The sequence below is a fragment of the Jaculus jaculus genome, chromosome 4, assembly GCF_020740685.1.
Source record: "Jaculus jaculus isolate mJacJac1 chromosome 4, mJacJac1.mat.Y.cur, whole genome shotgun sequence".
In the NCBI taxonomy this organism is placed as follows: domain Eukaryota; kingdom Metazoa; phylum Chordata; class Mammalia; order Rodentia; family Dipodidae; genus Jaculus; species Jaculus jaculus.
Genome location: NC_059105.1, coordinates 49,571,568 through 49,643,656, shown reverse-complemented (window position 1 = coordinate 49,643,656; position 72,089 = coordinate 49,571,568). Strand labels below are relative to the sequence as shown.

Sequence of the window (72,089 nt, the reverse complement as noted above, 5' to 3'; positions counted from 1 at the left end):
TCCTCATGCTTGCCAGACAAATACTTTGTCAAGTTATATTCCCAGCTCTGAGATTTGTCTATAACTTCCTCCCTCTCTCTCTCTCTCTCTCTCTCTCTCTCTCTCATTTGAGATAGGATCTTGTTTCATTGCCCAGGTTAGTCTTGAACTCTGGATCCTATTGCCTCAGCCTACTGAGTGCTTGGATTATAGGCATCTGTCATGATGCTCAGATTAGTAGACTTTTTAAAGACACTGCATTGGTTGCATTGTTTATTGAATTCTGCTCTTACCTATATTATTTACTTTGAATTTTTCTCTTTTTTTTCTTTTTTTTTTAAATTTAATTTATTAGTGTTCTTTTCAGTAAATACAGGCAGTTTGGTACCATTATTTAGGCTCATCTGTGATCTACCCCCTCCCATTAGACACTCCTTGTTAATAAAAATGGGTCGTGCATTGTGGAGTTAGCCCCCAGTTATTGGTATGATAAATGTCTCTGCAAATCATGACCCAACATGTGACTCTGACATTCTTTCCGCCCCCTCTTCCGCAAAATTTCCCTGAGCCATGTTGGGTTCACCGGATACCAGCACAAAGGGGAAGGAGATCAACGCAGAGAAAAATCAACTCCTACCAAATCAGAGAGCCAGAGCCTCAGAGGCCCCCAACACCTCAGCACTGAAGCAGGGTTTTTCTCTTTTTAGTTTAAAGCAAAGAATAGATAAATCTTTTCAGTTATAAGCATATATAATCTCTTTGTAGCTTTAAAGATGTATTTCAAAACTGATAAAGCATAGCTTTGTTGTTTGCGTGTGTGAATGCATGCACGCTTAAGGCCTTGCCAGGGTCTCTTGCAAAGAGTATCCAGCTTTACATGAATACAGGGGTATCAGACTCAGGCCAGGCTTTGCCAACAAGCACTTTTAACTGCTGAGCCATCTCTTCGGCTCTAACTTGTGGCTTTTATTTAACAGCAAATGTATTTTACTATTCACTGTGATTTCTTCATCCTATGGAAAGATATGTTTAATGGTGTCTGAATGGTAGGAGGGTGTCATTTAGAATTTTAGGGAGATTGGCATTATTTCTCAAGTGTTATCTAGAGAATCATTTGAGTCCGAAGGCATTAGGAACTACTAAAAATCATGACATTTACTTTTTAAATTCTTAGGATTTTTCTGAGTATTACTATCATTTATTTTTTATTTAATTCTAGAACACCGAGGATATTCAAAACCTGTTGAGACCAACAGGTACTCAATCTATTGTGGTGAATGTTCCATAAGCACTTGAAAGAACTGTATATAATTATTGTTTAATATAGTGTTCTGTAATTAAGTTAACTCATGGGATCATGTGATTAAAAATATGTATTCTTGATTTTGCCTTTGATTACTTCATCAGATATGATGAAGCAATGTGAATCTCCAACTAGGATTGTGGAATATTTCTTTTAGTTCTGTCAGTTTTTAGTTCAAGTACTTTTGAAGCCATTAGTCACATACCCATTTATGTCTAAAGCACATCATTTATAGAGAGAATACAACTGCTACATTAAGACTTTTAAAGATCAGTTTTAAGTTCACAGAAATTTGAACAGAATTTTAGAGTCCTCAGGTACCCCAGGGTGGATGCATTCACTCAGCTTCCCACACTGCAGCACTCCACATGAGTAGAATATTTGTTATAAATGATGCAACTTCACTGATGTATGATGGACTGACTCCCTGAAGCCCATACTTTATATTAGAGTTCATTCTATGCATATTGGGGTGTATTTATAATAACAGTATCGTGTAGAGTTGTTTCACTGTCCATCAAATCATCTATGCTGAACCTCTGTATTCACCCTCCTCCATAATACTTGCAAATACTAGTCTTTTTTACTGTTTCCATAGTTTTGCCTGTTCCAAGATGTTATGTGATTAGAATCATGCAGTATGTCATTCTTTCACATTAGCTATTATCACTAATATATCTTAAGGTACCTCCTGTTATGATTTGGTAATTCATTTCTTTTTAATGCTGAAATATTTTCCCTAGGTGCAAGTGTGGTGGTTTGATTCAGGTATCCCCCATAAACTTAGGTGTTCTGAATGCCAGGTTCCCAGCTGATGGAGATTTGGGAATTGACGCCTCCTGAAGGCAGTGTATTGTTGGTGGTGTTAGAGCCAGTTGCTACTGTCTACCTTATGTGGACCAGGGGGTGATAGCTACCCTCTGCTCATGCCATCATTTTCCCTGCCATTGTGGAGTGTCCCCTCGAGTCTACAAGCCAAAATAAATCCTTTTTGCTCAAAAGCTGCTCTTGGTTGGATGACTTCTGCCAGCAATGTGAACCTGAGTGCAACAGTAATGTTGGTACTGAGGATGGTGTCATTTGCTGGTAGACACCTGACTGTGTGGCTTTTACCTTTTGGAGTTGATTTTCAAGAGGAATGTGAAAGGATTTGAAACTTTGGCCTAAGAGATGCCTTGCAGTGCTGTAAATACAGCTCGATAGACTATTCTGGTCAGAGTTGAAAGACCTGAATGCAGTAAGAACTATGGACTGTGAGGTTTGGCTTATGAGGGTGAGAAAGAGCTTTGCTTGGACTAGGCTAGAAGCACTTTGTGTGAGACTTGCTGTCATGCCCATGTCCTGAGAAGTTGTGCAGGGTTGCTTTGTGTAGAAAGGAACTGGTGTGAGCAGAGGGATACGGCACAGAAATGAAATCTTTGGGCCAGAACTGCTGCCTGTTCAGCTCAATTATATGAGAGATTACAACCTTTGAGACCGGGCCAGCTGACCTGCAACAGGAAGAATGTAGACTCTTTTGAAGGGGCCTCAATGCTCAAGGAGTGTCCTGTTCTTCAAAGTTTGCCTTATTCCCCCAGGATTAACAAACTGGCACCCTACCTGGTATTGTGGAGTATAAGAAATGTAGGAAAGAGAGGGTCATTGAGTTTGCTGTGTGGTCTTGTGTTTTGGAAATGGCCATGGGCAGTGTGAAGCAGGTTTGCTGGATGCCTGAGTAGATACCACATGGGGCCATGAAGATGAACTGTGGGTTGCAGTGGAGACCCAGTGGAGATGCCGGGACCACCAGAAGGCTGCCAAGGAGAGCTGCTCGTCCTGGATGAAGTTTTCCAGGACTATGAATAACCTACCTAGAAGGGCAGAATTGGAACTCCAGAGACTTGTTGCTGGTTAGAATTATTGAAGACTCGTCACTGTCTAGAGTTGTTGGATTTGCAGCTACAGAATTTGATGTTTGCCCTGTTTAAATCATGTATTGGTTGAATATTCCTCTGCTATGCCCAATGCCATCTTTTGCAGTGTCTTTATTCTGTGCCATTATGGGTTTGGAGGATTTTTTTTTTTTTTTTGGTATTATGACTCAGTTCAAAGCCCTTGGATTATGGGGATGTTTGAACAACATAAGAATTGATTTAAAATGTGGGGACTTTGAGATGGAGAAGGGATATGATGGAGAATGGAATTTCAAAGGGGAAAGTGTGTGTGGGGGAATGGAGGGCATTACCATGGGATATTTTTTATAATCATGGAAAATGTTAATAAAAATTGAGAAAAATATGTGGGGACTTTTAAAGTTAGACTGAATGCATTGTATTTTACATCATGGATGGTGATCACTTTATGGGGGCCAAGGGTGGAATGTGCTGGTTTGATTCAGGTGTCCCCCATGAATTTGGGTGCTCTGAATGCTAGGTTGCCAGCTGATGGAAGTTTGGGAATGAATGCCTCCTGGAGGCAGTGTATTGTTGGGGGTGGGCTTATGGGTGTTAGAGCCAGTGTTCCCTTGCCAGTGTTTGGCACATTCTCCTGCTATTGTCCACCTTATGTTGGCTAGGGGATGATGTCCGCCATCTGTTCATGCTATCATTTTCCCTGACATTGTGGAGCATCCCAAGTCTGTAAGCCAAAATAAAACCTTTTTTCCCACAAGCTGCTCTCGGTCAGGTGATTTCTGCCAACTATGCAAACCTGACTACAACAACCAGCATATCCATTCATCAACTGAAGGACACTTCTAAGTTTAGTAAGTTATGAAGGACAGGCACCTGTGTGTGTAGCCTTTTGTATGGACTCAAGTTTTCAACTCATTTGGGTAATACCAAGCATGACAGTTGCTGGAGCATGTAGCAAGAGCATGTTCAGTGATGTGACCCATGGCTAAATTGTCTTCCAAAGTTACTGAACCATTTTGCATTCTCATCAGCAATACAAGACTTCTGTTGTTCCAAGTCTTCACTGGCAGGTGGAGTTCTCTTTTCGATATCCATTATTCCAACTGGTTGTAACAGTGGCGCAAGTTTAAACTTGGAATTTCCTAATGACATTGAACTTGCCAGCACATACAATTCCTTATGAAATATGCTTTTACAGTGTTTTCACCTAGCCTGTGGATTGTTTTAATTTTATCAACAATTGTCTTACAAAGAGCAGGGCTTACAATTTTAGGGATGATGTCAAACTTATCATTAATGGCTCATGCCTTTGTCTGGTACCTTAGAAGGTCATTACTAAAACTACGGTCTTTGTAGATTTCTGTTATATTCAGGGAGCACTATACTTTGAGTCTATGAACTATCTTGAGTAATTTTGTTATGATTTTTTTTCGCATGTTCATGTTTAGTTCTTATGCCATTTGACTACTTTCTCTCCATTGTATTGCTTTGTGTGCTCAAAATCAGTTGGCTGTATTTTTGTGGTAAGCATATTTTTTAATCTTTCCATCTTTGCTACTAATTTAAAACCTTTAGTCTATTTTGTTTTAATTTGGAAGTTGATTATTTTCATCTTACCTTGTTTTCTAATTTTTAAAACATATTTTACTCTTTGCAAGGAAAGGGGGGGGGGGAGGGAGAGAATGGGTGCACCTGGGCCTCCAGCCACTGCAAATGAACTCCAGATGTATCCATCACTTTGTGCATTTGGCTTTACATGGGCACTAGGGAAATAAATCTGGGTTGTTAGGCTTTGCAGGCAAGTTTTTTAACTGCTGAGCCATCTCTCAAGATGCCATTTCCTAATTTTCTTTAAAAATATTTATATTTGAGAGAGAAAGAGGATGGATGTACCAGGGCCGCTTGGTGCTGCAAATGAACTCTGGATGCATGGACTACTTTGTGATCTGGCTTGGGTAATTGAACTCAGGCCATTAGGATTTGCAAGCAAGTGCCTTAACCAACGAGCAATCTCTCCTACCCTACTAATTTCTATTTATTTATAGTGCTAGGGTCAGACCTTGCGCATGCTAGGCAAATGTTCTATTACTGACCTGTACCTCCAGCCTTTTAAAAACAACTTCTTTGGACAGGGCTTTGCTAAGTTTCTCAGGCTGGCCCTGATCTCACTCTATAATCAGGCAGGTTTTCAGCTCACAATCCTCTTGCTTCTGCCTTCACAGTATTTGAGATTATACTCCTGTATCTTTAGGCCTGGGTCTTTGCCTTTCCTTTTATGTTGCAATGATTTTCTTTCTTCTTCATTTAATGCAATTCCTCTCTATTTTTGAAATATATTTTATTTATTTATTTATTTCTTAGAGAGAGAGAATGAAGCAGATAGAGAATAGGCATTGCCAGGGCCTTCAGCTGTTGCAAATGAACTCCAGATGCATGCACCACCTTATGCACCTGGCTTACGTGAGTCCTAAGGAATTGAACCTGGGCTCTTTGATTTTGTAGACAAGTGCCTTAACTGCTGAACCATCTCTCCAGCTTGCCTCACTGTTTTTAAGCTTCACTCATATGGCATTTTTGTAGTTTTTCTGCTCATTTTTTAATTCCCTGTCCCATTTTTCCATTGAATAATCCATAGACTTACATTCAAGCTGATCCCACCTTTCCAGTATCTAGTAGCCCAATGAAGTATTCATTTCAAATATACTTTAGCCACGCGTGGTGGTATACACTTTGAACTCCAGCATTTGGAGGCTGAGGTAGGGGCATCAGTGTGAGTTTGAGGCCAGCCTGGGCTACAGAGTGAGTTCCTTGGTCATCCAGGGCTACAGTGAGACCCTACTTCAACATGAAAAAACAAATGTACTTTTTAGTTCCTGAATTTCTATTTTCTTTTCCTTGTACAATTTTCATTTCTTTGCAGAGGCTATTAACTTTTCCTTTACATCCTTGAAGATATGTAATTACCTTTGAATGTTGTATTAAGCTGTTACAGTTCTGAGTTATTTGGGAGGTCCAGAAGCTATCATTTTTCTTGAAGGCCATTTTCTTGTTTCTGTGCATGACTTGTACACTCTTCCTAGCGGATGGTGTATACTTTGTATGGAGTCTGGCTTACATCGTCTTTGTGTACATGGTAGTTTCATTCTTAGAGTGGGACTATTTTTGTCTGAACATCCTCCATATGTCCCATGGCTGGCTGCTTGCTTTTAGCATTTTAGTCTTGCTGGTTTACGTACTGCCTGTGGCGGCTGGCTGTCAGAGCAGTGATGAGAAGTTGCAACAGCCTACATCGGTGTCAGTCTGTCCGGGCTGCTACAACCAAACACTAAAGACAGCATGGTTAGAAGTAACAGAAACATTCTCAGTTGTGTAGGCTGGGAATTCATTTAGTCAAGGCACTTGCAGGTTCAACCTGTTGAGGCTCATCGACAGCATCTTCTTGCTGTGCCCTCACATGGCAGTGAGGTGAAGGGGGCTCTCTGTTTATTTGAGAAAGAGGGAGAGAGAGTGGGTGTGCCAGCCTGTCTAGCCACTGCAAACGAACTCCAGGTGCATGTGCCCCCTTGTGCTTCTGGCTTACATGGGTCCTGGGAAATTGAACCAGGGTCCTTTGGCTTTGCAGGCAAACGCCTTAACCACTAAGCCATCCCTCCAGCCGTGAAGTCTCTTTCTAAGGGCAATAGGTAATATCACCATACGATTTTAAATACTATCACATGGGGTGTTAGGTTTCAACATGAAATCTGTAAGGGGACATAAGCACGCAATCTACAGCAACTGGCACACAAGCCTGTCATACCTGCTCCTTAGGACCTGTGCAAAGCCTTGTTCCCGAGTATACTCCTCATGTCCACAGTCTCATTTCCTGAGTGACATCTAATGCCTGAAATGTTCAGTGAAGTCTTTTGATTTTCACTGCTCTGCAAGTCCAAGGATTCCCGGACTAGGTAACTTCTAGTGTCAGTGTTCAACTCTGAATCTCAAAGCAGGTCATCTTTCAAATACCTGCTAACATGTATTTTGCTGGATTTAAAATTTTTTAAACTTTTTTTTTTGTTACTTTTATTTGAGAGCAACAAAGAGAGAAAGAGGCAGACAGAGAGAATGGGCACACCAGGGTCTCCAGCCACTGCAAATGAACTCCAGATGTGTGCGGCCCCTTGTGCCTCTGGCTAACGTGGGTCCTGGGGAATTGAGCCTCGAACCGGGATCCTCAGGCTTCATAGGCAAGCACTTAACTGCTAAGCTGTCTCTCCAGCCTGATTTAAAATTGTTTTTGAGAAGGTGAACTTGGAGCTAGTCACTGCTGGTACAAAGCCAAGGATACTAGAAAACACAGGTAACTATATGATGTTTATGACATTCAGAGTACTCACATTTTTTTCATATTAACTATGTCCAGTTCTTATAACCATTTCTTGGACATTAAGTTATTACTCAATCGAGATGCATAAGCAGGATAGGCCCCTCCTTTCAGCAGTTCAGTCTAGTTGACAGGAGACACCGTACACAATCTGTTCTCCCTTTTGAAGGCCTATCTCTGAAGTCTGTAGCATAAAGCAAGGTACTCAGAAAAAAAGGGAGCTGAAAACACAAGGCAGGGTTTCCTTTTTATTGTCCCCAGTATTATTCTTACTTAGGGGTAGAGAGTAGATTAGTATTATGAGAAAAACTGGGTATTAATAGAAAAACAAAAAAGTGGAATAGTAGATCTGGAAAAGGTTAACTTTTAAAAAAATCTCTCATTACAAGTTATTAAAAATGAATTGGGCATATGCAAGCTTTCATATTCTAGGGATTACTGGTTACAGGAACAATGATGACTTTTTAGCCCAATATCTGAGGTCTAAGCTGAAGATACAATTGGGGCCATTAACCTCATGCATAGAGAATTTGCCCGTGGTCTTCAGCAGCCCGTTCTCCTTAAAGTGAAGCTGTTTGCGTGTGTAGTCATCCTGAAGTCCGAGCTTAAGAGAAGTGCATCAAGTGAGAACATCTACTTAGGGTGCACAGAAAGGACACCACAGCATGTTGCCTACTTCTTTTCCAAACATCAAATAAGGGTAAGAATGTAGATAGTTAGGAGGAGAAACCTCTAAATTTTCAATTAATTTTTCATATAACTTTATGGGTAATATTTCATTCAGATGAATTTTTAAAAATGTTAAGTGGCTTTGCTTTGTCTAATCCACGCTTCTGGGAGCTGGAATTCATAGAAAGATCATTTTCTGCTCCCCCTGCACTGTAAACATCTGATTAAATAAAAAACAACAAAATCTGATTGGAATAGTGACCCAAAATGTATAGGCTCATGGGCTTGGTGGCAGGAACACATTTTGGTTTATTTCCCTTGACAGCTAAAGATAAGGGTTTGAAGCCGGGTGTGGTGGCGCACGCCTTTAATCCCAGCGCTTGGGAGGCAGAGGTAGGAGGATCGCCGTGAGTTCGAGGCCACCCTGAGACTCCTTAGTGAATTTCAGGTCAGCCTGGACTACAGTGAGACCCTACCTCAAAAAACCAAAAAAAAAAAAAAAAAAAAAAAGATAAGGGTTTGAGAAATATTTTCTTTTAAAGGGCCAAGGAGCAAGTATTTTAGGTTTGTGGGCTATAATCCATCCTAACTATTCAGTCTTTTAATTGCTAATATAAAAGCAGCCTATATACACAATACATAAACAAATGAACACAGTTGTGTTCTGAACTAACACTAGCTGATATAGATAAATCTAGATAAATTTTAAGTCAGTTTATAAAACTTTCAAGAGCTAGAAAAAGTTTTTTTTTTTCTTTTTCTTTTTTTTGGAGCTGTCATTGGGCCTTTTTCCTCTTTGGTTGATAGTTGTTTGTTTGTTACGTCAGTTTCCCTCCCTGTAACCAAAGTCGTAGAAAGAACCTGTTAGGGTGTTTCTACACACCACCCAATGACAGAACTTAGTGAGTGCTCTCTTCTCTTGACAGATAAACAGGAGGCTGTGAAGAGCTGTGAAAGGCCACTGACTGCCCACGAGGTAGCCTGACAGAGCAGGAGTCCTGGTCGACACGGTGTGGAGATGCGGCTGAAGTAGTCTTCCCTGGCACGGCTGTCTTCCCCGCACCTGAAACTGCACAACATGGGCTGCATGAAATCAAAGCAAACTTTCCCATTTCCTTCCACGTTTGAAACTGAGAAGCGACATGAGAATGAACACACCTTTATGGCAGAAGACAGATTTCTATCCAGGATGCTTTATCCAGGTACAGAACAAGTCCAACAGGAAGTCCCAGGGTCCAATCCTGTGATCCAGAAGTATGCACAGAACCTGGCCGAGGAAATCTTGCACGATGCCCTGCAGCAGTGGGCAAGCAATCACATCAAGTACTGCCACATCCCATACATTGAGAACGAGAGCCCCGACGCGGTGGGGGATGGCCCCTGTGGAGCTGTGGGTGGAGCTGGTGCTAGCTTAAAGACATGAAGCAAACAAAACTGGTGTGGATACGCTTAACCACAACTGGATGCATAAACGTCTATGATAATATGAGTAGTGTAGGATACTTATGACGAAATGTGATTTTTTTTTAAGCAGTTCTATGTTAACAGCAATTTATCTGCTTGGTCTTGATTTTTGGTCATGGAAGGTTTGGTCCTGTGGTACCCAGTAATTGGCTGTATGTCCTACCACTTTGTTCTTGAGGGAGTAGTAGATCACCAAAGAAAATGTTGATGAATACTATGTTCCCCAAGTTCCAAATCATTATTTTAAAGGACTTATTTTAAAATGATTATTTTTGTTTACACACACACACACACACACACACACACACACACACACACCCCTCAGAAAAGGATTTTTCTTAAAATGTCTTGGCAAGGGACAGATTCCAGCCACACTGACTTACAGCAGGTCTTATTTGTTGAAACCATTTGTTCGGGGTCCCTACTTTTTTTAAAAAAATTTTTGTTTGTGTGAGAAAGAGGTAAATACAAAGGGTGCACCAGGGTGTCTAGTTACTGCAAACAAACTCCAGAGGCATGCACCACTTTGTATATCTGGCTTATGTAGGTCCTGGGGAATCGAACTATGGTCCTTAGGCTTCACAGACTAGCACCTTAACCGCTAAGCCATCTTTCCAGCCTGTCCCTACTTCTTGACATCTGTAACCTATTACTGGAGAACAGCCTGAACAGAAGAGGTCCACCTTGAATCTTGTTCTTAATGAGAAATTTATTTTTGTAGATGGAAAATATAACTACCCCTTTGAACCTCAGGGTCCTTTCTAGGTCGTTACTGGATGAGTTACTTTGCAGACAAAGCCATCTTAAAAGACACAATTCATAGAAGTTATTACATTAATGTTCACTGCACTGAGCTAAGCCCTTAAGTACCTTTTATGAATAGCAATTGAATAAATCTTAAAACCAATGGAAGCCAGGGAGTCATGGGGGCGTCAAGCAGGGCTTGGTGTCAGGGCTAAGTACATGTGAAGCTTTCCTGTCCTGGAGTGTTGAGACATGGTATTGTTCCCAGTTTTGTCACTGACTCATGTGGGCCTGGATAACACATGGAGATGTGTAATTCTATTATAAAACAGTAGAACACTCCTCCAAAGGGAATACTCGTGGTTTTAGTGCTAGCACATGCCCATAGCACATATGCTATTTTCCTAAATTAGTCCCACCCCCTTTTTACTGTCAAACCACCACTTTAAAAAGAAAAGGTAAGTGTTGCTTCAAGATTTCTAGTAACAGGAGTTAGAGAGGGAAGAAAATACTGGACAACGTTTATAGAAAAACAGGACCAAACTAAGTATTACTATTATTCAGTTTTTCTAGGTAGGGCCTTGCCTTAGCCCAGTCTGACCTGGAATTCACTATGTAGACTCAAGCTGGCCTCGAACTCAGTGATCCTCCTACCTCTACAATGCGAAAGCTCGGCTTAAAGGCACACACCACTACATCTGGTGAGAATTTTTTTTTTTTCATCAAAACGTGCTAAAGAGTTTAATTGGAAATGAAACTATGGCCATTTATTCTATATCCTTATAAAACGTTTTACTAGTGCCCCTGAAAAGGCTTATGATGTCCTTCATGAACTAAATTGTTTAACCTTGTCAGCCAGGAGGAACACTACCTCCCATTTTCATAGTAATACTTCAAAACTCACAATTGTGAGATTCCTCCACATTCCAGGAGCAAAGAGGCAGATGACTGAAATGAGTGAAGGGCCACCTCACAGTTTTGCTTTTGGACTCCTGCCATTGCATTTTCACTTCGCTGCGCCCCAGGATTCACACTGCTCTATCATGCTCGCTGTCCACCTAGGATCTATGCAACTGAGAACAAGCATGCCCGTTCCTATGAGGATCTCAGGTAGGCCAAGTGCAGAGTTCTCCTAAGAAGGAAGCATATTTCACCTCACAAAGAGAGGCACAGGCATTTGAATGCTTGAGCAACTGTTTCCAAGAAAGCCCATGTTGCACAGTTTTCCACCCATTTTGCTTCTCATACGAGCACAATTGTTACAAAGTTGTCCACTATTTAAAGCCTAAGGAAGATACTACATAGTTTGGTGAGACCACAGTGTCATAAAAGACAGCATGTCACATTAACTACTTTCCTATACAAAGAGATATAAACTAGTGGTTTGGGTTATATCTAAATATTTTAACTTCAAGTTTCTTCTTTGCCCCATGCTGATTCCCCAGTGATAGAATGGGGAGGTCTTCCAGATCCACATGTAGCTGAGTCCTAATCCCTGCTGCCACCCTCTCTCGGCGACCATGGTGGCCCAGTTTTATCACTAAGCAAGCACTGTGTCCTTGTCCTGAGTCCTATTTTAGTAACGATGGAAATAATATATCCTAAGAAACTTATCTTTGAAATATCTGCTGAATTCTATGTCAACTCATGAAGAAGGCAGCCAAGGCTTACACATGAGTTAGTAGGTAAACTAGGCAGGAGAAGAGAAATTTATACTGCGCTGGAAAGTAACAAGATATAGTTCGGCCCTGATGCCAATGATCACATATTTTCTAAGCCTCCCTTCATAGTCAAGCACTTGACTTTGGAGGTCTTTCCTGAAAAAGAGAGAGACTGAGAGAGAAGCAGCTCTATGGAGCAAGGAGAGTCCATAGCTGGTGGCAAGGGGACACTTGGGACATTAGTGTCGGGACTGGCAGAGGAACCAGTGACAAGTGGGAAAGCAGAGCAGCAGAGTAAAGAAACGTGCCAACTCCTTACTGGAGACTTAAACACCCCACATATGTGCTTCGCTTCTCCTGCCCCGTGTCTTCTGTACTGCTGTTATCTTTGAATTATAGGCCTTTAATCCTAGAATTCCCCTTACTTGCCTTATCAGTTCTGGGCAAAGTGCCAATGGCTATCAGCGCTTAAAGCACAATTTTGAAGGGGACAAAAAATGACTATGTTAATTCCAAAGGAATAATTTGTGTCAAATTGCCTTATAAGTAAACACAGAAATAGCATGAAATATTCTACTTGTAATGGCATTTTAGGACACAGGACAGAAGCATACTTTTGCACTATACGACTTTAGAAATCAGAACTTAAAGACATTATATATGTTATAGAGAAATAGTCTCTTAGAAACAAAGTTCTAAGCAATCTAGTGTCTAAATGAAATCCCGTTCATCTGGTCTTAAAAGATCCAATAAGCCATGTGTTCTTTGGAGCCATGAGCACTAGCTCTGAATAATTAGCTGCCTTTTGGTTTATAAAACAAGTTTTGTTAGCAAATTCTTCCCTGTAAGAGTTGCTCATTGAAGTAAATTTTTTCCCAAATATTTTTGTGAAAATATATTTTGTAACTGTACAATAAAAATCCAGTGGCAATTATTTGTCAGTTCTCATTTAACTGAAGCAACTTCAACACATTACACTGATATTTAAAATAAACATATTTATTTATGGGGGGGAGAATGGGCATGACAGGGCCCTTAGCCTCTCCAAACAAACTCCAGATGCATGTGCCACCCTGTGCATCTGGCTTATGTGGGTCTTGGGGAATTGAACCTGGGTCCTTTGGCTTCAGAGGCAAACATCTCAACAGCTACGCAATCTCTTCAGCCCTACAATGTCATTTTTTAACATAATAAAAATTAAATTCTGTACTACCAATAAATGTAAAGTGAATAGAAGTCCATTTATACAGGTAATTTTCTGAATCACTGAGATCTAGTTTAGGAGTTTCAAGAACATAAATGTAAAAATGTGCAGTACCATGGCATCTTTATTTGACTCCTTCCTTAAGTTTTTGTTTAGTCAGTTCTTCCTGCCAAATAGAAACTGAGAAAATTTAAAGCGATGTTTTCCTGGCTACAGTCTCTACCCCAACCAGATATAATCTCTAATGCTTTTATTCCTATCGTTTTGTTTTGTTTTTTATAATGCTTTTGCACACCTCACATTCTTTTAGTGTCTGGGAGGTGTGGAATGAAGAAGAATCCACATAACAAGTCACACAATAAGTAACCAGCTGACCTTTAATATAAAATCACTCTGACTGGATTCCTTGCAGTTTGTTGAAAAGCCTTGAATACATCCTGTCAACAGTCCCAGTTTCTGGAGATTTTATATTTAAAACTTTTTTCCTGATCACACAAAGGTTTAATGTAATGTACAAAAAGCAGCGTGTGTATAGCTCAGTGACTGGAGCCTCGTACTTCATCCTGCTATATTAACAGCACTGCAAGTGACAAGAACAGTGTTTTCCTTCTCACCAAGGGAAAAGCATTTTGGTTACTTTAAGAAGGCTGAGTGAACAATCCTTACTCTAAATCTTTCCAGTTATTCAGCTATTCTAAAACATAATCATTATGTAGTAATATAGTAACCCTTCCTTCTAAATTTCGGTATTTTTTTCATACTTTTGATCATGTATACATAAGTTTGTCTATTCTATATAGGAAATTATTACTGAAAGCCCAAAACCCCATTAGATAGATATGGTAACTACTCATTAATCTCTAGAGACTTCTGAGTTTTCTCATCTCATGAAACAGAGAATGGCCGACTTTTTCAGATAGACATCACAGTTAATATTTGTTGCATTATAGGCCCAGCAGTCTGGGCCATACCTACTTGAAGCAGCCATAGGTGAGAAATAAACATGAGCTCAGTTACACTTCAAACATGCTTGACATTTGAACTTCGTGAAGTCCTGGTTTTGATTTCTCTTCCCAACCATTTAAAAGTGGAGAAAGCATTCCTGGCCTGTCGGCTGCATCGAAACAGGCACCAAGCCAGATCTGGCCTTCGTGCTGATGCACGCCTTACCCCTGCTCGAAAATAAACCTCAGAATTTCAAATCATTGCTTCCCAGAGACTTAAAGTAGCGGTTCAAATCTTCATCAGTTACTTCCGCGAGGTTAGCTGGTTTCCACTTTGGATTCTGGTCTTTATCAATTAAAACTGTTAAAAGAAGATAAAGGTGTTAACACGTGTTTTTCTGATGTTATATTTCAATTACTGAACTGATAGAAACTTTCACTAAGCATATTTTCCTGTAGCACATTTTTCTGCATAGCTTAAGTTTTTGGATAAATTTTATTTTTCTTCTAAACTAAAACTCTCCAATCTGGCAGGGCAGCAACCTACTTTTGATGAATAGCATGGAGGTTTTCTCACCTTCTGAGCTTCATGTCCCTAGTTTTAGTAAAGTGTACTAAATTCATCCAAGGGCTTTTTGTCCCCAACAGACAAAACTGTAAATGAAATCTGTATGTCAGAGATAACTAAATCCAATGCTGGTGTGGTTGAAAGGGAAGGCAAGGCTGTGCAGTGGGCTCATATCTGCCTTTTAAGCTTCTTCATGTTTGGTTCTGGGAGAAAAATTATCACTTCAGACAGAGGGAGAAAAGCTTGATGTATGGTTAAAAGTGAATGCTGCTGCCCCACTAAATCCTCTATTGCAGACAGCTCTGCAGTTAAAAATCAGACCAGTCAGGTAACTGTGAGATCCTGCTTCTATTTCAGTGTCGTCATTGCTAGGAAGCACAAAATATCCCCACAGGACTGAGGTGTGAGATAGTCTGTAACCTCTTAACACACGAAGAACAATGCTTATTTCACACTTTCAATAGCACACCACAGTTATATAAAATAGGAAACTGGGTCCAGGCTATGTAGGCTCTTTGTATTATTTCCTAGAAGTACATGAGTTTACAATTATGCCAATAAATTAAAACATTAAAGCATGACCATGGTAGCAAATTTAAACCATGCTTAAAATATGTATAATTTTCCAGGTGTGGTGGGCACATTTTTAATCCCACCTAGCACTCAGGAAGCAGAGGTAGGAGGATTGCTGTGAGTTCAAGACTACCCTGAGACTGTATGGTGAATTATGAGGCAAAAAGATCACAAATTTGAAGCCAGCCTGGGTGACATAGTAAGAATTCATCTCATAGTAAAATTTCAGTTGAAAATCAAAAGATCTGAACCTTGGATTATTTCTGATACTATCCCATGCTAGAAATTAAAAGGATTCTACAGCAGCAATTGGTATTTATCACATCTCAGAGCACAGAAAACACAGCCACTTACTCAGGTAACAAAGCATTTCTGAGGTTATGGGGCAGGTACAGTTCAATAGAAGAGGGCTTGCCTAGCAGGCACAAGACCCTGGGTTCTATCCTCAGTTCCATACACACAAACACACATTCAAAGGTAGTGCTTTATTAAAGTGATTAATAATACACAAAAAATTAGCCAGGCATGGATCACACCTATAATCCTAGCTCTTGGGAGGCAAAGGCAGTAGATTCAAGATCAGCCTGGGCTACAAAGAGACCGTCTGAAAAAGCCACGGGTTAGGGGTATAGCTCAGCTGTAGAGCACTTAGCCCAGCAAACACCCAAGACCCTGGGTTCAATCTTCAGGATGCCTGGCCACCAGCCACACGACCACGAAAAATACAAATAACAGTTCCTTATACAAATAAGGTAATAAGGTATACATTAAAAAGGAGTTGTTTTAAGTTTGCTAGAGAAAATAAAATCCCATGATTTTCCTAGTCTAATTTTCTAATTCTGCCTTTGGAGATGAGAAGCAAAACTGGAAAGTGTAATGTCATGCTGTCTTTGACCAGTGATGGTTAACTGCTTAGGTATAGACAAGATGATGGATGGTAGGGTCTGACCATGGCCCAAGTGTACCAGGCCAGTACAAAGGAAGGAAGGGAAGAAGAGTTGAGGGCACCTGGGTTAGGAATGCATGCACCTTTCAAAGACCTCAGCAGCAGAGTGGTTTACGAGTGTAGGAGGCAGTCCTCGTGGCAGCAGGTCAGATTTCCCTCTGACCCATGCAGCAGAGCGCAGTGACGAGTTATGTGAATTTCAAGAATATTTGTTTTAAAGGCTTATCTTCTGGTAGATTCCAGATGGTTATGTCTAAAACACACAGACAGCTTGGCAATCTCTATAAAAGTTAAGTTTTCACGAAACAATCACCATTTTAATATTGAAAGCTCATAAGCCCTCATCCCTGTTGGTCAAGAAGGAGGCAGAACTACTTGTCACTTACCGGCTCTAACGCCTTCATGGAAGTCATGCCCTTCCTGAAAGAAAATCAAGACCATATGAGGTGATTTCTGGGCAACCTTACTCTGGGTGATCTCTGCCTTCTATCCACTTCAGCCTTCACTCCCAAGAGCACAATCTGACAATGACACTTCAGCCTGGACCGTCTCAAATAATCCACTTCCTAATCACCACCTCCCAACCTTATTGGCTCAATATGTCCAATGAGGCCCATCTGCTTTTCCCAAAACTGATCCTACAACTCTCTGTCTGTGTTGATCTCCCCTGGCCCCTGGCTCTTCCAGCCCTACCTCCTCAGGCCACTCACATGACCACTTGCCCCAGAAAATGTCCTCATCTCCCTCAAACCTTTTTTTTTTTTTTCTTTTCGAGGTAGGGTCTCACTCTAGCCCAGGCTGATCTAGAATTCACTATGAAGTCTCAGGGTGGCCTTGAATTCATGGCAATCCTCCCAAGTGCTAGGATTAAAGATGTGTGCCATCATGCCCGGCTCCCTCAATCCTTTTATACTGCCATGGCAAGTTTAATCTTGAGGGAGAAATTCACAGAAATGATTTGAGCTAGTGGGAAAACCATGGGTCCAGTGACTAGCCAAGCATGTGTTCATAACAAACTCTTAATAGAATTCAGCTGTCAACGATATCCCCAAAGGAGCAACTTCAAGACAGAGCTAAAGAGCTTTGTTTCTAATCAGGTAACCTACCCTTAATTTTATTTATCTCAATAACTACTAAGACAATGAAGTCCAGGGAATGTCTCCTTCCTGCTTATTAAACCAAATATTCCCCCCCCACCGACCTTATACTTATTTATCAAAATGACAGCAATGCCTGTTATGGATCCTCTGAATTTTGTGGATGATTCTGTTTTAAAAAGTTTGTCATATGGAAGAAGAAATGCCTATGAACCTGAAATACTTCATGCATTTGACAATGCCTGTAATTACTGCCTACCTATATTTACAATGGTGCCATCAATTAAAGTATGCACCAGACTAATAACTTCCATTTGTGTATTTCTTTCATGTGCATATACCTGATGATAGTAATAGTCCTCAGGTTACCACTGAAGGAACTTAGAGTGCTTATGCTTCTTATCCACAATCAGAAATCATGCCTAGAAAATGGTTCATTTCTATCTTGAATTCCACAGAATTCAATAATCTATAGAGCAACACTTCCACACACTGAAAGCTAACTGACCTGTTGGTTTTCATAAAATAGACTTACGGGTAATTTCAATTTTGCTTGTCCTCTTCTGTATGCTATACGTTCTACAATGAACACATATAACTTCCCTAACTCTAAAACAGCGGTACTCTTTAAAACGTTTCTTACCATACATGCTTGACTTAGTCGATATTCCATTGTCAGTACTTCCTGCAAAGTCTTTGAAGAGCCCTCCTTCAGTTGCCTTAGTGTAATCTTTAGGGATGTTGGAGACATTTTATTAATTACCTTTTGGGGAAAAAAATTAGTTGTTATCCAATCATTTCTTTGTTGTCTTAGATGAATATTTATGTAAGGCATATATCAACAATTCATTAAAAAAATTATACTTTAGCCTGATCCTGCCAGTGCATCAAATCAAAGTTTTCTCATCTGTAACAAAAATAAAACAGATGGGATTGGGAAGATGGCCCAGCAGTTAATATGCTTGCCTGCAAATCCTAAAGACCTGGGTTCAATTCCCCAGTACCCATGTAAACACAGAAGCACAAAAGGGTATATGCATCTGGAGTGTGCAACAGCTAGATGCCTAGGTGCACCCATTCTCTCTCTCTCTCTCTCTTGCTGTCTCCTTGCAAATAAATAATAAAACAATTTCATGAGTGGCATAAATTCTATACATATAACTTAATAAAATAAACTTACATTTAGTTTGCCTGGCTAAAATTATGATCTCAAATAGCTAAGCAAGCAGTGGTTATTACAAATAAATTAAGACACATGTTATGAACCACTAAGATTCACAGAGGACCCTTGATCCTGAGATGGACAGGAAAGAAAGAAGGACAAAAGCAGAAGCTACCCCTTGCCACTTTGTTACTTGGGACAGGTGTCTCAACTAAAGTGGACTCTTCCCCCTAGGTGACTCAACTAACCTTGAAAAAATATATATATATATGGTTATTCATTATGAGGGAATCTTGTATAATATTTAAATGTTGTTTTAAAAAGTTAAGCATTACATATCTGAGATTAGCCACAATGCTATGCACGTGATGTGTTTTGTATTTAAAGATACTATTTCTAGTGTTCCAACTCACATATGTGACTGTGATTACCAGAGAAGAGAGAGGCTTGTTGCAAGCCCACACTCTCCTTTGCAACCACAACATGCACTGTGGAGGCTGACTCCTTACGGTCTCAAAGGTTATACCTTATGAGTTCCAAGAATTCCTGCTTCAACATTCTATGTCCTTTGTGGCATCCTCAAGTCTGGCCATACACACTGAAGGAATGGACAGAGTAGGCAGCATCTTACCTAGCTCTGGCTTAAACAGATGCTTACTAAACAGGAAGAGTCTAGGAAAGCTCAGTAGCCTATGTACAGCCACAGCACTGCTAAAGAAGAGACAGTGACTTACAACCTTTATGAAACTGCTTTTTGAGGGAAGTCATTCCCATGAATGAAGCTACAGACACTGTCCGTGGACTGGCCCTGACAGCAATGCTGCTCCAGGTTCTCGTCACTCTGGTTGCAAGCCGTGAGAGTGAGGACATACTCCTCAGGTGGCAAGCACACAGTGGGCCCATTTCGCTGACAAACTCACTAATTTTCTTTAGTGGAAGAAACAGCTGTTTTGCTGGGCATGGAGTTACGTGCCTTTAATTCCAGCACTCAGGAGGCCAAGGCAAGAGAATCGCTGTGAGTTCAAGAGCAGCCTGAGACTACATAGTGAATTCCAGGTCAGCCTGTGCTAAAGGGAGCCCTCACCTTGAAAAACCAAAATTAAAAAACAAAACAAGTTGTATTATCTCAGGTATGAATACCTGGATGAACTCTGCAATGCTAACAGGTGTATTTAAAGGGTAATACAGCCTCCAAAGTCAAGAAAGTCACAAATGCCTTACAATACCATTGTGGTGTATAAGCCAGCGTGTACTCTCCTCATCACTGCCATTATAATCTAGTGCTTAGCAGTTTCCAGACCTTTGATCCATTTGGACTTTATAAGCAGAACAAAAATCTGTCTTTTGTTATACTTTCTCAGTTGGCCACCAATTGATTTAATAAGAAAAGCTATTTAAAGCCCCATTTACTCATGCTTGTCACACATGTGAAACAAATGGGAAGGGACTGTCATTCAAAATGCTCTACCCAGTTAGACATTAATGAAATATGAACAGTTGAGAGATGTTTTCATACAACAAACATACTCAGAAGAACATGGTAGCTGACCAATAAATCCTTACAGCTTTTGACATCTCTCAGTGCACTGGAAACTTACCACAGGCCTAGGACCAGAGAGCTCTAGGCTGCAGGCAACTCTCCTTGTTTGTAAAGTGGGGTGATACCACCACTCTCCTCAAGAATGGTTAGGCAGGGACTGGAGAGATGGTTTAGTAGTTAAGGCGTTTGCCTGTAAAGCCAAAGGACACAGGTTCGATTCCCCAGGACCCACGTAAGCCAGATGCACAAGGTGGCACATGTGTCTGGAGTTCATTTGCAGTGGCTGGAGGCCCTGGCACGCCCATTCTCTCTCTCTCTGCCTCTTTCTTTCTGCCTCTTTCAAATAAATAAATAATTTTTTTTAAAAAGAAAAAGAATTATGAGGCAGTAAAAGGCAGAGCAATGTGTCAAAACCAACAAAACTGGGACAGGAAGGAACATTTACTGAGCACAAGTCCCTCAAGGCTCAGAAAAGTACCTCAACACATTAATCACAATTCCAGAAAGAGGGGCTGACATGTCCATTTCACAGATGAGGTAATCAAGTCCTAATAGGAACTGGTCCAGGGTCACAGAGGACAAGAAGGAGCTGGAATCCAGCCCAAGCCTGCTAACTCTAAAGCTTCTATTCTTATACTGTCTGAAGCTAAAGGTCAGAAATGTCAAAAAGAAGCCCAAAAGAAAAATGAAAGCACGACATGTCAGCTAATCATCAGAAGTGACTAAATCATGTCTGTATGGCTTTTTTGTTTGTTTGTTTTGGTTTTTCAAGGTAGGCTCTCACTCTAGACCAGGTTGACCTGAAATTCACTTATTCTCAAGGTAGCCTTGAACTCACAGCAATCCTCCTACCTCTGCCTCCCGAGTGCTGGGATTAAAGGTGTGCGCCACCATGCTGGGCCTCATGTCTGTGTTTTTTATGGCAAGGTAGAAGACAATGCTAGAATGGCAGCTTAAGGAAAAAGGTCAAGGGAGAACTTTTTGTTTTCTTTAGGGGAGAAGAAAGCTTTGAAATAATAGCGCAAAATGTGTCATTAACTCAAGATGTTAAAATTGAAGACAGTGAAGAAAAAACAAGAAGTCAGTAAATAAAAGGGGTCAGTGGCCTTCCTAAGAAATGAAGTGCTGGGACTACACATAGAAAAACATTATCGAATACAGAAAAGCCAACCGCCTTTCCAGGTATAAGGAAACCCACTTCTTCCCTCTGTCCACAGTTCTGAAATCCTCTGGGTTTCACAACCCTATGATTGCATCAAGAATGACAAGACCCGGTGTGCGCTTCTACAAAAGGGCTTTTTTTTGGCTATTATGGTGCAGAAAGTCAAAAGCATCCTTGACTCTGGCAACATTATTTATGACTCAGCTATGGCAATTGGTAATGGGTTGCTAGTTTGAAACAGTTTTTCATTAAACCCCTTGCTTAAAAAAAGATCATACTGCATATTAAGCAGAATTTATAGGCTAAACACCACTGTAATGTATCATTAGGTGACTATTTTTCAGTGAGTCAAACCTTCTAATGACAATGTTCCTAAAAGCCACACCACAAGACAAGAGAACTACTTGGAAACACAAAGTAGCCGCCACTGTCTTTCTGCACACTCAAAGGAAAGGAAATCAGCTTCACTTGGCCAGCAGGTAGACAATGAACTTGGATTTAGATCAAGGTTGAATGTGTGGCTTCCTGAGGCTTATTATGTGACATTCACGAAGGAATGACAACCCTCAGAGACATGCTTGTCCCGAGATGGCCACGTACTCAGCGAGGACAGAAAGGATCCACACATTTACCTTCAACTGCTCCAGGGCAAATGGTGAACCATCTTGCCTTAAGTTTTCAATAATCTGTTCTACGGTGTTGGCTGAAAAGCACCTGTGAAAAGAAACATCACCTCACCACTGTGTAAGTGAGCTCCCATCCCCAAGATACCAATGACTGACACTGGCTTCCCCCAAGCTCTATTTCTACAATGAGGACTTCTCAACCTACTTCACAAGTGAGACACGAATATTCCTTTCCTGGGTAAGAGTGTTTGTAGTTTATTATCACTAGTGCAAAATGAAATCAAACTCTCTTTGCTTTGTTTTCCTGCACTGATGACATCTGTATTAAAGTAAGCATCTCTACTATAAAAATACCATGCTTTGAAACTGAAGACATGGATGCATAATTTTTACTTGTTTTCTTCCTGTTCTTTCTTGGGCCATTCTGCCAGCTTCTCAAACCACCGAACAAGCCCTTTTGCTGACTGGCTTAATATGACCTTCAGAAAAGATGACTTCATAAAGATAAAAGAAAAGTTAATTCAATTTTTGTTTTCTAGCCTCTCTTCCCCACTTTAAATGGAGACATGGTGCATTCAGCTGAATTCACATGGGAGATCACTGAAATATACTGGCCACTCACCCTTGAGAGAATAGGTGAGAAGTTCCTTGCAAAGGTATATGAAGATAAAAGTCTTATGCTGCTGGATTCAGAGTGTGTTGCAGTATCAAATGCAATTATAATGCTAGCAAACTAAATTCAGTATCAACACCCCCCCCCCAACCCCAGGAATGTGATTAACTGAACTCTCTTTGAAATACCTGTTTAGGGGGAGGGAGGGAATTACCTTGGGATTTTTTTTATAATCATGGAAAATGCTAATAAAAATTAAAAAAAAAAAGAAATACCTGTTTATTTTGTCCATGTGTTCTTCAAGTATAAAAGGCTTGTCTATATCGATCTTGGACTGTTTGAAAAGAAATCATTTGAAGTAACTCAAATATCTATAAAAATCTTTACCATTTTCATCATGTTTAATGATATGCCTTGAGACTGATTATCACTTTCAATCAAATTATATCTAATAGTCTCATAAACTTACAACTGCCTCCAGATACTCAAAATTCAGACAATATATAGTAGTCTACATTAATTCTTTAAAAATGTCAAAGGCAAAGATATCCTTATGTTTTTGAGTATGGCATTAAACTGGACACACTATCACAAAAACGTTTCTATGGTTTTAGGATAAGGGACCTAGAACCTGAGAAGCTACCCTGCCAAATTTCCCTCTGAAACCCCCAAGTGGACTTCCCTCAAGCTCTACCTCCAGGGAGAGAGAACTACCACAGGAAGGAGCTCACAAGTCGTGACAAGTACAGTAATAAGGCTCTTCCGGCTGTTTGAGCTCTTAACAAAAAGCCAGCCCTCTGATGTTTACACTTTCAGTTAATCTCTTTGCACCTGGCACAATGTTGTGTTCCCTCACAATCCAGGTCCTTCCTAGGAGCAAGTCTCAGTTTACCAAGGTCATTCTTATTGTGCAGAGTATAGACCTTATCTGTAAGGTGAAGCAGGTCTCAGCAAAGGACAATAGGGTTATGTAAGCCCTGTCTGTTTTGGATACAGTAGTTTTACTGTTAGTACTGTAAGCTGAGTATCCAGGCAGCTTCATTATATAGCTTATTTACACTGAACTCCCATCAAAACTTTCTTTTCTTTTTTTTTTTAAAAAAGGCTGCAGGCTGTCGGTTATATCTCTTTCTTCCCACCTTATGATTTAGTTCCCTGTATGGTTCCCATTAATCGCTTACCTTTCACAAATTATGTGTGGTATCAATCACAGTTATCAATCATTTGATTCATTATATGACCAGGCATGTACCTGGATGAGCCACTAAAGGGCTCCATGACTGCCAGTATTTACAGGACTTTCCTGCATGGTTTTGCTCAGGAGGATGCTAGTATACACTGGTTCTGCAAGCTGCTACTCAAATGGGCTACAGGCCTTCCCACCTAAGTCTATTCTTCTCTTTTCTGCACAGCATCTCACTTAGCTCTTGCCTTGGTTAGACCTGCTGGATGTCAGGAAGTCTAACTGCTTCTAAAAATCTTCAGGAAATAGGTTTTATAGCAGGAATCAGCTTGATTCCCACACTGAAAGATGACTGCAACATTCTCATATCTAAGCTAGCACCTTCTGCTTCGAAGTTTCCACCCTGCTGATAGAAATTACGAATAAGATAATTGTCTTTGGTAAGAAGTTACCTAGGGACACAGGCCAAAAGAACATATGGTATTAACCTACTCCAGCAAGACTAAAAGGAAATTCTAGTCTGAACCTAAACCAAACTTATTAAGATGGTGATCAAGAGTTGGCCTCTCTTACTTTCTTCCTTCTTAGAAACTGTTGGGGGTCATTTTCCTGCAGGCAGGAATCCACATTCCTTTGTCTAAGTCATCACTCTTTCAGCCCCACCCCCATACATACACTCAAAGTAACCAACCTAATCTACTCCAATCTGATGTCTAATATACAAACTCAAGGTTATAAGGAACCTGATTGAAGCCACCATGGGTTACCTACCCAAGACCCTCCCAACTTGAAAGCTCTCTGCTTTACTTTTTCTCTAAAATAAGACTTGCTTAACCTGCTATCTTGCCATGCCTCTACTTATAGTTTTCCATGGGCCATAAGACAAGAACTCAAGGAAAACTAGTAACAATATTAACATCTCAACTCTGCTTTTGTCTCCTCTTCCATTCTATTTGAGTTGGCGAATTCATTTTTCTACTATAATTTCAGTGGGATTTTAGTTAAAAGCATGCATTCAACTATACAATGTGATTCGAATTTGTGCAATCTTTTTATAGATTCTGTGGCTTTTATAAGAAAACTTAAGTGGGATGACATAAGGAACTGGAAACTGTAATATATTTTATTATTAAAGATACATCCTAGAGTTTTACTTTAGCAGCTCCACAAATAGTACGGGCATTGAATGTCTGTTATAGAAACACATGTACATTATAAAGGCCCTTGCAAGGGCTCCTCACAAGGCCAATCTTCAAGCACTGCTCCTCCTACCCAGCTTTAAAGTAAACTGTCCCCAGTACATTGCTCTGCATCCATGAGCCGCGGAGTTTACCATCTCCTAACTGCTGAATCACTTTGCTTCACCCTTGAATTAAAACCCAAGGTTAGGACACTGACAAGGTTACCTCTGCATGGTAGGTTTCTAGGATGCCTGCAATATTTTCTTCTGAAGGAGATTTCAAAGCTATCAGATCTTCTTCTAACATGCTTAACTGAAGGGAAAAGAAAATCACATTTGAAACTCACAGGAGTACAGAAGGTATTCTTTGAGAACCTCTGTCACTGTTGTGATGCTTGCCGCGGCTGCACCACTGGACTATAGGTGAACACACACATTCCCAACACATCAAGTGCCGCCTCCCCCAGAACATGAAGGATACACACAGGCAGAAGTGTCCGACAAGCCCATGAACGTGCTGCAAGCTGAGCTTCCCTCATCCTGTTATGAAAACTGCCACCCAGAGGCTTCTGTAGCGTACCACACCCTCCTCCAGCGCACAGTGCTCAGCACACCCTCCTCCAGTATGCTTGGCTAATCCACACGTACCTATTCTGTAGCCACAGAGAACTTTCTACTCCATTCAAAATAAAGCTAATGTTTTGCAGTTCTTATGGATCATTTAAGATGCTTATTCTACTTGGAAGGCCCTTTCCTGACAAAAATCACCTATAGGCCAATCTAACTGAACCTGGGAGGAAAGTGTCTACACCTTTATTACAGGTAGCACCCACTCCTTGAGAGATCAGCTCCTCAAGCTTCTAATGGAACCATCTCCTTAGCCCCTGTACAAGAGGCTCTTGAGGAAAAATCTGGTCACCTCTCCACACACACACACACACACACACACACACACACACACACACACACACACACTCTCCCTCTCTCCTTCTCTCCCTCTCTTTCTCTCTCTCTCCCCCTCCCTCTCTCTCTAAAATAAAATAGATTGTGTTAAAAAACATTCATCAATTGAGCTGGAAAGATGGCTTCGTGCATAAAGGTGCTTTGTTTGTAAAGCTTGCCTGCTGGGGTTCAGCTTTCCAGCACCCACATAAAGAAGGACAGGCACTGCTTGCAGCAGCAAAAGATCCTAACATGTCCATGCACACAAGCATGCACACAAATAAAATTTTAAAACATTAACATTTAGTTGGGAGTGGTGACACATACCTGTAATCCTAGCCAGCACTTGCGAGTGAGGCAGGAGGACCACAAGTTTAAGATCAGCTGATACTATAAAATGAAACTATCTCAAATAAATTAATAGGTAGAAATTGAAGACTTATGACATGTCAGTTATTGGGCTAAGTATGTAACATACATTCTCTAATTTTATTTTTATGACATTCCTTTGCCTATCCTAACATACCCTTTCCAAGATCAGATATTCATGTAAAGAGCACATACTTCCTGGGAAGTACACTTCACTGCATGGCTCCAGAGAGGGAGAGAGCATTACGTAGGGCAGGTGGGCCAGTCAGTGTGTGAGACTCACTCAGGTGGATCCCGGGGGAGGTGAGCCAGTTCAGTCAGAGGGAGCCAAGCCAGTGGAAGAATACATCCTGGGTCTTTGGCCTTGTTACTATGGCTACATGTAATACAAGGACGTTCAATTATTTGTGCTATTATTATATTAACATCCTCCATTTTTGAAATGTGGGAAAGCAGGAAGACAAAAAGGCTAAATTCAACCTTGGATTTAAATTCACGATGTCTAAATGCTAACTTGTTGCCAACATGCTGTCTTGTGTAAGAAACCTGGGCAGACTGTTAAAAACAAAAAGACAATGACAAAGGAGCATGCATTCTCAGCAGACATGATTTAGAAAAAGTTCCAGGACATAAATTAGAGCAAATCATGACCAAGGGAATCCTTTAAAAAAAGGTCTTTATCAAAGTCCATCTTGCCAGGTTGGTGGCACATAGTTGTAATCTCAGCACTTGGGAGGTAGAGGAACAGGAGTTAAAGGTCATCCTTAGCCACATAGCAAGTTCTAGGCCAGCCTACATTACTGGAAACCCTATTTCAAGGGAAAAAATTGGGCTTTCTTTTATATATAAATTTACATTTTGTACTATGAGGCTTTCTTTTTTTAAAATTTTTATTTCATTTTAGAGACAGTGAGAGACAGAGAGAGAGAGAGAGAGACAGACAGACAACTGACGTGTTAGGCCCTCAGCCATTGCAATCGAACTCCAGATGCTTGCACCACCTAGTAGGCATGTGCGAGCTTGCACTTGCCTCACCTTTGTGCATCTGGCTTATGTGGGATCTGGAGAGTTGAAAATGGGTCCTTAGGCTTTGCAGGCAAGCCCCTTAACCACTAAGCCATCTTTCCAGCTGGATGCTTTCTTAATATAGGTATTTGAAAAAAATTTTTTTTTTAAAGATTTCATTATTTATTTATTTATTAGAGACATAGAGGGAGAGAGTGAGAATAGGTATGCCAGGGCTTCTAGCTACTGTAAACAAACTCCAGACACATGTGCCACCATGTGCCTCTGGCTCATGTGGGACCTGGAGAATTGAACATGGGTCATTAGGCTTTGCAGGCATGCACCTTAACTACTAAGCCATCTCTCCAGCCTGATATAGGTATTTTTTAACACTATTCACTATAAAGTATTCAATGAGGGTACTAGGCAATAGAGCCCCGCATCTCAAGATCATCATCTCCATCTGCGTGAGGAAACTCAAGTGAGAAAACTCAAGCACTTTACTGGGCACAGTGATGCACTGGGCTGGGAAGGTGAAAACAAGATTGTCATGAGTTCAAGGCTAGCCTAGCCAACCTAGTTAAGACCTTGCCTCAAAAGAACACAAAAAGAAAAGAAAGGAGGGGTAGAGGAGGAAAGCCTCAGCATGATCCCCAAGGTCACACAGCTGTAAACAAAGGGACACCCACACCCATATTTACCAAAGGGGCACTCACACCCACATCTACCAAAGGAGCACCTTCACCCACATCTACCAAAGGAGCACCCACACCCATATCTACCACAGGAGCACCTACACCCATATCTACCAAAGGGGCATCCACACCCATATCTACCAAAGGGGCATCCACACCCACATCTACCAAAGGAGCACCCAAACCCACATCTACCAAAGGAGCATCCACACCCACATCTACCAAAGGAGCACCTTCACCCACATCTACCAAAGGGGCACCCACACCCACATCTACCAAAGGAGCATCCACACCCACATCTACCAAAGGAGCACCTTCACCCACATCTACCAAAGGGGCACCCACACCCACATCTACCAAAGGAGCACCTTCACCCACATCTACCAAAGGAGCACCTTCACCCACATCTACCAAAGGGGCACCCACACCCATATCTACCACAGGAGCACCTACACCCATATCTACCAAAGGGGCGCTCATACCCACATCTACCAAAGGAGCACCTTCACCCACATCTACCAAAGGGGCACTCACACCCACATCTACCACAGGAGCACCCACACCCATATCTACCAAAGGGGCGCTCATACCCACATCTACCACAGGAGTGCCCATACCCACATCTACCAAAGGGGCACTCACACCCACATCTACCACAGGAGCACCCACACCCATATCTACCAAAGGAGCATCCACACCCATATCTACCAAAGGGGCATCCACACCCATATCTACCAAAGGGGCATCCACACACACCCATATCTACCAAAGGGGCATCCACACCCACATCTACCAAAGGAGCACCCAAACCCACATCTACCAAAGGAGCATCCACACCCACATCTACCAAACAACCTAAACTATTCACAGTACTTCCTTATACAAAGCAAACATCCAATTACCTTAGTGGAATCCACAAAGTGTGTAGCAATTCCTGCTCTGTACACATCTCTTCCTTTCAGCCTGAATCCTGTCAATGCAAGCAAGTAGCCCAGTTTTCCTTGAAGTCTTGGCAAGAAATATCCTCCACCCACATCAGGGAATAGTCCTGTGATTAAATGTAACAAAAAGAAACAATAATAATTCAAAAGATGAATATAAACTCTAAATCACATAGTCATTTATCTCTGCAGTTTGAATCCATACTATGTTATCAAACTGTATTATACAATAAAACCAATATTGCAAAAAGTTTGCTATTAATTGTGCTAACTTTACATGGATTTAAAAAATATATAGGGATGGAGAGATGGTTCCGCAGTTAAGGCACTGCAAAGCCTAATGATCCAGGATTGATTCCCCACTACCCACATAAAGCCATATGATGCATGCATTTCGAGTTTGATTGCAGTGGCTAGAGGCTCTGGTATGCCCATCTTTCTCTCTTGGCTTCCAAATAAATAAAAACATTTTTAAAATCAATACAGATCATTTCTTTAGAAGCCAGTGATACAGTATCTTCAATACACAAAGTACAAAATAATAATATCTAAATTCTCTTCCCACTAATTCATTAAGAAGCCCTGAAACATAAAAGTTAGCAAACTATTTGCTTTTCAAATGATAAGGAGAAGAAAATGTATACATAATCTAAGGTTTATTATATTATGAAAAAAATATCATTCCATTTAAATAATTCCTCAAATTTTATCAATATTTAATAATATATATATATTTATTTATTTAAAGATAGACAAAACAACTATTAGTGTTATTAAGTAAGCAAATTAAAATAAAATCACTTGCATTTAATCTTTTCTTAACCATAATTTTCAAAATTCTCTCTATTAGCAACAATTGAAAATAGTATATACACAAATAATTTCCAGTATACTACTTTTTGGTCTTTGTTGCTTGCCTGCTTGCATTTTCTTCCCCTCTCCTCCCTTCCCTTCCCCTCCCTCCTTCTCTTCCTTCCTTTCTTTTGAGGCAAACCCAACAGACTAGCCTTTTTCTTATGAGATTATGTGCATGTGAGAGAGAGAGAGAGGGGCGGGGGAGGGAGAGAGAGAGGGGAAGAGAAGTGGCACATCAGGGCCTGTAGCCACTGCAATTGAACTTCAGACACATGCGCCACCTTGTGTGTATAGACGACCTTGAGCGTTTGTGTCACCTTTTTTTTGTTTGTTTGTTTGGGTTATGTGGGACCTGGAGAGTCCTTAGGCTTCATAGGCAAGCCCCTTAACCACTAAGCCATGTCTTCAGTCCTACTTTCTCATTTTTTAAGAGCTCCTGAAACAATTGTAGCTTCTAGTTTTATATTTCATGTAGGTATTCTTTAATGAAGCTGAAATGAGTGTTCAAATCCTTTCCAGTTCTACGTGATTAAAAGTTCCTAGGTTAAGAATGTAACATGCTCTGTAAACAGAAGTGCCGAGTCCATCCACCAGCCTGTGCACATGGAACAGCTTCCCTCCATCTATCACCACCCCCTGCAGAAAAGACAAACGCCTCTTTGACACAGTCTCTTCTGAACTCCATCAGCAACTGCAGAGTACTGATTCCATTAGTGAAGGTTCTCCACACACCACAGCTACAGTGACTGTTCCACTGTTGTCTTGAAACAGGGTCTTACTATGTAGTTCAGGCTGGCCTTCAACTTGTGATCTCTTCCTTCAGTTTCTTTCATACTGGGACTTGAGATATGTGCCATCATACCCAATTTGAGTGTTTTGTTTTTTTTTTTTCCTTATTGCTTGCAAGGGGAAAAAGAAAGAGAGAGAATAGGTGCATCAGGGCCTCTAGCTACTGCAAACAAGCACCAAAGCATGTGTCATTTTGTGCATCTGGCTTTTCATGGGTACTGGGGAGTCGAACCTGGGTCCTTAGATTTTGCAGGCAAGTGCCTTAACAGCTAAGCCATCTCTCCAGCTCCTTGAGTGGTATTTTTAAGCACACTCATCAGTCATGAACCTTGTTTCATAAAGTGGCTTTGGCTTTGGTGGCTGCTGTTTCTCTCAAAGTCAAAAGTCTTCCAAGCCCCTTAACCACTGTTTTCAGTCACAACTCACCCACTGAATTCTAGACACTTTCATCCCCTTTCATTTGCTCAATACTCTATATTTCCTCCAGTCCTAGAGTCATGGAAGCATCTGCCTAGGTGAAACATCCTCCCATCTTGAAACAGGTGTTTTTTTTTCAAAACACCATAGCTGGCCTCCACCATGATCGCTTCTTTCCAGTAACCCTTCCTGTACTTGACCTTTGAGTGCTGTAGAGACTACACTGAACATTATGATACCTTCGTATAGTTTGTTTATCTTCCATGGCTGTGAAGAGCACCTGTATGCTGATGATTTACTATTATGAGTTGAACTTCATCCAAAACCAGTGTTTTTAAGCCCTAGTCAATGATGTGCCTGTATTATTTAGAGAGAGAGCCCAAGGTAATTATAATAATCAGAGAGAAATCCTAATCCAGTATAGCCACTGTCATCATATGAAGAGATATCAGGGATGTACACACAGAGCAAAGGCCAAGAAGACCAGGAAGAAGCTGGCCACTGAAAAGCCAAGGAGAGAGGACTCAGGAGAAGCAAACCACTGATGCCTTTAGCTTGGCTTTTCACCTTCAGAACTTTAAAAAATAAACACATGTTAAGCCAATCAGCTTATATTGTATTTTGTCTTGGTAGTTTGCAAATACAGTTCAGAATTCACTTGTCTTTCTCCCTGAATACAAAAATCCAAGATGTGCTTCTGGACATAATCCTCTGAGTAATTAGCGTCTCCACAGAACATAGCAAAAACATAACTGCATTCACATTCCTCAGCGGTGCCTTTCCTGCTCAGCCTCATCCAGCCGGTGGCACAAGCACCACATACTTGAGCTATTCTTGCTTCGTCATACCTGCAAGTCAGTTATCTACAAGTCACTCTCAAAATCTAGTCACCTGTTTAACAATGCATCCCCACACTAGTCCAAGCATGTCCAGTAGAGTGCTCTGTGATGCTGAATGTGTCTGTAATTTGTAATGGTCAGGGTAATGAATTTGATTGAAAATATAGGAATAGAAATTAAATGATAAAAGACAAAAATAAGCAATGAATAGAGCAGCTGGGCCTGTTGTACAGGCCTGCAATCCCAGCTATAAGAGAGGAGAGGCTAGAGAACCATGAGTTCAAGACCTGCCTGGCTATAGACTAAGCCAACCTGAGTAACTTAATAAGGCTCCATCAAAGAAAGGAAAAAAAAAAAAAAAAAGCAAGAGTAACAGTATGTCAAAATTAATTACAAATGGAGTTACTAAAAAGGAAATGGGTATAAGAAAAATATTTGAAAAAATAATTGAAAAAAAATTCTGAATTTAAGACTATCAACCTGAGAGATTAAATGAACACACTCATAAGAAACATGAAGAAAATGTATTGACAAGTTATAATGAAATAGCTCAAAACTGCTGAATGGAGAAAACGAGAAACCCTTTTTCACAGAGGAATAGATAGAGGAGAATGGATTATTTTCCCCATAGGAAACAGTTTAAGTAAGGAGATAGATAGTATGGCAACATCTTTAAAGTACAGTTGCTGGGCTGGAGAGATGGCTTAGCAGTTAAGCACTTGCCTGTAAAGTCTAAGGACCCCAGTTCGAAGCTCGATTCCCCAGGACCCATGTTAGCCAGATGCACAAGGGGGTACACGTGTCTGGAGTTCATTTGCAGTGGCTGGAGGCCCTGGCATACCCATTTTTTCTCTCTCTCTCTCTCTCTTTCTCTCCCCCTCTTTCTCTCTCTAATAAATAAAAATAAACAAAAATATTTTAAAGTACAGTTGCTTCTTCACTTACAATATGTTACATCCCATAAACCCTGAGTTAAAATGTATTCAACACACTTCACCCACCACACGTCATCATCATGGCACTGTGGAGCATAAGCTATCTCCTCCCACGTGGTCATGTGACTGACCAGCAGCTGCAGCTCATTGCCTGTCACTACCCAGCACCACAAGAGGGTATCTCACCACATATCACTAGCCTGGGGAAAAATCAAACTTCAAAATATGAAGTGTAGTTTCTACTGAATGTATACAGAAAAATGATAACCACAGCATCAGAAGTCTGGGACTATCTGTACAGAGATTCAAAATCAGACCAGAATCAGTACAGAATTCTAAGACCTATGAACCCAGCTTTTATCTAAGAAGACTAGAAAAAATAGAAAGAAAAATTAAAGTAACTAAAGAACTAAAGTAGAATAAATATCACAGCAAAAATCAACAAAGTAAAAATAAATGGAAAACCCAAACTGACTATTTAGGTCAATAAAGTTGATGAACCCTAATCAGAATTAGGGGAAAAGAAAAGAAAATATCTAATATCATGAATGAAAGAACCAGATAGCACTACAGATTCTATATATATTTAAAAGAGTATTATTGAAAAACTTTGTAAATTGCACATATTCCTTCAAAGACCCAGTCTACCACAGCTTATGCAAGAGGAAAGATAATTAAATTGACCAGCCGAGTACTTAATAGCAGCTTGGAATTTCTAGCTTATACCATCCAAAAAGTAAACTATGGTAGTTTAGATGGCTGCAATGGTTAATTCTACTGAAAATTAGAGAGCAGAAAAAATGATACCAATTCTACACAAAGCTTTATAGAAAATGAAGCCAGTGTTGACCCAATACTTACATAAAGAAAACAAAACACAGGAAAGTTATACACCTAATCTGAACTAACAGAGCTGAAAAAATAAAATTTTAGCAGATCAAACAACATATAAAAAGGATCACACATCATATCAGACTGAGGTATGTTCTAGCAAATACAGGATAGTTTCATATTGAAAAACCAATCACAGAAAACACCATTAACAAACCAAAATGGAAAAATGATTGTCTCAATGGAAACAGAAGAAAAGTATTTGACTAAGTCCACAGTCCATTCCTGAACAATACAGAAACAGAAATTTTCTTGCTCCAACAAAACGCACTTACATCTTCACATCATACCTAACTGGTGAAGACAGAATGCTTTGTGCTGAAGATCAGAAACCGAATGCCCATTCTCTGCTTCTTCTACCACCTTCATAAAGCGATAAAAGGCACAGAGAAATAAAAGGCGCACAAAAAAGTGGGAAACTGGTCTTATTTGTAACTAATATATTATTATTACTTCCATTTAGAAAATGGAGTGAAATTGACAAAAAATCAAATAACAATAAAAACTGAGCTTAGCAAGTTTGCAGGACACAAGGGCAATACAGAAGTCAATTATGTTTCTATACAATGGTGACTAGCAATTAGAAATGGAGGATATTTTTATAATATTTATAATTTTGAGCAATAAGAAATAAAGGTCAGTTTATAAGACAGATCTAAAAGGTAAGCTTTATGTCAGACCTACACATCAAAAACTACTATGTTGTGTGACAAGTCAATAGAGAAATATACTTAGCTCACAGGTTAGAAGACACTATTTTATTAATATGCCAACATTACCTAAATTGATCTATAGATTCTAAAAAAACTATTTTTGTTGAATTTTACAAACTAAATTTTTTATGAGAAAGTCAGAGCAAGGGGCAGGGGACCAGAGATAGAACTGGCATGCCAGGGCCGCTAGCCACTGCAATCAAACGGCAGAAACGTGCACCACCTTGTGTGCATGTGTTACCTTGTACAGTACATCTGGCTTACATGGGTTCTGAGGAGTCAAACCTGGGTCCTCAGGTTTCACAGGCTAGCACCTTAACCACTAAGCCATCTCTACAGCCCTACAAACTAACTTTTATGTGTAACCACAAAGGCTGTACATAACTTGAACAAGTGGGAGGGGAGGGACACAGTTGGAAGGTTATCACAGCCTACTTTCAAGAATTATTATAAGGCACAGTAATTAAGATGATCTGATTTGGCACAAGACCAGCATTTGCAATACCAACATCTGATGATACAGAGGCAAGTCAGTGAAGAAACAAGAGCTCTTTCAACAAATAATACTGGAGAGACTGTCTTTCCATTACAATTTCACAAACTGTAATCTGCATCTTTTTTCATGCCTCATATCATCTATGAGTATTCAAATGTATCATCAATCAAAATTTAAGGATATTTTCACTTAATCAGCCCTCACCTAAGATTAACTGCACAGTCTTAATGTCTCTGGTTAAATATTTTTGCTTTTTTAAAATAATTTTTGTTTTTTTAAATATGTTTTATTTATTTGAGAGCGAGTGAAAGAAGAATATGAAAGAGAGAGCATGGGCACGTCGGGCCTTCAGCCACACTGCAAATGAACTCCAGACCTATGTGCCACCTTGTGCATCTGGCTTACCTGGGTACTGGGGAACTGAACCTGGGTCCTTAGATTTCACAGGCAACACTTTAACTGCTAAGCCATTTCTCCAGCCCATGCTTTTGTGTTTTGCTGTAATTACTGAGCTAATGTAAACTTTTAGGTTTTTTCCAGCTTACCCTGCTTTTTAAAAGTTCTTTCTCTGTCCTATCTCACATGAGATTCCAAGGCTTCTTCAATGACAACTGAAATGGAGCCAGACCCAGGAAAGATGATTCAAAAAGCAAGTACAGCCAATTACTTGTATTTTTACCTATTCCTGTTTCTGGCATTGCAAAAAGAGACTTTTCAGTAGCCACACGAAATTTCCCATGAACTGAGACACCAACTCCCTAGGGAAATAAGAAAAAAAATAGTTCAAAGATGCTGTAAAAATTAAGGCATTAAACCACAAACAGTACATAGCAAGTAAATTATCTTTATATTCCACAGGAATCAATTTCAGAATTTAGGAAAGCTCTAAGCCACCCAATTTCAGATGAATTTGATAGACAAAAGTATAAGGCAATCCCTAACATGTGACGTTGATGTGTTTTAATAAAAGCATTTCCGTCGGCGCTCTGGTCTTTCCCCCACATCCTTTTCCCTTCAGAACTGATGCAGCGATGTAGAGAGAACACTGATTCTTGCCAGAACCTCCAAATGTTGCTTTTGAGTGGCACCAACAGTCAAAAAGAGCACAACCCTCCAAAAAGCACACAACCCAGACATTCGAGCAAATTTTAGTAATTCTGAAAAGAATATTTAACACTTACTATACTTCATCAAATAAAACTAGCAACATCATTTTTTATCATATACAAGATTTAATGACGAAGCTAAAACATCTAAAAGATGTTTTAGATGCCTACTAAAAGATTTGGCTAAAACTCTACCTCAAATCTGTTGGATGTCATTGACAAAAGCAAAGTTAACAGTCATCTCTGAATAAGGGAAATACTTGAAACAGGAAGTAGATATGAAGAGAAAATTTCCCCAACTTATCTTGACAAATTGCCCAACTGACAGTTGACAATAATCAACTGACATTAGCCCAAACTAGTCTGTCCATACATGTCAAGACTACAGTGAAAGTGTGTAATTCTCATAAAGCATTAGCTATGTTAATAATTTCCTGTTATTTTAAGGGACTTTGCCTTGTGTTCTAGTCTCACTTTTACCTGTCATAGTGTCATGGAGTTTATAACTACTCAGGAACATGTTGCCATGTATTTAAAGCTTCTAGACATGTTTTACTGAGCCCAAGGACTGAGTTGCCTCTGTCTCAGATGCCTCACAAGCAGGTCTCCTGGTTTCAACTCATCTACTCTGCCTCCACTCTAACCCTAGTTACTGGCCCTCCTTTTGTAGTTAGCTGAATTCCACATACATACAGAACACAATTACATCCTTTATTACATGGGCAAAGTCTGACCATGGTTCTCAAGCCTAGCCTTGTCATTCTCTTCCCAGAGACATTTAGCTATTAACAGTTTGGTAACCCTTCAGAATTTTCCCCTCTTCATCATTTATATTAAAACAAATGAGTATATTTGGTATATATATATATATTTTTTTTTACCCAAACTCCATTGCATGGTAAAGTTCTATAATCAATTAGGTCCAACATATAGTTTGTGGCCTGAATGTCCCAGAATACCCGTGAATGAAGCCTGACTCATTTGTAGATGACATTATGTCAAAAGGTTGGACACCTTGCTAGCCCAGCCTACCTGCATGACTTTCTTTAGCTTCCACTAGTGACCCAGTGCTCATTCTGCCAGGCACAGGCTGTGTGCCAGCCCCTCAAAACCATGAGCTCTCACAATTCCAAGTGAAAATATAATTTTAAAAATGTAGTTAGCATAAAAATGATGGGGTTTGTTAGGACATTTTCACACATGTACTACTGCATTCACCCTGTCCCTGCCCTTCCCCATCCCTCCTTCCTCCTTACTGGCCCTGTTCCATTCCCGAAATCATCACCTTTACATTTTCTGTGTGTGTATGTGTCAAATATGAAGAAAGAGATAAATCTGGTTAGACATACAACTTTAAAATAGGGAGACATGTAAGAGAAGGCCACTGCCTGATCATTGGTGGTGTTCTTCCTCAGGAATTTACTCTGCCCAGGGAAATTTCCCCCTCTCCTGGCGGCTGAACAGTATGGCTGGGGAATAAGGCCTTACTCTGAGGAGTCTGAACTAAAACACAGTAGGCAGCAATCAAGTGACAAGCAATGAATCTTAAAGGTGATCTGAAATTTGAGTTAAAGACAACACTGCAGACAAGAAAAACCTGAAACTATGCAGGGCTAGAGACTGAAAGCTGAGACGGCCACAGATGTTACACCTCACAGAACAAAGCAAACACATAAACAGATTGTTGAAGGGAAAGAAATAGGCAAAAACACCACTTAAACTTAAGTCCAACTGCAGACAGATAAGCTGGACTCTAGTCTCTCCATTCTCATTTAGTCCCTGTATTTGTCTAACTAACAACTGTTCATTCTCTTTTGTGGACCTGAGTTAATCTCTATTACTTTCAATTCTAAAAATGTATTTTCACCAGGTGTTCAGTTAGGATTAGACCTATCTACATCCTGTCATTCCTAAGCTTCCCACAACACAAGCCACTTCACTCTGTCAGCCTGAAGTATATATTCCCTGCAATACTATTCTGGCATTTCTCCCCTGACAGCACTCTCCCTAGCTAGCCATTCCCAATACGTCATCTGGAATGCTCCTTTCTTCACAAACCAGCACATCTACTTCTCTGCAGAGGACTTCTTCACCCCTGAAGTCTACTAGGAGAGAAATTTAAAGCCCCACGTTCTTTCATATACAAACCATAGATCCAATGTTGGCTACCTTGATACTCTATACTACACAGCACACTTTCTTGTTGTTTATTTTATTTATCTGAGAGCAACAGACAGAGAAAGAGAGAGGGGGGGGTATGGAGGGAGGGAGGGAGAAAATGGGTGCACCAGGGCCTCCGGCCACTGCAACTGAACTCCAGATGCATGCACCACCTTGTGCATCTGGCTAATGTGGGTCCTGGGGAATGGAGCCTTGAACTGGGGTCCTTAGGCTTCACAGGCAAGCACTTAACCACACCATCTCTCCAGCCCATACACAGAAAACTTTTGTTTCAACCACAGCTGATTAAATACTGAAATAAAATACCTCAGGACTTTAGTAAAAAGTTATTAATGAAAAGTATCTAAAAGTAGAGATCATTGACAAAAAAAAAAAAAAAAATAATCCATTTAAGGACCTGAGAAATGGCTCAGCAGTTGAAGGCACTTGCTTGCAAAACCTAACAGCCTGGGTTCAATTCCCCACTACCCACATACAGCCAGATGTGAAAAGTGGTATAGGCATCTAGAGTTTGCAGTCGCAGGAGGTCATGAAGTTATCTCTCTCTCTCCCTCCCTCCCTCCCTCTCTCTCTCATAAATAAATAAAGAAATAAATATTTAAGAGACTAAATAAAAAAGTAAACCCTTTAAAAAGAGTTCCTTTAGAAGGCTTTCATAAAGAAGCAGCCTGGAGCCAGGCATGGTGGCACATGCCTTTAATCCCAGCACTTGGGAGGCAGAGGTAGGAGGATCTCTGTGAGTTCGAGGCCACCCTGAGACTACATACTGAATTCCAGGTCAGCTTGAGCTAGACTGAAACCCTACCTCAAAAAAGCAAAACAAAAACAAAAACAAAAAGCAGCAGCCTGGAATTAAATAAGCTACCTGACTTGGAAACACTAAGATGATGACCCTGATCCACACAGATTCAGGTGTAGAAGCTTTGTGGCAGTCTCACTAATTATCTTACAACTAAGGATGTGCTAGATGTAAGGCACCCCCTTAAAACTTCTGAAATTTAATTTTATATTTTATTTAACCATTAACTATAGTAGGCACTGCTCTGCTATACTACAAATGTTTCAAGTTTTCCTATGTGTTAATATAGGAGTATCTATCAGTCCAGTTTTGTTCTCCAAATACATTATATTTCAATCCCTAACTTCCTCAAACGCCTGCCCTGCTTTCTACCAAACCCAGCCATCAGATCTTTTCCATCTAGTGGCTCACCCCCTGCTATCTGAGACAGTTCCCTAGGCTTCAAGACATCATGCTTCTTAAACTCCGGGTGGTTTTTCTCTCACTAGTTGCTCTTTTTCTTTTAACATCAAATGTTAACCTAATTCCCTCATCTATTAAACCTTGCCTGCACATTGTCTTGTCTCTGTCATTCCTGGGGGATCTCCTCCAGCCCCAGGACCTCCAGCTCTATCTATAGATCAGTGGCTTATTTATCCATCCTCAAGTTCTCTAGACTCAGCTATTCACTTACCATCTCAAGTAGGATGTCTGTTAAGTATCTTAACCTTCACACGTCTCTTGAACTGAAGATTAGCTTGATACTCATTCTTGTATGACAAATGCTTTTTATCCACTGAGCCATCTCCCAGCCTCTATGAGCCCTGCATGTAACTTTTGACTCCACTAAAATTTAGCTGCTGTTGACCAGAAGCCTCACTAATAACTCAGCACATTCTGGTAAGCCAAATTTTTATTGGCTCACGGTTCTATGACGGCACAGCGTGGAATGGGACAGGCACCTGGTGTGTGTGTTTGTGGGGGGGGGGTCTTTCCTGCTGCATCATAGCATGGAAAAAAGTGTCACACGGCCAGACACAGCAAGTGTACTAGTCTCTCTTCCTCTTCTTATAAAGCTACTAATGTCACCACGGGGACCTCATCCTAATGATTTCATCTCAATCCTAATTAATTACTCAAAGAGGTCATCTCTAAAGAATTAACTAACATATGGATTTGGGTGTTGTTTCCAACACTTAGCTAGAAAGGCAAAATCCACAGGCTGTGTATAGAAATCATTAGACTAACATATCTAAGTAACTCATATTTGATATATGTTCTATATATGTATGTATAAGCTTCTGTGTATAAAGAGAAGGAATTCACCTCTTACAGCTGAGGAGGCTGAACAGATGAAGGACCACATCTGATCCTTCTGGCTATTCATCACACAGCAAAGGGCATCACGCTGAGCCACTGCACACAAGACAAAGACTTCCGTCTTAAAGGAGAATCTTTTCATTTCTTAAAGCATTATAAAGTGTTTTTTAAAAGACCTTATAACTGTGGGGAGTGGGAAGAAGTATACCAAAGAAAGCAGAATTCAAAAGTTTCTCCAGAGATCTTTAGTTTAGTTAGTTAAATTATTTCATCTCCTCTTTCAGGTTCTATTAAGCTTTCAGTTTCCATTAAATGCTGTTAAGAAAAACTTAGCACTTTATTATAATAAGAAAAGGTTCCTTAAAATGCCATCTTTTCAACAGTCATGATCAGTAGCAAAAGCAGAAAACTGAAAAGGCGGCTATTATACCTAAAAGACCTTTGCAATGAATTAACATAATTTGACCTGGGAAGACTGTTCATTTTCTTCATAAAAAAGGGACACGTCTCAAGTGTCACTAATCACAAGCTAAATATAATCTGATCAGTGTCTCCCATTTAACGCAGCACAGTTAGCATTTACTGTGGCTGGGCTGCATCCTCACCATCATCCTGGTACCATCGTTTCTATTCCAGCTCCCAGTCCCCAGTTAACCAGAACATATAGCCAACTCTATGCCTCTTTAACTCTTTTCCTCCTGAGTTAATCTCTCCTGTAGTTGCCTTGGATTCTAGGCATGGCAGAACCACTTTTGATAAGCAACTTTTAAACAAGGGATCAAAGCTATCACCAAAGCCACTGTGAGCTTTGCAGGACAGACCACCCCCAAGCGGCAGCAGTTACCCCATGATGAAGTGGAGACTACACCCAAAAGCTGAGCAGGAACACTCATTTTGTGGGAACCAGATTGTACCCCTCAAGGAATGACAGAAACAGCAACATCTCTAGATCCACCTCACAGAACTGTCAATCATCCCACTGGCCTGTTCAAGTACCTACTTTGTCAGCTATGCCAACACCCATATGGAACCCTCTTCAATCCCCTTTCCTGTACAATCGCAAAGTTCCCGTCAGTCCCTGGAAGACAGATCTGTTACTGAACCTCTTTGATGCTCCTAATGCATCACACTGATTAAAACTCCCTTTCCTCCCACTTCTCTCTGATTAACATTTGGGACAGGTGGCTGAGTCTAGTACACTGAGATTACCAGAGCCCAAGCTTTTGCCTTAAAAATCCTATCACAAACCCTCTTAAGACATGCTTTAACACTTTTAGTCTTCCCTTATTGATGGTGGAAAGGAGTTTTTAGTGGAAACCCCTATAGCAAAAGACAAATCAGTACAAGAAAGACAAGCATGGGCTCATGAGAGGTGTGCAAAGAAAAGTGAGAGCCTCCAAGAGGTAGCTTATACAGTCTCAGTGTAAAGTTTGAACTAAAGCTGAAAGGTGTGGGGGAGGCTAGTCAGGGAAGGTGACTAGAGAAAGCATTGCAAAGTCAAGCCTTTCTCATGGATTAAAGTGGGTGCCCTCGCCTTGGTTGTAATTTTTGGTGATTTATTTTTTTCTTAAACAGGAAGAGAACCCACTGTTTTCAGAGATTTTATGGTTTCTACTGTCTCTCAAAATAATCTTTATAACAAAGTGGTCCATTTGGGCATGTCTTGCCCCCTCCCATAAAATCCTTCTTCTTGAAGTAAAATCCTACTTCTTGAAGTAGCATCTTCAGACACTTTGAGAAACACAAAAAGGTGCCGCACTGACCTGTAATTTGTGCTGCCTTGAGGGGAGCAGATGATGCTCCTACTGTAAAATGCCCAGGCTGGAGAAGGAGGGAGAGAGGGAGGCAGGAACATAAATGTTCTTTAAGTCCAGTTCAGGTGAAAAGGGAAATGGTAGTGATATACATATGGGACAAAAATTTAATGTTTTCTCTGTCTTTTTTAAAATTTCATTTTTTTGGCTTTTTGAGGTAGAGTCCCGTTCTAGCCCAAGCTGACCTGGAGTTCACTCTGTAGTCTCAGGCTGGCCTTAAACTCACAGTGATCCTCCTACCTCTGCCTCCTGAGTGCTGGGATTAAAGGCATGTACCACCAAGCCAAGCTGTTTTCTCTTTTTTGAATTTATTTGAATTTTGACTTTTAAGCAAATTTGTCTTCTTCTTGTTTAGTTTGAAAAATGTGACATCAGATGTTTAAAGGTAAAAAGAAGATTTTAAATTTTGGTTCCTTAGAAAAAGTGTAATCTATTATTTCAAACATGTGCTCATGTTTATTTCTTTACAGAAACCCTGGAAGAATAATATTTTTACACAATTTTGATCACCTAAGTAAAGAAAGAGTAACATTCATTTTTATTTCACTGTATACAAAAATATAATGCTTGATTTGACAAACTTGATATACAATGGAACTTAGCACATCCTCCACAAAGCGCTGTGCTACTCTTTATGGTGGGTTGCATGATGGCCAAACTGTCATTTTCTGTCAGAAAAAAGTACTCCTTAGCAAAAGCAAGCAGGAAGACTTTAAGCTCCCTGGCGCCACCTATGTATGGACTCTAGATCAAATCTAGACTCACAGGGCAATGGTACCATAAAATTCTACTTCCTAAAAGGCAGACCAAATAGATAAAATTCTTAAAAAAAATTCTTTCTGAACATTAGAAAAAAACACTGAGAATTAAAACAAAGGAAGAGACAATTATTAGTCATACACCATTGCCCCATAGTTAAACAAGCACTATGAAGACAGAGGTAAAGGCAGGAGGATTGCAACCAGTTTGAGGCCAGCCTGGTCTACACAGTGAGTTCCTGGCCAGCCAGGGATATTTAGTGAGATGCTGTCTCCTAAAATAACAAATAAAATACTGAATTACATAGTTCTAACTTCATGTTATTGGTAATGGAGGTGAAGCAGTCCTGGCACTGGCTTTTTAAACAGTACCAAGTTCTTTCAAAGTGCAACCAAGGTGGTTGCTCACACACATGACCTCAGAACTTGAGAGGCTCAAGTTTGAGATCAGTCTAAGGTATACAGTGAGAACCTATGTGGAAAAAAGAAAAAAAACAGAATCATAATAAAATTAGAATGAAGTGCAGCCAAAGTTGAGAGTCACTTCTATACAGAATACCATCTTTAAAAGCTAGGGTGCATGAAAAGCCATAGATTGAGTATGTGAATAAGACATGAAAAAATAGTTTTCAAAATATAAGAAATGTATATGAAAATGAGCCAGTTTACTCCAATCTGTTAATTTCAAGTGTCTAAAACCTGCATAAGATGTTCATTATTAGTACAGAACTATATTAATAAACAATGCATTTTAAAAATTTCTGTATGTAAATATGCTGGAGTGGGTGTGTGTTTATATGCGTGTGTGCTATGGAGCACATGTGGAGATCACAGACAATCTTGATTTGAGACAGGGTAGCTCTTATTTCTTGTTTTGCTTTTGCACTTGGGAAGGCCAGTATAGCACCAGCCAGTCTTGGGGACCCTACTGGCTCTGCCACCCAGTGCATCTGTGTTACTCATGCTTATGCCACTTTGTACCCAGCTTTAGATGCATGCTGGGGATAGAACTTAGGCCACAGGCTTCCAGAGCAAGGACCTTTAACCACTGAGTGCTGTTTATAATATACTTGGGGGAAAAGAACTATTACAAAGTAATAATAAAACACAAATGCAAACTTTAGATTTCAGAGTGAATGTAGTGATTCAGTGGGAGAAGAAATCATATCTTGTTCTTATAACTTAGTTTGGTTTCTATGACAAAGAGAAGGGAAAATAAAAAGGTTAGCCCTTTCGGTTTTTAAGGATATATATTAGTAGACATACCAAATTGGGGTAAAGAAAGGGGCTTTGCTTTGTTTCAAGGAGCTGATACAATGCATCATACAAACAAATTTTCAACACCAGGTTCAGTGTGGCCTGCAATCCCAGCACTCTGGAGGTGCGAGGCAACAGAATCAGCACTTCAAGGCCAAACAGGGCTACACAGTGAGACCCTTTCTTAAAACAAGTGAAAGAATGAAAGAACCAGAGAGAGGTGGAAGGAGAGGGAGAGAACGAAAGAAAGGGACAAAAGGAAGAATTTTCTCATACAGGGGTTCCTCATATGACCCACAGATGACTAAATGATGTGGGTTTCTCAGTTTTCACAAAGATGAACAGAGCTGGTACTATCCTATAAACCCAGGACAGAAATAAGGCAAAGTTACTTCATCCCATGCCATTGATGCCTCACGGCAATGGTGCCCCATCACTGCAGTGGTTTAGAGGTCAGATTCCTGATCAGGCAGATGGCCTCACCTCATATCCAGGCTTGATTCTGGGCAGGACCCCAGAAAGTGAATTTCTGTCAAGTTCCCAAGGACTGCTACTGCAGAGAACACTTTAAAACCATTACCTTATGGAACTAAGACGTCTTAATTGTTGATTGTTCTGGTTAAGAAAGGCTAATAAAAAGTATACCTTGGGCTGGAGAGATGGCTTAGCAGTTAAGCACTTGCCTGTGAAGCCTAAGGACCCAGGTTCGAGGCTCGATTCCCCAGGACCCATGTTAGCCAGATGTACAAGGGGGTGCACGTGTCTGGAGTTCATTTTCAGTGGCTGGAGACCCTGGTGCACCCATTCTCTCTCTCTCTCTCTATCTGCCTCTTTCCTTCTATCTGTTGCTCTCAAATAAATAAAAATGAACAAAAAACCTATTTTTTTAAAAAAGTATACCTCCATTCTGAAAGTCATTTATGTGCACTAAAGCGAAAGAGACCAGTAGGAAGAAGCAAACCCCCTTAGCTCCTACTCAAGAAAACAACAACTTGGTTGGGTTTAATACAGTCTCATATTAGAAATAAATGGACTGTTCTTGGCTGCCGCGTGTGCAGAAAAGTATGTGAACACCACACCAGCCTGCACATGGCACACACTGCTGTGCATGCAGACTGGTGTGGCATAATGCTTCTTCACAGGATCCATATAAAGGTGGATGCTCTACCCACTGAAAGCACCAACAAGGAACTCACCAATGCTTTCAGATCAAAACAAGTCTTTTTTTGCTGCTTGTGTGCTACAAACTGAATCTATGACCTCAATCAAGCATGCTATGCATACATTCTACCACTGAGCCATACTCCCAGATGCCTTTACATCTTTTTTTTTTTTTTTAGTTTTTGGAAGGTTTTCTTTTAAGAGTGCCTCAAGTTTGACCTTACTCCCTCAATTTTCGAAGTACTAAAAACAGAAGCACATCAATTTTAACTATTGTAATTTAATTATTTATTTGACAGAGAGACAGAGAAAGAGGTAGAGGAAGAGAGAGGGAGACAGAGCAAGAGAGAATGAATGGGCATGCAGTGGTCTATAGCCACTGCAAATGAACTCAAGATGCATGCACCACCTTGGGTGTACTGGGACATTGACCCTCAGTCTTTTACTTTGCAGGCAAGCACTTTAACCACTAAGCTATTTCTCCTGCGCATAACTACTGGAGTTTTATGACCGATACAATATAGTCAACATCTCTACTACTGAAAGCCTAAGAAAAATGAAACCCACCATTCCTATTTTTTTCTGAAGCTATCAGAAGCCATCAGCTTTGCTGGGGGTATAGCTGAGTTGCTTGGCAAGAAAGACCCAGCACCACAAAAAAATTATTTTCCAAACTTCTACATACAAACAAAAAATACAACCTTAGTTCCATTGCTTGACAAGCCATGTAAAAGTTAAAATTTAATTAAAAGTCTACAATATTCTTTATGTTGAGATATTCTAAAAGTGCTAAAATCATGCATCATATCCAAAAATCAAGTAACATGATATTCTGTTTCAACAAGGCTCACCACATCATGTTCACCACTCTATTCAATAATTACAAACTTAAAAAAAATTATCTTTATTTATTTATTTGTGAAAGAGAGAGAGAAAGAGGGGGAGAGAGAGAGGCAGATAGAGAATAGGTATGCCAAGGTTTCCAGATGCTGCAAACAAACTCCACACGCTTGTACCACCTTGTGGGTCTGGAGGAATCGAAGCTGGGTCCTTTGCTTTGCAGACAGGTACCTTAATGGACTAAGCTATCCTTCCAGCCCATGAAGTGTTTTTACCATGGCGCACTCACATTAATGAACAGCATAGAAAGTCTACTTACCCCACCCATTGTAATTCCATCAATAAGGGCAACATATGGTTTCTGGCAAGAACCTAGAGGAAACAATGATAATTTTAAGCTGTAATGTGTAAAATATGGAAAAACCAAAAACCACAATACATGGATTCTATTTTCCTAGGAAACTTTTGTATGAAGTATCAAAGACTATTATATGGCTTTGATATATATTACTTTTAAATGTCAATCCATACATTACCATTTAACCACTTAACTATCAATATGAAGCAAATGGAAGTCTTGTGTAATTCAGCAATTGAGAAAAACAGTTAAATATCTGCCTTATAAGCCACCCATGTTTACATATACAGTGGTGTTTTAAAGAACATGTTTGTCTTCTACCCAACTGCAGCATCTGGACATATGCAGATGATTACATCACATAAAGGAACTAAAAACAAAAACTAAAACTAAAACAAAACAAAAAAAAACAAACAGTGAGAGCTACAAAACCCAGATTATCAATTTCATTATTAAATAATTATAACTTTAAAATTCAACTAGGCATTAAATAAAATGTATTAGTTATAAGTGATATATTGTGTACATCATACATATAAATAAGTGTTCCTGCCTATAAAATAATACTCAATATATGTCCTCAGATGTCCTTTCCAGTTTAAACATTCTGTTAATCACACATTCACTGCTTGCCCCCTCTTTTTTCCACCTAAAAGGAGAGTAAGCCAGAACATAACGAAAATATGAATCACTGAATATCTATTATAGCTTATTATAGTCTTTATTGAAGACCAATATACAACTGCAGTTCTGATCCAATTCTGAAAGTATTCCCCATTACCCAATGAGGAACTAAATTTCACATTCACAAGGACTTGTGCTGCTTCAGTCCTGGACTTTTCTAGAGTCTACAGAAAGAAATTGTTGATTGGGATGATGATACCACTTACACACAGACCCTACCTCAAATACTACAGAAACATTTATTTCAGGTATGAATTATGACACATCGATGAGCACAGGACATAAAGCCAGAATCTATCAAATTTCTTACTATATTATTACAATATGTAGAAATTATACCCTGAAAACAATCTCTCTGTATACTGTTAGCATTTTATCAAACTGTCTCCTCCATTTGGTTTGGGGTTTTCTCTCAATTCTTCCTTATTTAGTAAAAAAACTTTTTAAAAATCTGCATTTCCTGGCCATGTAACTGCTTAGATTTAAAATTAATTACAAATAAAATTTAAAATTTAGTTTCTTGGTTACAGTAGCCACATTTCACGTATTCAGTAACAAGTTGAGTGGTTTTTGTGCCAGACAGCACACATACAGTATGCTTTTATCTTTGCAGAAAGTCTTATCTGACAGTAGCAGTACACAGAATATTCCAACAAATAAAATATTCTAAGTAAGTTTGATATATGGCACTTTTACACTTAAAGGACTGGCAGGTGTTCACTGAACTGAATGGCAAAAGTTTCCTTCCCCTACTCTTACTTTAAAACCACAGAAATTATTGTTTTTTAAGTAAAGTCTAAATTTGTATCCAAGTTCAGAATCAAACAAGAGAAATCCCTATGTATCAGAAAAACAAAAAGCTTAAAATCAGTAGCTGACTAGTAGATAAAGCCAAGAGAGAACATCTGAGAAAGCAGAAGTGACAGTAACTGCTATTAAAACTGAGGGAAAAAAAAAAAAAAAAAACCTGAATGAACAAAACACCCTTACCAAATGCAACATACACAGGGAATTCTTAAGCTTGGTATAAGGGGACATACCAAGAGATATACACGAATCTCCTCTGCAAAGAAATGCATCCCTAAGAGTGACATTTAATAGCTGTTCTGGTGATACCTAGAATGAACAAAACCCACTACATCCATTCACCACCGTAACAGAAGTTCTAGCTAAAATATAACAAGAAAGGTCATAACCATGTGACTGGGGGGAGATGAGCACAAATGGTATGCAGGAGATAGAAATGCCTATGCAGAAAAGTGAAAGAAGGAAAACTACAGAAATACTCTGTGAATCAACAGATTTCAGCAGAGTTTGTGAAGATACTGAAGTCAAAAGTATTTCTCTATGCCAGAAGTAATTATCCCAAAAACATAAAAGGTAATAACCACCAAACGTAGCAATGAAATCTCAAGTGATCTACATCTAATTATGTTAAAATGAAAACATTTTGAATACCCTTATGGAGAATATTTTTTAAAACATTACGAGGCTAGGGAGATGGCTTAGTGGTTATCGTTCTTGCCTGTGAAGCCTCAGGACTCACGTCTGACTCTCCAGGTCTCACTCATGCACAAGGTGACACAAGCATGCAAGGCTGCACATGCACCCAAGGGGGCGCACACGTCTGGAGTCCGACTGCAGGGGCTGAGGCCCTGCCATGCCAAGTCTTCACTCTCTCTCTCTTTTCCTCTATCTCATAAAAAGGGGGGGGCACTGGTCTGTTGGGCTTGCCTAAAAAAATTATGGAAGGCCATAAAAGTGAAATAAGAATAAAAAAAGTCCTAAAACTGATTTGTGGTAACAGTTATACAACCTGTTAATTTTAAATCATTGGATTGTTCATTTAAAATGGGTTAACTAGATGATATTAATTGTAACTTAAACTCCATAAAGATTTTTAAGTCTACATAAGTAGCTGAAGAGAGGCCACATTCATAGACATAATACTAAAAAGACCAGTTCTCTCCAAGTGAATCCATAACAGCCCATTGGCAATCCAAGCAAAGAATCAAAGTCTACTTGGGAAAACTCCCTCCCTGCTCCCAGGGTCCGTAAGTTTCCTATTCCAAGCTTCTCATAGGATTTTTTCTATCACTAGACAAACAGTTCTTAAAATGAAGTACCCAAAAATCCAACAGTAGTCATGCAATGCATCTAAAAAGGCAGTCTCATTTTTTTAAAACATTTTTCATTTGTTTACTTGAGAGAGAGGGAGACAGAGACAGAGACAGAGAGAATGGGGCATGTTAGAGCCTCCAGCCACTGCAAACAAACTCCAGATGCAATGTGCCACCTTGTGCATCTGGCTTACGTGGGTCTGGGGGAATCAAACCTGGATTTTTAGGATTTGCAGACAAGTGCCTTAACGGCTAAGCCATCCCTCCAGGCCTGGAAGTCTCAGTTTTTGGTGGGGGGAGGGAATTTGGAAACACAGTGCATAAAGTCTATGACCCATCCATTCCACATATTATTTCTAAATAAACTTTAGCATATGGTCACTAAAGGAACATATTCAAGAGTACAACCATCTGTGTTAAGTAACACTGGAAGTAGGGGCTGGAGAGATGGCTTAGCCATTAAGGCACTTACATGCAAAGCCTAAGAACCAGAGTTCTATTCCCCAGTGCCACATAAAGCCATATGCACAAGGTGGTGCATGCATCTGGATGGAGTTAATTTGCCATGGCTAGAGGCAGGGCATACCAATTCTCTCTTCCTCTTTATATCTATCTGTCTGTCTCTATCTCTCTCTCAAATATGTGTGTGTATGTATGAGTGTGTGTGTGTGTGTGTGTGTGTGCACGTATATGTATGTATGTATGCATGTGTATATAAATATATATATATAATTTAAAAAACTAGAGATAAACTAAAATATTGATAACTGTACAATATATAATATGGGTATTAATGGGGGTATATTAACAATATTGAATGTATAGAAGAGTTACCACTCTATTTTGTTTAAAAACAATGCTCCTTGACTTATGATGTGGTTGAAAACACAAGTCAAAAATACACTCATGGGTTGGAGAGATGGCTCAGTGGGCAAAATACTTGCCATATAAGCATGAGGACCTAAGTTTGGATCCCCAGAACCTAAGTATTGCTTTATAAATATTAAAGTGTAATTATTCTAAAAATTTAGAATAATAAGCATGCCCAACATATAGTACATAAAAGTTTCCATAAGAGTGCCTGGTGATTATATCTTAACAAATCATGGTGCCCACCCATTTCTTGACCCCTCTTTAAAGCCCTCAGCAGAGAACACACATACCAATGGCACTGTTCATCATATATTCTTCTCTGAAGAAATCTTGAGTCAACTTCTCTTTTGTCTTTATAGCTTCAGAGATCACTGAGGAAAGAAAGAGAAAAAAAGGGGCAATTAAAAACTACAAGAATGTTTCTAGTCAAAATAAGTAAATACATTAAAAGTACTGTGAGGGTTGAGTACTGGAGGGAAGAGGGACTCTAAGTTGGCATGAATACTTTGCAATTGCCCATGTCAGACATATTACACTTAAACATCCACAGTTCAATGTCATAACTTCAAGGCAAAAATTCCTATTCTTAGTTTACTTATTGTGATGTTATGATAATAACTACACATACAGATTTTTTTACGCCCAGTTCTTGGCTCCTTAACTACCTTCCCAAGGAAAGCCACTAAAACTTCTTTCCCCAAAGCAAGTCACATTCTGTAATCCTTTCCCTCCGCATGTCTTGGAGCTAGTTATGAAGATTTTCTCTGGCCCACTGTCTGATATAAGTTATAAGATCTCATTTGATGAGTCCTGCCCCAGAGCTGGAAGGAAAGAATGCTGCATAGAGAAACCAAGAAGAATTTGAACAGATGTACCTTCTGGGGTTCCTCACTCAGTCTATAGCATTCAACCCTTTTTCTTTGTTTTTTAATTTTAAATCATGGTTACTTTACTTTCATTGAAACAATATGAAAGGACATTACTACAAAAAAATTAACAGAGCCGGGCGTGGTGGCACACGCCTTTAATCCCAGCACTCAGGAGGCAGAGGTAGGAGGATCGTCCTGAGTTCGAGGCCACCCTGAGACTCCATAGTGAATTCCAGGTCAGCCTGGGCTAGAGTGAGACCCTACTTTGAAAAACCAAAAACAAAACAAACAAACAAAAAATTAACAGAAATGCCTTGTGCTCTGAGCACATGTCAGGTAAGGGAGGAAAATGCCAATTAGAATAAAACTACAGAGGCACTGTGGTTAAAAGTGAAGCAATCTCATATGATCTAAACATTTGAATCAGCCCCATATTCCAGTGCTGAAACTCTACTTTGTTTTTATTTATTTATTTATTTTTTTTGAGGCGGGTTTCACTCTAGTCCAGGCTGGCCTTGAACTCATAGCAATCCTCCTACCTCTGCCTCCTGAGTGTTGAGATTAAAGGTGTGCACCACCACCCCAGGCCTCAACCTTTTTTTTATTCAATCATATTTCCACATGATGGTGCAGGTTTCACTCATGTTTATCCACTGAAGCCTCCATTAAAAGTCCAAAGGAAGAGTTTGGAGAGTCCAGGTAGGTGAACATGCGGAGGTTCCTGGAGGACTGCCAGCCATACAGAGCTCAGAAGCTCTACTCTCTCCACAGAGCTCACTCGTTTCTGTAAGCCAGTCCACGTAAGTCACGTAAGTATTGTCCTGAGCTCTGCAAGCTACTTGAACAAATCAGCTCAGCCTGACGGCTAGGTAGTAGAAATGGGAGTTGTGCTTAGTTGGTGAGACATGTGAGTAAAACAAACCTGAGGTTTGCAACTGGCATGTAAGGGAGGAGATAATCTTGAGATACATGTTCTCAATCTAATCTTACTTTTTTACTTTTATGGTTTTCCAGCATAAACTAGAAAACCTGCTAGACAAATTCAAAAAGAGCTGTAATACTTCTAGTTTTTATTCTGATCAATTAGCCTCCATATAAATTAAAATTACATGAATTCTAGAACTCTACAATCACCTATTAAATTTTGTTGAGGGGCAAGGGAGATGGCTCAGTGGATAAAGTGTTTGCCAAGCACACAAGGCATTCTGAATTTGACTACTAAGCTAGAATTCACTATGTGGTCTCAGGATGACCTTTACCTCACAGCAATCCTCTTACCTCTGCCTCCCGAATGCTAATAATAAATAGATAAATAAATAAAAAGTGGACAGTGTCCAAGGTAGATACCTCACATCAAACTCTGGCCTCTACACGTATGTGCGCACACATACATGTGTATCCCCATACACAATGCTCTGAATGCATACACACACACATGCAGACTACACAGACATATGCAAAAAAATTTTCATTACCTGCCTTTTTGTTTGAATTTTCTAGAACTGAAATTCACATTTTACACAGGTAAACGAAAATAATCCTAGAATTTTTTTTTTAAATTTATTTATTTATTTATTTGAGAGCGACAGACACAGACAGAAAGACAGATAGAGGGAGAGAGAGAGAATGGGCGCGCCAGGGCTTCCAGCCTCTGCAATTGAACTCCAGACGTGTGCGACCCCTTGTGCATCTGGCTAACGTGGGACCTGGGGAACCGAGCCTCTAACCGGGGTCCTTAGGCTTCACAGGCAAGCACTTAACCGCTAAGCCATCTCTCCAGCCCAATCCTAGAATTTTTAACAATATTTCCAAACAGCAATATAAAGTCAGATCTATGCAGAAATAGCTCACTATCAGAAGAAGCTACCTTCAGTGTATTGGGATATTCCCATGTGTGAACTGGTAAGAATATAGGACCAACTCTACAGGAAAAGCTACGCCTAGGGTAAAAAACAATGTGTTAAAAAATATTCACATTGGAACTACAGACGGAGCTCAGTGGTACAGCATAACGTGCATGCAGCCCTGGATTTGATCCTTAGTGCACACACACATGCGCAACCCACCACAACCCGCCCCCTGCCACACCCATCCCCCACACACCCAGAGAGAGAGAGAAATTCAACTTACAGGCAAAACAATAAACTCAAAATCAATTCAGGTAACAAGTCAGTTGAAGTAATCAAAGTCTACTATGCGGCGTCTTTGAAACTCGGATACTTGAAACTTAATAGGGATTTGAAATTACCCTGAATTCAACTTTATTTTCTTCCTTCCTACAAACTTGGTGGAAAAAAACATCCAAAGACTACTGCCTTTTAACAGTAAAGCAATAAAAATCATAACACGAAGGAAAAAATACCTGGACTCTATCAAATCCACAGAAAACAAAATATAAATGTGAAAATGGTTTTCAGTATGGGAAACCTCAAGTATGTCCTGAGAATGAATATTTGTTGTCTTTAACAGTTAAATATTTACAGAATGACTTGAACAATGGGAAAAGGCAAGCTTTTGTTTCTCTATGTTAAATATATAAAAATGTATATGTCATAGGACAAAAGCTATAACCAAGTCCATAGAAGGTACTCACTTTGGATCAGAGTGGAAAGCTGGTGAAAAGGGACAGAAATATGTGAGCTCACATCATGTTTGCAGAATGGCAAGTCCCTCAACATGGCCAGAGTGCCATGCTATGTGGCCGACAAGACTTCTGGATATTACCTATGCTGAAACACACAGAGGAGCTGCACACATAACTGACAGGTGTTTAAGATGACTGGAGAGAAATGAAAGCCTTAAATTTCAGCACCATACAGGGAAGGTCCCTAATTTTTCTCCTTTTCTAAGGCTAACAAAAGGTAAATAAGTCTCCAGGAGGAGGAGATGGTTAAGCAGTTAAAGGTGATTGCTTGCAAAGCCTAATGGACTGGGTTAGATTTCCTAGTACCCACATAAAGGCAGATGTCCAAAGTGGGGCATGCCTCTGGAGTTCATTTGCAATGGTTGGAGGCCCTAGAGTGCGCATGTTCACTCACTCGCTCTCACACTCTCTCTCTGTTTGCAAATATTTTTTTTAAAGGTTAGTCTAATTTTTTTCTAACCCTTTAAGAATTAACTTATGCCAAAAAAATTCTAAAAGGTGAAGCCAACAAAAATACACCTCCAACATTTGTCAATATTTTATCAGTTTCAGTAGAGAGGAATCATTTATGGGGGGAGAGATTTTACCTTTGATATCACCCCCAGCACAAAAAGCTTTTCCTCCAGCTCCTTTGATAATGATCAGGAATGTTTCAGGATCCTGTTCCCACTTCTATGCCAATGTAAAAGAAGACAATTTCAATATGCTACAAATACAAGCCCATTAAAGACATGTCCATAGACACAAATATATACACATTCATATACATACGTGTGCACATGCATGCATTCTTCATAAAACACATCCTGAGGATAGGTCCCATTCATTCTATTTGTGATAGAATGAACTTCATTTTCTTTTCAGAGGTTATACCAACAAGGCAAGAGATGAGGATGCTTTGTGCAAATTTCAAGATGACAAGTGAGAGTATCTGCCAAAACTTTGGCAGCAAGCTGAAGAAATCCAGGCTCAGTGGCATTATGTCACTTAAGTCCTGTGAACAAATCAACCCAAAGCTTTCTATCACAGTGATGCAGGACTCTCCTCTGCTGAGAAATCTGTGCCACAGGAGAGTCACTTATGATGGTGAGCAAACAGGAAAGTGTCATGGATTTTATAACCAACTCATGAAGGGTCATCATGCCCAGGCCATAGCTAAGGAACATGAGGCATAGAAATCAACAACCCAGCCAGTAGTTTCTAGTAGCCAGTAGTCTCATGCATTTGGAAGTTCATAAATAAGCAGTAAGAGAGGCGGGGGCATAGCTCAGTGGGGCACTGGCTTTGCATGCATAAGCACCAGGCCCTGAGTTTGACCACCAGCACTAATAATGATGAGAACAGGAGAGGAGAGGGGAGCAGGAAGCAGAGGAGAAGAGACAGAGAAAGAGAGAGAGAGGAAGGGAAGAAGGAAAAAGGTGTCAAGCAACTTGAAAATAGCTGTTCTGCAGGGTGTAGTGATGCATGCCTATATTCCCAGCACTCAGCAGACAGAGGCAGGAGGATTCTAAGTTTGGGGCCAGCCTGGACTACCTAGTCAGGTTCTGTTTCAAGAAGGCAACAAAAGCAGTTGTCTTCAAACACCAAGGCTGTCCTGAGGAAGCCAATTAGACAGATATAGTCATTGTTCTCTAAGATTAGCAGAGCCAGCAGCACTGCTTGAAATGGTAAAAACAAAAGGATGGCAGAACATAAAAAGAAAAGTAAGAGTTAGGCACAGTAGAGGGGCTGCCCCATAAGATAAAGAACCTCCTGTGCCCAAGGGTACTCAAAGATAATCACTCAGGACAGCACTGGAGGACTCAAGCATCTCTGATGCCAGTCCACAAGAATCCTGACTCTCGATGAAATACCAGAAATATTCCAGGGTGGTGTGCTCTACAGAGAGTGCTGCCGACCTTTAGCTGTGGGTAAATCTGCCGGATCATCCCCAGGGACAGCGCGTTGAGGAGCTTGGGTCTGTTCAGCGTTATCACACCTGCACAACCTCTCCTTTCCAGAAGCACGTCTGCCGCGTCTGTGTGCTTGGACATTCTCTGAGTGAACAAAGAATTGTGATGATAAGCTTCATTCAAATTTTGCAACAAGCCTACAGCAAAACCTACATATCAAATACAAGTCTTTTATGTAATGGTTAAAAGAATAGGCAATTAGATACATCTGACAAGATGGAAAACTTCCAAAAACAAGCTCTACACACCACCTGAATTTTTCAGGTTTTATTTCTGGGTAAACTGAATCAACTGATTTAAAATACAGCCCTATTCCTAGAATTCCCTGGACTATGAAATACTCTTAAATCTTTAGTGTGTTACTGCTTTTGTGACTTTTGTGCCACGTGCTTAGCAAGCAAACATGAATAAAAGAAGCAAATAATTATTATAGTACCTATAGACAAAAATAAAAGTGGCACTGGAGCTGAGTTTTTGACAAGAAAAAGGAAGTGAGAATTCTAGATAGCAGTGAAGATTTGAAACTGTCACGGAGTTAAACATGAGTGGAACAAGGCCGGCAGAGAAATGATGACAGAGGAAGTGCAGCTTCTGAACTGCATGTTTTGTATCTGTGGAGAAGTGACCGAAGCACTTAGGATCTCAGACAATGTAACGTAGTCCCTGTTCATGTACAGTATGAATGCCTGTAAGGAGCATGGGTTTGGCTGCATAGAAATTTTACAGGAATCGATCATGAAAAATTATAAGAGCTTACCACATCACCATTCTCAACAGTTTCCTCTACTTAAGGACAGTATTTTAAACCATACATGGGATAGTGTACAACAGTAAATTGGAAGGCAATCCAGTTTAGAAAATTGTAGCTCAGTGGTTGAGTGCTTGACTGGCATGTGCATATTCCTGAGTTCACTCCTCAGTGATGCGCAACAAATGACTAAACAAACTGGTAACTGTTAGCAACAGGATGCAATCAATCTACACAGCCTGCTTTAGCTAATTTGTCCATATTTTGGTCCAGATTTCCATATCTCAACATCATAAAGTATTAAATATGTTGAAGTGTTCCTTTATAATCATGTTGCATATTTAATGAAGTTACTTTTTATTAAAATTCATTTTCAGATAAAAATAAAAACATTCACTTAGAGGGGCTTTAGAAGATTGTCTTTTTATTTTTTAAATGTTTATCTGTTTATTTGCAAGCAGACAAAGGAAAGAGAATGGGCACATACCTGAGACTCCAGCCTCTGTAAACGAACTCCAGATGCACGTGCCAGTTTGAGCATCTGGCTTTACTTGGATACTGGGGAATCAAACCTATGCCTGCAGGCTTTGCAGGCAAGCACCTTCAACCACTGAGCTACCTCCCCAAGTCACATCTTTTAAATTTAATTTTAATTTCTCACCAGAAAAAAGAGCAATTGGTACAACTATGCCTGGAGTAAAATATATTTCTTATATAACTTGATAAATATCCAAAAGTTTGATATCCTGTTATGTTCAGGGTGTAAGTAAACAGAGATACTGTGGAAGCATAAGCTATTAAAAAGCCAAGAAAAAAAAAATCTGACAACTTTTGTTTTTCTGGAAAACAGGGTCTTGCTATGTTGCCCATGCTGATATAGTTAAATGATTCTTCTACATCAGGATCCTGAATTCTGGGACCACAGAGACATGTGCCACCAACACATTCATAAAAGCACACAGTAGTTCAGGCATTTGCATTATGGGTTATACTTGCATAAAGGCCAAATGCAATGCATGGGAGGGTAATCGGTGCAGTGCCCTCTGCGATAGCGAGAGAGCAGACGTGAGACCAGGACTAGCTCAGAGGCAGGACATACGCTCAGCATGTGTGCAAAGCCCTGGGTTCAACCCCGACACCAAGAGAGAAAATGACAAGCTGCAAATGAGCAAAAACATTTCTCAGTGGAAACTGGCTAAACAATTTGTGGTAAATTATACCAGCACATGCTAGAGAGCTTTAGAAAGAACAGTAAACTAGGTGTGCCGCTGGTACAAGAAATAAAACCACCCAATAAAAAAACGGGCTATAGAACTGAAGAGAGAGTTCTCAAAAGAAAAAATACAAATGGCCAATAAACATCTAAACACATGTTCTGCATCTTTAGCCACTAGGAAAATGCAAATTAAAATTACTCTGAGATTTCCTCTCACTTCTGTCAGAATGACTATTATCAAGAAATCAAATGGCAAGAAATACTGGTAAGGGTGTGGGGAAAAAGGAACCCTTCCTCAGTGTCAACTGGTACAGCCATTTTCTTTATTTCTCAAGCTTTCTATCTTAAGCATTATAAATACTTGATTACTCAAGCACCTCTTTTGAAAAGTGTTTGCGTATTTAAGCCGTGTGGTGGCACATGCCTTTAACCCAGCACTTGGGAGGCAGAGGTAGGAGGATCGCCTTGAGTTCGAGGCCACCTTGAGATTGCATAGTGAATTCCAGGTCAGCCTCGGCTAGAGTGAGACCTTACCTCAAAAACAGACAAACAAAAACAAAGTGTTTGCATATTTATAACACCAAAACATGATGAAAATTTTAATTCATGATGCATCTATATGACAATCATGTATGCTCAATTACTGGAAAATCTGTTTAAAAGATTAATGGTAAATACTAAAAAGCTCACAATACAACACCAAATGAAAAAAGAAGGATCAAAACACCGAAGCTAAGGCTGTGGATGTGGTTCAGTGACAGAGTGAGTGCCTGTGATGGGTGGACCGCGGGTTCGGTCCCCAGAATCCTGGGACTAAGCAAGAAGCAAATGCACAGGAGGCGGCACTTGTGTTTAGTAGTCATACCTAAGTAGGGCTGTTAGGATTTCAATTTTCTCCTTTTAATCTTTGACTTATTTCTAAATTTACAACAATACTCTTAGATAATTTTAAAGTTTTTAAAAATTGTATTTATTTTAACATGTGAACTTTATTCTTTGTCATTTAGCAACTTTTCAGGACAATATATTTTTAAAGAATGAGTATGACCAAATGTCACTTTAAAATTACATGGGAAAAGTTTGCTGAATTAACATTTGACCAAAGTTTTATAAAATTAACATTTTTATTTTATTCTATTTATTTATTGGGGGGGATGGGAGAATTGGCATGCCAGAGCCACTGTAAATGAACTGCAGATGCATGTGCCACCTTGTACATTTGACTTACACGGGTACTAAGGAATTAAACCCCAGTACTTAGGCTTTGCAGCCATGCACCTTAACCACTAAGCAATCTCTCCAGCCCTAAAATTAACATTTTATCAAGTGTTTCCTCCAACAAAGTCTTGTCAAGCTCTTCTACTTCCAATGAGGGCATGACTGTGGGGCTTCACTGTATCCCTGCATTATGCTAATTGAGTCCTGCTAATTGAGCTTAGCCAGAACCTTTCACCTGCTCCTCAGTGTCCCCCTCTGTGTTTGTCCTTTCTTCTACTCTGCCCCAGGTGATGGCTGGTCCCCTGGTCTGTCTCCACAAGAATCTTGCTGGGTTGCTTTGCATTGGCAGGAATACCCTCTACTTCAATGTTTTTAGTAACTTACCAATCACCACCCATGTGCATTTCTCTCCTGTAACCTGCCTATAAATTCTCTTATTTTAATTGAATTCTTGGTTCAACCTAATTATGGTTTCCTAATACAAAATCTTGTTGCCCCTTACACTCATTATGATGGTACTATTATCATCCACTTGAACATTCTTCAAATCCATTCTGGTTCTACAGAACTAAATCTGCAGCAGAACACCTCACCCCACAGGAAGAGGCACAGACCCACTAAAACCAGAACAAACCCTACAAAACACATTGCCAAAAAGAAAAGAAAGAACAAAGACCAAGCACGGGCCAGAATGTCAGCTGAGCTTATTTTGAATAAACATAGGCCTTTGTTGAAATTACTTTCCTGGAATCTCTTGTTCTGAATGGTTATGAAGAGAAAGCTATGTGAACTTTGGCAAAGATTCCAAACTCAAATGCTTAAAGACCCCATGATTCCACTCACACGGCAAAGACAGATCCGTAGAACGGCAGCTGCCAGGACTAAAGATTCAGAAAAGTGGTTGCCAATAAAAGGGAAGCACAGGGGGTGTTGGCAGAGCTGTAAATGGTACTGGGGTAGCAGATGCATGAGGTATGCACAGAGTGAACTTGGGGGAGGGGCATGGCTCAGTCATGAATGCACTCCAACCTGGAATGGAACTGCAACCTGGAGAACCTGAGTTTGGATCTGCAGAACCCACCTAACAGCTGGACTGCCGTGGCGGGCCACCTGAAGTGCCAGAGCTCACTGAGGAGGTGCACACAGGAGCTTCCCCCTGACAAGGTGGCTAGCTCCAGATTTGAGTCAGAGACTCTGTCTCAATCATTAAGGTGGAAAGCAACTGAGGAAGACACCCAACATCAACCCCTGTCCTCCACACATGTGCACATACATATACCCATACACACAAACATGCATACACATATGCACATCACACCCACATACAAATGCCAAAGTAAGAGGATGAACTTAATTTAATAACTTAATGTTCTTAGTTTCTTTCCTGCTACCATAGTAATACATATTAGACTGGACAATTTCTAAGACAGAGAAACTAATTGCTAATATTTCTAGAGTCCAATACGTCCAAGATCCAGACAAGAACAGATTTAGTGTCTGGTGAGGGCCTATTTGTCAAAGACTCTGTGTTCTCATGTGGCAGAAGGACAGAGAGAAACGGGAGAAGAAAATTAGTACACTCCTCTCAAGCTCTCTAATGAGTCTCAACCCATTCAGGAAAGTAGGGCATTCATGGTTTATTATTTTTAATATTTTTTATTTATTTGAGGGGGGGGGAGATAGAGAGAATGGGTGCACCAGGACCTCCAGCCACTGAACTCTGGACGCATGCACCACCTTGTGCATGTGGCTTACATGGGTCATGGGGAACAGAACCTGGGTCCTTTGGCTTTGCAAGCAAGTGCCGTAAGTTTTAAGCCATCTCTTCAGCCCTCATGGTTTATTTTTAAAGGATCTCTTCCCTTACTTCTGTCACATTGGGTATTAAGAGTCAAATAAGATTTTTGTAGAGATACACAAATTCAAACCTTGGAACAACCTACATGTGTATTAAAAAAAAACAAAAAAAAAAAAAACACCCAAGATACCAGAGATTCATTCCAGCATGGAATAAAGATTAAAACAAATGAACCTAATTGAATTATACATGTATGACGTAACCTCTGTGACATGATGAAGGTGGGTAGGTAAGTAACCTTAGAATTCAGTGGTTTTACTGGAAACTTTAAGGATAATTACAAAAGAACCTCTACAATAACAGTGTGTCAACCTTTCCTCTCATGGGGTAGGGAGTTACAATTCTGTAACTAAGCACATACATGGGTATAAACTCATAAGTAACAGAGCCTTGCTATGTCAGGTGAAGAGTTACTGATAAGCAAGAAGAAAAAGAATAAATCCTGCTCTGAGGTGTGGTTAAAGTCAGAGACATTAGTATGGATTTGTGTTTAGATTAATATATATATATATTAATATAATAATAATAATATATATACATAGGCCAAGCAGAAATTATAGGTACACATGTATACAGAGATTACTGAAGGCTACCTATATTGTAACACATACATATACACACACCTCGGTCCTCTGAAAGTCACAACAGCCACCCACAAAGAGTACTCCCACAGTCTAGCTCCTTACTTTCAAATGCATTTTCCCAAGGAAAGCAATCAATGCTCCTTAGAGAAACAAGCTCATTCCACGGATGACATCGAACCACACAATAAGCCTGCAGTGCACCCTGTTGTACCAGAACAAATGGATTTAAAACATGATAAAAGAACAGGATGATATAAAAGGGACACATAAGACCAAAGGAAGCTATTCATAGTAGTCAAAAGATTAAAAATAAAAAAGAGTAATAAAATGATTATAATCCAAATAACAAAATAAATGCTAACTCAGAAGCTTCATGTTATCTACCAGCATCCATGACACAGTAAGGCTATCAGCTATTACTGTACACTAAACATTTATGTCCCTCTAAAATTCATGTGCCGAAATCCTAATTCCAATGTGACCATATTGGGAGGTAGAACCCTTGGTGTGTCTTAGGTCATTAGAACAGACCCCTTGTGAATGAGATCAGTGAGTGCTCTTATAAAAAGAAGCCAAGGGCTACTCCCTCCCCACTTCTACCATGCGAGACACAGTCAGAGGACTGCCAACATGGCTGTCTGATGAACCTTAAAGCAGGCCTACCAGACACTGAGCCTGCTAGTGCCTTGATAGTAGACTCCTCAGCTTCCCGAACAAAGTGAAAGATACTTGTTTTAAACCACCCAATCTTTGATAACTTATTAAAGCAGCCTGACTATACTGACTTGCCACTGAAGTAAAATAAAATCCTAGATTCAATATTGCCCACAGTCTAAAATTTGTCCACCTATCCCATACAATTTCAGCTGCCCTCTCCCTAAAAATTAACAATGACTTGGCTTTTATAACAATAAAAAAATTGCCAAGTGTACATCCATACATGTCCATAGATACAGTTCACTGATTTTTAAAAACAGGATTAAGTACATCTTTCAAGTTTTTTAATCTACAAGTTCTTTCTTTTTCCATTCATTTTTTTTTTCCTTTACAATGTGAAGAAATCAGACCTTTAACCAACAGTTTTATCAAATTCCCAAGATGGAATTTTGAAGATTATAGATTCAGGTTATCAACTTACTATCAGCTGTGCAAAATATTATTACATGCCCATGCCTCCTGACATACATTAGGTAATCTCCAACTTTTGCCATTACAATGATGTAAAAAATACTTTTAAGCATAGCTGGTGACATACTGACACAAATTTTCTTTGCAGAACAATGACAAAGGTCAAGCCTTGAGCAAAAGAATACTAGAGAATCTTCTAATATTAATATCACTAGAATCATGGAGATAAACAAATAGACTTTTTCTTACCTGAAAGATTCATGGCTTCTTCATTAATCAAATTATTCCTGAGAGTAGTGTACAACTATGTATATTTTGGGGATCTTCTACATTAGAATAATTTACTGATTCAATTTGAAGTCAGGAAGGATTGCAGGGCATTTGACTAACCAGAAAGCATTCACGAACTGTTTTCTTCATACACAGAGCAAGTATTAATGAAAACCTGATCAAATGTCCTAGATTATGACTTGGTTAATACTAATTCTAGGAGATCATCTACACATAAAGAATAAGGACGTATTTTCTGTATGAAAACAGTATGTGCAGTATCATTTCATGCAGTCCAAATACTTTTATCTTCATGCTGAATTGAACTGTTTTCTAAAAGGAAAAATAATATGATAAAGGAAATGGAAACCTTCATCTTCATGCTCAGGTGAAAATCAAGTGGAAGGAAGGACCTTTTTAAACTAAGCTCATTAAGAGTTTAAAGTGCATGATGGAGGGAAAAAAATCTTTCCATGAATACTTTTGTAGCAAGAGTTTGTCCAAATCAGCCTGTAGATACAATGCCTCGCCATCAGTGACCACTGGCTTTCATGAGCTTGACAAGTTCCACCTGTAGAAACGCAAAGTTCTGGCCTCGTTTCTGGGTTCTAGTCCTACTTCTATCCTGAAAGGGCTATATTATTTTCATGAATTAGTCCTGCCTACTACACTGCCGCCATCTCCACACTTCCTTCACTTACCTATGAAATAAAAAGATCACACGACTCTCTACTGGCTCTCTCAACATCCCTAGAGCACTTGTCACAGAAAACATGGGGACCCATAGACAATTCAGCCCTCAGGACCTGATGAAAGTCAGTGTATCTTCTTTGTCCCAGTAGTTTATGCGCCATGTCACCACAGTCTCCTATGTGATCTGGAATGTCCTGTCTCAGCCCCCGCATCCATCAGATGACTACAACAGATAAGGGTGAGAAGGGATACTAGTCTGGACTTCCCATTTCCATGTCAGCAGAGCTGAGCCACACTCTATAGTTGGTACTTAGCATCCACTCTTAATGGGGGTGTAGAGAGCACTGGGTAAGTTCCAGAAGCCGGACAGCCTGGATTCAAACCCACCTCATATTTACTAGTTGGGTGATGCTGGGGCATGTTACTTAGCTCTGCAAGGTGTAATTAGTACAACAATTGTTAGTATATAAAATGCTTTATTTTGTGTACCATGAACTATACTAGATATTTAAAAATTATCTTTTATCATTTGTAAGCACTCTAAGGTAACATGAGCTTGATTTTATCATTGTCAAAAGAGAGAATGGAAGAGACCAAGTATCTGTCTAAGGTTAAGTCACAGACTCACTGTTTGAACCCAGGTACTCAGACTGATTCTTGCTCTTTACCATAACGCTGTGAGATGGGAAGTCTTAACACTAAGAAATTAAGAGCACTGGTGTACCAAGGGCAAGGAAACCTGCCATTCCAGTATTTCTCTACTTTCCTAACAATGGCATTTTATATCACAAACAAGGCCACCAAAACAAAGTTCAGACTTACCAAATGTTGCAGAATGATACTGGTTCTTCGGAGTGAACTAAACCTGAAACAAATTTAAAATACAGCAATGAAATGATATTGCTATTTTAAGACGTCAACAGTTTCTTATGAAGCTCTTTACTACAGCGCTAGAAATATCTACCTCTCTCAATAAAGAGACTGTGACACTCTCAACAGCAAAAGTGAGGCTGTATAGTTTCAATCTTGCAAGGTGAAGCACAACCCAGAAAAAAAGCTGGTGGCATGCTGCCTGAGCAGGAGGAAAATACCTGTTATAGTCCATGAATACCGGCTCCGCCTCCCTCTTGCCCACTGGCTGGGCACCTGTGGAGGAACACTCTTCCCTGTGTTGTAATGTCACCCCCACACACACACCTTTAGTCTCATTAGCTTCTTTATTTAGTTGACCTTGGTTCTGATTCTACTTCATATAACATCAAGTTTGTATCTATATTAAGGAGCTCAGATGTCTACAGACCTATGAATTCACTGAGGTGCTTCACAGCCTATAAATTTCCATTTTGGACAGAGAACTCTAATTGGCAAGTGTCAGTACCTCTGGTTTGTTAAACTTGCAAACTCAAGCCTTACGTGAGATAACATCACATAACAAACCATCAACACATTCTTTTCCTACAATATGATCCAACAATCCCATGCTTTGAGTCTCCCCAATGAGTGGGAAACTTATGTCCACAAGGAAATCTGCATGTGAATTTTGTTAGCTTCATTTATGTATGCCACAACGCAGAAGTAATCAAATGCACGTCAACGGATGAAAGGATGAAGCAACTTTAGTAAATCCTTACAGAAATATTAGAGCTATTACTATGCACACACAGGTGAAACTGAAATAATGTATATCCTAAGTTAAGGAAGTCAACCTGAAAAGACTTTATGGCATGATTTCAAGTGTAGGATAGTTGGAAGATGGCACAATTATCAAAAAGTCCTCTAGTTGCCAGAGGATTGGGGAAGGAATAAGGAAGGAAGGAGACAGAAGATGCCAGGGGCCATGAAAATCATCTGTCTCCTACTGTACATGGCATTAGATATTTGCTAAATTTTCTACTAAAAACTTCACTCAATTTTTCTACAAGTAGAAGTCTGTAAATATTTTTTTTAAAGTGTGAGGGCTGAAGAGATTGCTTGATGGTTAAATACACTTGCAAAACCTGACAGCCCAGTTCAACTTCCCAGTAACCATATAAAGTGAGATGCACAAAGTGGTACATGCATCTGGAGTCTGTTTGCAGTGGCCTGGTGCACCCATTTCTTCACATTGTCATTACTTCACTCTCTCATTACACACACACACACATAATGTTTGTAAAGTTGCAATAAAATAGGTATTCTCAGATACTGCTCAGAGATGTATATATTGACACTACCACTGTAGTAAACAGTATGGACATACAGATCTACAACCTCTAAAATTAACTATAGGCTGGAGAGATGGCTTAGTGGTCAAGGCATTTGCCTGCAAAGCCAAAGGACCCAGGGTCGATTTCCCAGGACACATGTAAAGCCAGATGCACAAGGCGGCACATGCATCTATCTGGGGTTCGTTTGCAATGGCTAGAGGCCCTGGCACCCATTCTTTTTTTTTAAATTTCTCTCTCCATCTTCCTCTCTCTCTCAAATAAATAAAAATAAAAAATATTTATAAAAAAGATTAGCTACTAAGGAAGCTGAAAGCAGGAGGATCACTGGGTCCAGGTATTCAAAGCTAGACTGAACAATATAGTGAGACTCTCATTCTCATTCTCCCACTCATTCATTCTCCCTCCCTCCCTCCCTCCCCCCCCCTCTCTCTCTCACACACACACACACACACACACACACTTCCCCTTCTACCCAGTAACACTACAAACATTTACAAAGTTTGATTTATAAAGATATTCACAATTACTAACATGAACGAAAAACTACCAAAATAAATATCTGATAGATCAATGTTTTACATTGTACCAACAATACACAATCATTAAATATACTTAAAGTTATTTAAATAAAACAATAGGAGAAAGTTATCATTAAAAAGCAAACTAAAACACAATGAACACAACATGCTTTTAATTTTGTTATTTTAAAAGTATTAAGATAGAAATGAAAAGCTAATCTACAGCTTGTAGAGATGGCCAAAAAATATATATATCAGAATTATAGATAGTGGGGAAGCTTGGGAAGAGTCTGAAGAAACAGAGGGTTGGAAGCTGTATAGAACAGACCTAAGTGGTACACATCTGTAATGCTAGCACTAAAAAGGGGAAGGTGGGAGAACTGTGAGCTCCAGGCCCTGTCTCAAATATATATATGTATCTTTAAAAAAAAAAAAAAAGTCTGAGGGCTAGAAAGATAGCAGAATGGTTAAGGCACTTGCCTTCAAAGCCAACGGACCCAGGTTTAGTTCCCCAGGACCAACATAAGACAGATGCACAAGGTGACACATGCATCTGGAGTTCATTTTTAGTGGCTTGAGGCCCTGGCTTGCCCATTCTCTCTCTCGCTCTTTCTCTCTGCCTCTTTTCTCAAGTAAATAAATAAAAATATATATTTTTTTAAAAGTTTCTATCCAGATGATAGCTGCAAAAATACATGCAAAAGTTCTCTAAGCTACAAACTTCAGAACAGTGTGTTTAAGTACCTCATATAAATTAGCATTCAACAAAAATGTAAAACACCTGATTGGGGTGGGCAAAAAAGTGAGGACTTGCAAAACACTGCTATTAGCTTATTTCTCAATCCAGTACAAGCGATTTAGGCATGCTTGGGTTTTGAAAATCAATCATGTTGCATCTTTACACCTCATGCCTTTTCAAAGAGTTCCCCAAATGACAGTATTTCTTATCCTTAAGAAACTCTGTATCATGACAGTACATTAAAAAACCAGTGTCATTAAGTACAATGGGATTCACTGTTGTTTAGGAAACTAAACATAAAGAAAGAAGGATTGGGGAGACACATTGCTGGGCCAATCATTTGCTGTGCAAGCCTGAGGACCAGAGCCCCTAAGGCCCGTATAAAAAAGGTCATCACAAATATGTCATCCCAGCACTGGGGAGGCAGAGACAGAAGGACCTCTGGGACTTGCTGACTAGCTGGTCTAGCTGAATCAGTGAACTCCAGGTTCAGTGAAGACTGACTCATAAAAACAAGGTAGAAAGTAATTTGGAAAGACACTCAATGTCAAGCTGTGGCCTACATGCACACAAGAAGGAGCACACACACACTCGATACATGGAGTCACAGCAGGAATCATAGCCTCAGCCCTGCAACAAGGACTGTACCACCTGTAGAAACATGTACACCTGATGAAACTAATAAATTGCCAGCTTAATTTTTTTCAGAGATACCCTGAAAGTACACCAAAAGGCAGTCTGAGGCAAAAAAAAAAAAAAAAAGGTAGCATTATCATTGTTACTACTGACAACCATATCTTATGTAAATGAATTAAAAGGATCAAAATCCAATGAACTTTTTAGAAGTTATATTATTTTCCTTTTAAGTTATAGTCACTTTAAGTGATACTACAGAAAGAAATCATCTATTTAAGTAAGTCATACTTTACATTTCTAAGCTAGCATATTTTGAATTTACCTTCCCACAAGTAAAGAATATTCTTATACTAGTTCGGATCACCTAGAGACTCCTATAAAAAAAAATCCCAAAACTTAAAGAACACCAAAACCCCACTGAGTCATAAACAACAAAGGTGGAATACAGACAGAAGTATTTTGTTTGGAACATCACCAAATGACTAGAAAGCTAATATCAACCTATAATATCCAAGGACAAAACACTATGCACAGCACTTACAAGTCACAAAGGTCCCTGGACCAATAACTAGTGGAAGGGGGGGGGGGAATGCAGTGAAACTAAATTCCTCATCAGTTTCTATATAATAACATGGCTTCCATTTGGTTCCATTCATATTTAACTGTCACTTAAAATCTGACATTGGAGCTGGAGATAAAGCTCAATGGCACGTCCCTAGCAAATGTACAACACTTGATTCAATCCTCAGCTGCACAAAAAGAAAATGTGGTATAACCTTTATACTTCAAGATATATATGTAAGAATTCAGAGTTCCCAAGAATTCTAAATTTATCATCTTCTCTTCCCATTGGCTCCAAACGTGCCCAGTCTGACAGCAGAAGGGGGTATGTGTATCTCAGTTACTGTCAATTTCTTCACTTTGCCAGGAGGCTTATTCCAATTCCTTCAGGTGATAAGAACTTGGCTTCTCAAAGTGTGGTCTCTGACCCAGCACCAACAAATCCTAGGTACTTGGTTAGACATGGAAATTATTTGCTCCACAGGGATATGCTAAAACAGAGTCTGTGGAGGTGGGACACCACATGTAGTTTGTCAGTGAGTTTTCCAGGTGATTATTTATGAGGCAACTCAAGTAAGAAAACAATGGTCTCCGAAGGACAAGAACTTTATCACTTAGGAGCTTTTGCAAGGATCCAGTAAAATTACAAAATTTAAACTTGCAAAATTCCACAGCACATGAAACCATTAAAGCAAGGTGATATGATGAAAGTTGTGCTTAGAAAAGATTACCGTAGAAATTGGAAAGGTAAGTTATAAATAGGGCACAGAATCAGGTCCAGGAGGCCAAGTAATTCAGGCATCAGCTGACAAAACAAACGCGGTAGAAACAGAAAGCAGTGATTTATTGAGTTATGAAGTAAAATCCCAATGGGAAAGATGTCAAAAGCAATGCCAAGATTTTAAGTGGGGATAGGCAAGACTGGAAAGGAGCTGGTTGACCAGAGAAAAGGTGAATTTGACTATAAAGTTTGTAGTGAATTAAAACAGAAACATTTGTCAACAAATGAAGAGACGAAAGCCTGAAAGAAAAGCAAGGACTAAAGACAAGTCAGGAGATGACCTGTGTAGGCAACCACGAAGACAAGAACCTCAAGGCACTTGTAAGAAATAAGAAAGCTGCAGTTGAAAACTAGTGGTGTAAGGACTACTGCCTGGGTCTGCAAAGGCGTTTGGTCAATATTTTGTTCTTGTTTGTTCAACACAAACATTTTTTTAAAAAGATCAAGAAATTTAACAATTATCTTCAGAGAAGTGATATGAGAACAACAACAAAAAGGTCCAATGGCAAAACTGGCACTATAGTACAGAGTAGGAACATGTAACAGCCCCAGGGAAGCCAGAATTAGTGGATTGCCAACTATGCCAAGGGCACAAGAGCCCTTTTCCCTCCCAGAAATACTCCGGTGCCCTATGTCCTTCTACATTTGTGAATTACAGTCCTGTAGAATGGCCTTGGCATCAGGTCTCTTTTGCTATGATTGATACCCAGTTCAGGACTGTATCTGGGAAAGGCATCTCTGATCAAAACCACCAAAACTGGTCCCGGCCTGACCTAGTGAATTTACATCTTGAAATGTGCAATGCAGCAGAGAAGAGGAACTGTTGGGAATGACAGAATCTTTCCCGATTGAGGGAACGGTGCTGATAGACATGTCTTTCAAATTTTATTCCCAAATAACTTGGTATTGCTGATATAGAAATAAAGTAACAGCAATGAATATGTGTGTGTGTGTGTGTGTGTATGTATATACACACATATACATACATATATATATATATAGAGAGAGAGAGAGAGAGTGTGTGTATACATACACACACACACACACACACACACACACTCTCTCTCTCTCTCTCTCTCTCTATATATATATATATATATATATGTATGTGTGTGTGTGTGTGTGTGTGTGTGTGTGTATACACACACGGACATTGCTAATATTAACCAAATTTCTCCATAGGCTGGTTAGAGGTACAGGGGATAATTTTAAGGCTTTAGGAAAGCAAGAAATGTAACTCTTCAATGTACAACAAATACTTGAGAACGAAGTCAGTGGATACAAGGTTGGTTCTTTCTCCTGGGACAGTAACAATTCTTAAACTAAAGAAACACTCCTTTGCAGGAAACTCCTAAAGCAAACTGTGGAGACATAAATGACTAGCTTGCAGAGGAACTAAGGGTGGGATCCCTTCCGGTGGGCAGGGCTGTTTGCTGCAAGTGTACAGGGACAGGCAGTGCACTTCAAGATCAACGCAACCCAAGCTCCTAAAAGAATGCTACCAAATTTCCTCCGCAGAGCTCATGCTGCAAGAAGGAGCACTTTCAAACAGCTGGTTTGCAAGCATGCCTGACCAGGCCACCTTAAATGTCCACAAGGCCGGGCTGTGAGTTGCAGGCGCCCACGTGACTGCTGGGGCCTGCAATAAAGCCAATCAAGTCACAGGAGGCCCGCGGGTGGGCAAAGCACGTGTTAGCCGCACTAAGCATCCACACCGCGCCAGGCTCCGCCTACCGGTACCAAAGAGTAGCCAACCTTAAGAAAGAAACCGGGTCAAAGGAAACAAAACCGTGCAAGGTCCAAGCTGAACACGAGCCAGAAAAGGACGGAAATGAAGATGCTGTTGCAAGAAGGTGTTAGCGACAAAAGGTCACCCCCAACGAGTAGGCTGGGGACACGGCGGGCCGGCGGCGTGAGGACCACCGCAGCAGCCGACGCTGGCGACCCTCCTGCCGACCGGACGAGCGCGGGGGATGAGCCCGCCCTCATCCACGGCTTCGCCCGCTCACTCACCTCGACAGGAGCCGCCTCACATCCTGCTGCCCCATGGCCAAAAAAAGAAAGAAAAGAAAAGAAAAAGAAAGAAAGAAATCCCAGAGCAAAAGCAACCCGGACAAGCGCACCCCGCTGGCTCTCGGAGTCAGGCCCGCCCACCGCCTCCGAGCCAACCAGCGCCCGGGACGCCGACGACCGGTCCTCCGGGAAGGCCAGAGCGGCTCGCGGCGCGCTCTTCCGCCACGGGGCGCTGCGGGGCGGGGCCGGCGGCTGCTCGCGAAACGGGGGAGGGGGCGGGGCCAAGGCGGAGTCCCGGCGAGAGCGGAGGCGCTGGGTGAGCCTCGGAGGCGGAGTAGCAGGGAAGAGAGATTGCCCTCTAGAGGCTGTCTTGCAAAAAGCTCAAGCTTGGTTTGCTATTTTTTTTTTTTAATTTTTATTTATTTATTTGAGAGCGACAGACACAGGGAGAAAGACAGATAGAGGGAGAGAGAGAGAGAACGGGCGCGCCAGGGCTTCCAGCCTCTGCAAACGAACTCCAGACGCGTGCGCCCCCTTTTGCATCTGGCTAACGTGGGACCTGGGGAACCGAGCCTCGAACCGGGTTCCTTAGGCTTCACAGGCAAGCGCTTAACCGCTAATCCATCTCTCCAGCCCTATTTTTTTTTAATCTTCATTTTTATTTATTTATTTGAAAGAGAGAGAATGGGTGTGCCAGGGCCTCTAGCCACTGCAAACGGATTCCAGACGCGTGCGCTCCCTTGTGCATCTGGCTTACCTGGGTCCCGGGGTAATCGAACCTGGGACTTTTGGCTTTGCAGGCAAGCGCCTCAACCGCTAAGCCATCTCTAGCCTCTTGGATTGCTAATGTGATATTAAAGAATTTTTTAGAATTTTAATCATTTTAAAATAAAAATGGGGGGCTGGAGAGATGGATTAGCGGTTAAGCGCTTGCCTGTGAAGCCTAAGGATCCCGGTTCAAGGCTCGATTTTCCAGGACCCACGTTAGCCAGATGCACAAGGGGGCGCACGCGTCTGGAGTTCATTTGCAGTGGCCAGAGGCCCTGGCGTGCCCATTCTGTCTCTCTCTCTCTATCTGCCTCTTTCTCTGTGTCTGTCGCTTTCAAATAAATAAAAATAAACAAAAAAAAATTTAAAAAATAAAATAAATGTAAAGCTGGTTGTGGTGACACACCTCTTTAATCCCAGAACTTGAGAGGCTGAGGCAGGAAATTGGCCATGAGTCTGAGGACACCTTAGGCAACAAGGCTACAAAGTGAGTTCCAAGTTAGCATGGACAACATAGCAAGACCCTGCCTTAAATAAATAAATAAATAAATAAATAAATAAATAAATAAATAAATAAAATCAAACTAGGGCTCAGCAGTTAAAGACACTTGCTTGTAAAGACTGCTGGACCCCAGGGTTCAATTCTCCAGTACCCATGTAAAGCCAGATGCACCAA

General features: G+C 40.2%; 2 protein-coding genes and 1 non-coding gene across 3 annotated transcripts; 1 reads left to right on the top strand and 2 right to left on the bottom strand.

Moving 5' to 3' along the window:
- The first annotated feature begins 9,137 nt into the window (after positions 1–9,137).
- Positions 9,138–10,079, top strand: C4H2orf88 (chromosome 4 C2orf88 homolog). The gene has a single exon (XM_004660214.2). It carries the CDS (start codon positions 9,285–9,287, stop codon positions 9,627–9,629), a length of 345 nt encoding a protein of 114 aa, XP_004660271.1. The 5' UTR covers positions 9,138–9,284; the 3' UTR covers positions 9,630–10,079.
- Positions 10,080–13,638: 3,559 nt separating this feature from the next.
- On the bottom strand, positions 13,639–70,831 carry Hibch (3-hydroxyisobutyryl-CoA hydrolase). The gene is made up of 14 exons (XM_045148432.1): positions 70,646–70,831; positions 64,013–64,055; positions 55,422–55,559; positions 54,111–54,195; positions 50,301–50,381; positions 46,295–46,347; positions 35,440–35,518; positions 28,787–28,932; positions 25,100–25,186; positions 22,786–22,844; positions 21,904–21,985; positions 18,051–18,170; positions 16,697–16,730; positions 13,639–14,584 (listed from the first exon to the last, which is right to left on the bottom strand). The coding sequence occupies exons 1-14, from the start codon at positions 70,678–70,680 to the stop codon at positions 14,469–14,471; spliced, it is 1,158 nt and encodes a 385-aa protein (XP_045004367.1). The 5' UTR covers positions 70,681–70,831; the 3' UTR covers positions 13,639–14,468.
- On the bottom strand, positions 51,881–51,942 carry LOC123460492. Its single transcript, XR_006637042.1, has one exon. It is a non-coding gene; the product is annotated as a U7 small nuclear RNA (small nuclear RNA).
- Positions 70,832–72,089: the final 1,258 nt, after the last annotated feature.

Excerpts from the sequence above, each read along its gene's own strand:
- C4H2orf88 (XM_004660214.2), top strand. The coding sequence starts at position 9,285 with ATGGGCTGCATGAAATCAAAGCAAACTTTCCCATTTCCTTCCACGTTT.
- Hibch (XM_045148432.1), bottom strand. The coding sequence starts at position 70,680 with ATGGGGCAGCAGGATGTGAGGCGGCTCCTGTCGAG. Across the intron at positions 54,196-55,421 it reads AGATTTACCCACAGCTAAAG|AAGTGGGAACAGGATCCTGA; the intron begins GTCGGCAGCACT and ends ACATTGGCATAG. Across the intron at positions 14,585-16,696 it reads CCATGAAGGCGTTAGAGCCG|TTTTAATTGATAAAGACCAG; the intron begins GTAAGTGACAAG and ends TTCTTTTAACAG.